At 32.1% G+C, this 72,089-nt stretch overlaps 5 protein-coding genes and 1 long non-coding RNA gene across 6 annotated transcripts; 1 reads left to right on the top strand and 5 right to left on the bottom strand.

Moving 5' to 3' along the window:
* Nucleotides 1–7,356: 7,356 nt before the first annotated feature.
* On the bottom strand, nucleotides 7,357–10,174 carry LOC132715312 (sex peptide receptor-like). The gene is made up of 2 exons (XM_060698305.1): nucleotides 10,016–10,174; nucleotides 7,357–9,166 (listed from the first exon to the last, which is right to left on the bottom strand). The coding sequence occupies exon 2, from the start codon at nucleotides 8,949–8,951 to the stop codon at nucleotides 7,530–7,532; it is 1,422 nt and encodes a 473-aa protein (XP_060554288.1). The 5' UTR covers nucleotides 8,952–9,166; nucleotides 10,016–10,174; the 3' UTR covers nucleotides 7,357–7,529.
* A 5,473-nt stretch (nucleotides 10,175–15,647) lies between these two features.
* LOC132715311 (uncharacterized) lies at nucleotides 15,648–18,018 on the bottom strand. Its single transcript, XR_009623664.1, has 2 exons — nucleotides 17,832–18,018; nucleotides 15,648–16,099 (listed from the first exon to the last, which is right to left on the bottom strand). It is a non-coding gene; the product is annotated as an uncharacterized LOC132715311 (long non-coding RNA).
* Nucleotides 18,019–18,455: 437 nt separating this feature from the next.
* On the bottom strand, nucleotides 18,456–21,920 carry LOC132715310 (sulfotransferase 4A1-like). Its single transcript, XM_060698304.1, has 5 exons — nucleotides 21,591–21,920; nucleotides 20,447–20,575; nucleotides 19,625–19,722; nucleotides 19,014–19,143; nucleotides 18,456–18,592 (listed from the first exon to the last, which is right to left on the bottom strand). Exons 1-5 carry the CDS (start codon nucleotides 21,748–21,750, stop codon nucleotides 18,468–18,470), a joined length of 642 nt encoding a protein of 213 aa, XP_060554287.1. The 5' UTR covers nucleotides 21,751–21,920; the 3' UTR covers nucleotides 18,456–18,467.
* Nucleotides 21,921–26,997: 5,077 nt separating this feature from the next.
* On the bottom strand, nucleotides 26,998–32,331 carry LOC132715314 (heat shock 70 kDa protein 12A-like). The gene is made up of 5 exons (XM_060698307.1): nucleotides 32,154–32,331; nucleotides 29,790–30,109; nucleotides 29,384–29,602; nucleotides 28,996–29,131; nucleotides 26,998–28,479 (listed from the first exon to the last, which is right to left on the bottom strand). The coding sequence occupies exons 2-5, from the start codon at nucleotides 30,102–30,104 to the stop codon at nucleotides 27,431–27,433; spliced, it is 1,719 nt and encodes a 572-aa protein (XP_060554290.1). The 5' UTR covers nucleotides 30,105–30,109; nucleotides 32,154–32,331; the 3' UTR covers nucleotides 26,998–27,430.
* A 2,000-nt stretch (nucleotides 32,332–34,331) lies between these two features.
* Nucleotides 34,332–45,007, bottom strand: LOC132715309 (heat shock 70 kDa protein 12A-like). The gene is made up of 5 exons (XM_060698303.1): nucleotides 44,917–45,007; nucleotides 41,667–41,973; nucleotides 41,256–41,474; nucleotides 39,002–39,137; nucleotides 34,332–36,558 (listed from the first exon to the last, which is right to left on the bottom strand). Exons 3-5 carry the CDS (start codon nucleotides 41,427–41,429, stop codon nucleotides 35,495–35,497), a joined length of 1,374 nt encoding a protein of 457 aa, XP_060554286.1. The 5' UTR covers nucleotides 41,430–41,474; nucleotides 41,667–41,973; nucleotides 44,917–45,007; the 3' UTR covers nucleotides 34,332–35,494.
* Nucleotides 45,008–54,797: 9,790 nt separating this feature from the next.
* LOC132715316 (dynamin-like 120 kDa protein, mitochondrial) lies at nucleotides 54,798–67,121 on the top strand. Its single transcript, XM_060698309.1, has 3 exons — nucleotides 54,798–54,976; nucleotides 64,486–64,852; nucleotides 66,966–67,121. The coding sequence occupies exons 1-3, from the start codon at nucleotides 54,948–54,950 to the stop codon at nucleotides 67,119–67,121; spliced, it is 552 nt and encodes a 183-aa protein (XP_060554292.1). The 5' UTR covers nucleotides 54,798–54,947.
* Nucleotides 67,122–72,089: the final 4,968 nt, after the last annotated feature.

The raw sequence follows: 72,089 nt of genomic DNA, 5'->3' as shown, positions 1-72,089 counted from the left end.
AGTGCTTCAAAGAACCGCGTTTATAAAACATAGACATGTAGTGAGTGACCTAATAAGTGAAAATTAATGAAGCCAAATAAAGGTTGACACTAACTATGTTAGAGTTCATCTCTAGCTGTTCTACAGAAATTAGAACCATTCTTCTCTCGCTATCGTTCACGTCGAAGTTTCTAATGACTGTACCATAGCGCGGATGAACACTAACACATACATAACTCTCATTTACAATTTTCATGAGATAAAGCATTTATGATGATTTGATTATTGGTATTGGTACATCGCAAATCATCTTTAAACTTGTATTTATTATTTTTATATATTATTGGCAGTCCATGTAATGGCAATTTACTGCTTGTGTTTCTATAATAGACAGCAAATACTATAAACAGTCTACAAAATAAATTTCTCAATCATATGTCTTATTACTTTTCTGCTGTTGCATATTAACAAATAAAAACACCTATCTACATTTTATTATAAGATATTTGTATGCACTTTTCCAAATATATTACTTTTCGTAGACATAAAGGCATTTTGTAAGTTGATTGAATATTCGAAAGTTGTTTTAGAGGCAAAATATCTTCTAGATCCCAGGTTCTATATAAAACATTTGAATTAAAAAATATTCTAGAAAAAAGAATTATTTCTTTGAAGCGATTATTCTTACAAACAATTCATAATGCAACTTAAATTGTCTCTAAAATTCTATAGAGCACTATAAATGAAAAGCTTTTAAAATTTATTTAATTCGGGCATTTATATAATTTATAAATCACAAATAATCATCCTAGTAGGAGGAATTTGAAATATATTTAATTATAGCGAACATTATCTAGCAAAATCATTAATATGGAAAACAGTGTGATATATAATTGAGCCAACATACAACAAACATAGTGCGTTTGTGACCAGCATGGTTCCAGACCAGCCTGCGCATCCGCACAGTCTGATCAGGATCCATGCTGTTCGCTATCAGTTTCTGTATTTTTAATAGGGTTTGTAAGCGAACAGCATGGATCCTGATTAGACTGCGCGGATGCGCAGACTGGTCTAGATCCATGCTGGTCGCAAACGCACTATGTTGATTTTGTCATGACACGACTCATATTAAGATTAACTTCAACTTTCAATTTCTCATGAACGATTTTTCAACAACTTACGAAAAGCGTCTATGCGTTGCAGACCTTGATTTTTAAAAATTGTTGTAAGACGCATGCCAAGGTTACTCGCGAAGGTACAATTGTGATACACATTTTGATATCGCGAATTGTACCATCATGCATACATACATGAACTGGTTAAAGTAATGTACCTTTAATAAACATTACTCGTTGTTATATTTATATTTCAATATTTAATTTTTATAACTGAGAAGAATAAAATGATATATACTTGACAGGAATGACTTCAAGTGATTGAGTTAACATTGTTACAGAATTTGTCCCTACTTGCAAAGATATACATAAAATAGTTCTAGCATTCGCTGCAGCTTTTATAGCTGCCACTTGTATGCTTAATAAAATCATAACTGTCCAACGCCTCAGGATATACTTTTTAATTTCCGTCCAAGAACATTAATGATTTCAAAAGATAATAAATTCAGTTTTATATATCATGAATGGTTTGATCATGATATAAAAGTCATTTGATAGAAACACTTGAAAGATGTAAATCGTACCAGACGCCAACGTAAATTGTATATTTGGAAAGTCGAATATTAAATGAATATCTCGGGATACGCATTGGAAAATCATATCGACCCATATTCTGAATAGAATATTTGTATATAGCTCGAACAATCTAAGACCCACTCAAACTTTTTTAGGAATGAATATAATAAAGCCCTTCTATTAAGACAACCAAATGCTTTTACTCTAAGAGGTCTTAAATGCAGGGTTGCCACATACACGAAATATTTCCATCAAATTAATTTCATTTATCTGATGAGATGATGTGTTTGTCAGCTTAGAATTGCAGAAAGTACACTTATGATTGGGCATCGTCCAGACACAATAATATATTTAACGGAATCAATAAACTTATCAAAAACTTTGTTCCATCAACACCGCCTTTGTATTAAAGAAGTATCACACAAAGTAATTATTTTGAAGAAAGACAAATCCTACGTTGTTTAATTCCGAAAATCTAATTTTGTTAGTCAATAATTACAATTAAATGCCTAAACGTTTAAATATACACATATTCAGGATAGCTTAGTTAGTTCAGTATAATTCATAACGGGAAAAAGAAATTTCCATTTATGAAAAATGACGTAGAACAAACATATGGCAAATAAAATGACAAACCGGCATTTGATAGCATTTAGGTTAGTCAATCATATTCAGCTATGACAGCATAACAGAATAGGCATTCACTCCCTTCCTTTTTCTGCCCTTGTGCCCTGTCCTGTTCTTGGTTCGGTGCCTTCTGTGTTGTGTCTCCTACTAGTGTTGCTGTGTTGTATCGGGGCTGCGTTCATCTTGAATTTTAAGCTGGTTATCAATGAACAACAAAACTGCATTATCTTAATTTCAAATAAAGTAGTTTGGTGTATAGAAAAACTTCTTCTGTAAAAGGTTTACTTTACTTTTGTGTGTATACGTAGTTATTTTTGTACAAAAGAAATTATCTATATTATCTTGAAATTTCATTCAAAATAGCTTTCAGTAGATATTTCAACGTTAGTGTAACATGTAAAGGTCGGGTGAGCCGTAGCAGATATTTAATTGTAGTTACGTGACACTGTAGAAAAAGTATGTAATTCTTATCAGAATCCGTTCCAGAAAGCGTGATACATCTTCCCCGACAAGGCAGTCCAATTATTCTGCTCTTGAATTCTTAAATAATATCAGTAAATAACTTTTGTGATAACACTATTGATCTTGATTAATAGAAACGTGTTTTAGTGTAACAACTAACAATTTTAGACAGAATGAGATGGCGTTTATTTGTCTGTATTTTTGTATAGAAATCTTTAGTTGTCGATCGTTCCAATGAGTCTTTTGTAAAATCCAAATCCATGATGACATCAAAGATTCACGTCAAGGTAAATTATCATTGTCCACGTTCACATATATTTTGTGTTTTCGTACAACGAATGCAAAACAAACAAAATAGTTTTGGAAAATCAAATGATGCATTGTAAGAATCAACTTTTAAAACATTAAAGATACTTATGTCCACCAGAAAGAAGTTATGTTAGCGAATCTATTTGCCTGACAAATGACATGAGTATGTATGTCCTTGGTGTATATAAAACTGACAACAATCGTATTTGCAAGAGAGGCATATATGTATGCAAAACAAACTTCTGTGATATAATAACTTAATAATAATCTTAAATGTCTCCCAAAATGCACATAACGACAATTTCCATGAAACACATTACGGCAATTATTGGAGGCAAAGGACATTAAGGAAGATCTTATTGACAATGAGGAAATTGTTATAGGAAAGGTACACCCTATGTTAACTTTTGTGTTTGACATTCTGTAAAACGTAAATTGTAACTGAATATTAATTCAGCAATAAAATTAAAATGCACTTGAAAATCATATGATCATGATGAAGTCTTAAATGTAATAAACTTATTAATGTAACTGTATCACGGAAATTGTGACATTACAATTTTGCTGAAAATGCCTGGTTAGTAAAATCAACTAACAGTTATACCCTTATTTTTTGTATACAGGATTACCAACTGCACTTGAATACTGTAACTGCAGTGATTGCTTTCATTGTAGAATTAGGGTTTAAACTATTGTTTGGGGTTCCGAAATTTTTGGGATCGGTAACTTTGTGCACTTTAGGTATGAACACCCAAATGGGCACTGTCAGGAAAAGTAATAATGGACAATAAAGGTCAGTTAAAAAAATGGTTTAAGAGCAACAAATACTTTTCTGAACTAATGCTTGGACATAAGATTGGCACCATTAAACAATTAATGAAAATCTAAATATTCAATAATATCGTCTTAATAAAAAATGTTTTGCCATAATTGATTATAGTAAACAAATAGCTGGCTATCAATTATTATTCATACAGATTTCTGGTAGTGCGGAAATTATTGATTTCTTACCGGATGTCTGGCTTTGCTTCCGGAAATCTCAATAAGATGAAGTTTCCATTCACTTCATGCAGACGAATAATTATCGTAAAACGTGTATTCATGTGAGGCCACACGTCTATCCTTTAGACATAACCTCAGATAAGTTAACATCATTTTACTTGATTAGAATATATTCTGTTTATAACAAAACATATGCCTCTTTTGTTTCCCAGTGATGTTAATTTTATAAATAAGTGCATGTATTAGTTCTAGAAAGTTTAGAAATTCTAATATTTACAACGACGAAATTATTTAAGAAATGAAGGACACTTTCCTTGAAGAAAGAGAAGTATATTTTGGCTGATAAACGACATCACCACATTTTTAATTATCTGTACAGAAACAGAGAACAATGACTATGTGTGCCAATAAAGATTTAATTTCTTTTAGGACAGATTTCTCATGCTTCTTTGACAAGTTGTGACATTGCTCTCTTGGGAATCAGATAGGAAACAGTAATCATCACACGCGAAAAATGGCCGCCTACACTTAAAATTTGATTGACACTACTTAAAAGGGAACCTTAAGGAATTATTAAGGCTTTTCGAAAGTGTGAGAGATTAAGTGCTAATGATTTATAAATGACATCATTGTACCAAATAACTAGTACCCTGAGAAAAAAAGTCAACACAATATATACTGATTTATATACACAAAATGTCAAGTTCGAAGATTTATGGTGTGATAGTCTCAACAGATGTTTTAGTTTAAAAGTAAAACTATACGAACAACATCGTGTTTTGAAGGGATGTGGTTTGAATTATTGTGGCTGCAGCAAGTATTGTCTTTTTATAATAGTTGCGTCACCATGTACAATTTATTGAGGTTTTACGTCCGGAAAGAAGAAGAAAACGTGTCTGAAGTGCAATATGCAGTATATTTACCGTAGGATACCTGTTGATATAGTTTAACAGCTAATACTACTCAACATAATTAAATGTTGATTCATTCAATAAAAAGTTTTCTCAATTGTTATAAAGTGTTATTTGTCAGAGATGGATTCCCATGGTTTTAAACAGTTTTATTTAAAATATATGCATTAAGACATTGCAGAATAAAAATTGTCGTCTGTAAGAGATTTCTAAGAAAACAATTTGACAGATGACATATAACAAAGAATAAAGAACGCTTTGGGGAAACGAGCACAACACCGTTCACTTGTCTAACATAGATAATAAATCAAATCCGGAGATACAGCATTGACATTCACAGGATATGTTTTCTATATTTTCATTTCCATTGCAAGAAGTTACCTCTAAATTATTAGGATAAAAAGATCAAAAAGCAAAACAATTTAACGAAACATGTGTCGCTTTAATAAGCTTCTTTAACTAATATGATAATTAAAAAAGGAAATGACGTAACCGTACCAAACAGACGTCTACGTTTATAGACACCACATTTGGCGGGTCAAGGAAACGTTATTAAATAAGATTAATCGTCTATAATTACTGTTTTATACAATAAAATATATACATGTGTATATATAGACGTAATTATTTTAAATAGCACATATTATTTTCAATACGATTTTCATAAAATAACTGGATCAAAAAATGCATACATTTTATTGTATATAATTATAATGTTTGACAAACGTAAATGAGTCATAACGTTGAAAGAATCACGGTGCAATGTCGAACCAACAAAATCTTCTCGTTCCAAACAAGGAATTTGGAATCAATCGAGATAATATTATGTTATTTCATTGTATTTTAGACATATAAAAGTGGGTGTTACGTTTTGTAATAAGACTGAGAATCTTTATTTCGGAAAGATGCCAGACATTGTAGAAAAATAGAATACCTTATACGTTAATCAGAATCTGTTCCTGTAGATAATGGCGATTTTTCCTTATCCCGACAAGGCAGTCATTATGTACATTGTTCCAATTATTTAGTCTTTGAACGTACGACTGATGTCACGGTATGACTAGTTTGATCACATTATTAAGAACTTAAGCGACAAAATCATGTTATCATGTTGGGAAAAACCTAATTGAATAGCTTAGACAGAATGATATGACAAATATTATGAAAGTTTAGTGAGTAAAGATATATATGTTTCTTTAACAAATGTTTAAGGGGTGGGAGTTTTGTTTTGTTGTTTGTTTTTTGTTGTTTTCTTGTAGTTTTTTTTGTTGTTGTTGTTGTTTTGTTGGGGGTTTTCTGTTGTTGTTTAAAAGTGTTTTTTTTTGTTGTTTGTTTTTTTTTTGTTTTTTTTTTTGTTTTTTTTTTTTTGTTTTTTTTTTGGGGGGGGGGGGCGTGTATTTTGTATTCACATGTTCAGGTCCTCGAATGCTTAAACAACCCTCATTGATATAAATACAATTCGGGTACATTCCATGGCCAGTTTCAATCAAACCGACGTTTTCATTTTTTGTCAATTTCGGTTGTTCCTAACGGATTGTTTATATCCCTTTTTGAATCTGGTAATAACACGAGGTTTTCTATTATTTTCCTATATGAATAATGATATATCAAACATTATCGAATCTTAGACATGTGCAGCCAGTGGTCTACAAAACACACTTTCACAATAAAACTCATTGTCATGGTCACATACAATATAATTACAAAATAATGTGATGTGACACTTTAATGCATCAAACCATCAAATAATCAGCCGAATGAAATGTATATTTCTAAGGTGGCTGACTGGCGAAAACACGACAACAATGAAGTTTAAAAATACATCCATATTTTCCTATTTAATCCTGAACGGTATGGAAATTGTCGTATTTGGTACAAACACTATTTTTTGCTATTATGAAAAACATTAATTTATTTAAGAATGAGCGTTACACAATGCCCTCATAACGTCAAAATAATTTGTGAGGGCGTCTTGGTTAGTTACTATTGCGTTGCATGGTATGTATTATTTAATTATGGATATACATTAATGTCAGTTCAAAGCATTGGCGTAATAATTAATCAATTTTATTAATCTAAAGGTGTATGTGAAAAAAGCATGTAAATGGTAAGATGATTGGTCGACAACACAACACCTATATAATATTAAACTCGGACCTGTTAAGCGTAAAGTGCGTGCCCCGCCGCTTGGACCAAATTTAGGGACCTTAGATTTATACTTTCAGATTTAATTGTTTTTGCATTATTTTGTAATTTTTGTTTTAGAGGTGAAGATGTCAGCCCTCTCTTTTATGCTTGTTTAGGTTAATAAATTGCAACGTAGTTTCTTTTACATATGAGCAATACATGACATTTGGCGTTTATTTTATTATATATATATATATATATTACACAAATACAGTATCAATTTTAAATGCATGTGTATCGCAAAGTGATTGAAATATCCTCAGAAAAGAACAGGTATATTTATACAGATAGCTTTATAATACAATATTATTAGAGTTTTCTTTCTGTCAGTGTTACATTTCTTGTAACAAGAGATATATGATTAATTATCTTTAGCATTTAATGGTTCGAGCTCAGGTTCATTTTCACTTGGTTGCTTCTCTGGAGCAAATGTCTCAAGGGCTTTCATTTCCATTTGGGGCATTTTCTCGGAATTATCACACCGTAGCCAGTTCGTGTCGAGTTGAATCTTTGAGTCTATGGTCTTTGAATTTGTCATCGTTGTTTTCCTTGTCGAACCTTGATGTGATGTTGAAGATGTTTTTGTGATCGAAAGTCTTCGTGGGTCACCAACAAATCGCCTCACTGGTTTGACAACAGTTCTGTATAGTACTTTACGGAATCTTCTGTTAAACACAGTGTATATATAAAAGTTTGCGTGGAAAGAAAGGACAAGTGAAATTTCATACGCCATTGAAATCGCCCTGTTTGTTTCTAAATCAATTCCTTTACCGTCGTTGGCCGCTTTATCTATTGCGTTATACAGCAAGAAAACGCCGTATGGTATTTCCGGTATTAGAAATACAATAACGATGCATGTTACAATGATTGAGATGCGGCGATTTTCTTCAACACGTCGAGATATCTGTGACCGATTACTATCCATCCTACGCAAGCTTTCTTCTCCAACGCGTAACTGTGAAATGAACAGCACGGAAAAGACAACAAGCGTCAAACAAGGCAGGAAGTGACGTATGAAGAATGCTATCCACAAATAGATGCAAACTCCTCCACATCCATGTTCTTGCAGTTCCCATTGGCAAAGTCCGTCCTTTGCTTTGTTGCTTCCCAGGTGATACGAATGTAGCAGTGGGGACAAAACAAATATAACGACGCAAATGACAAGCGTTCGCTTGATATTAAATAGAAACTGCGACTTGTACGGGAAAGCAACGGACACGTATCTTTGAATTCCCAGAAATAATGTCAGAAATATTGAAACTGTGTGAAACGATTTCGACAGAAAGTACTTTGTTATCATAAAACCATTACATAAATCTTCTGTCAGTATATAGCCATCTACTGGTTCCTGCGCTTCTGTATGGGCGGAATAGATTGAATAATCTGGGTAATATGATGACGAGTTGGTTGTTCCATTTGAGTTCGTGTTATAATCATGATTGTACTCAAGTGGGTCGAATCTCTGAAACACCATGATGTATGTTGGTAAAGTCACTATTCCAGTGAGAGAATCCGAAACAGCAATTGCCACGAGAATTATGTTAGTAGCATTCCGCATTTTTCTTCGAAGGAGGACGGAAATAACGACAAAATTAAAGAGGGACGTTACAATAACCATTATTTCCCAAATGTACAGATACAGCGCCCTCTCAAAATCATAGCCTGGATACATGTACACATCCCCATAGCTGTAGTCGTCGTAATTATAAGACGTATTGTCGGTGTATAAACCATAATCATCGGTGTCAGAACTGTTAAATTCACTCTGGTTATTCTGTGACATTTTCACGTGACCTGTAAATGCGTCGCACACACGGTTATGAAATCTGCATCACAAAAAAGCGTTTTGGAGCTCTTAAATGTTGTGGTGAAAAGTCTGGTTGCCTTTTGTTTCCGAAATCATCTAGTTGAAACTTTTTTAGCTTGATGATTCTGATGATGTATGAATTACATGGGTCTATCTGTTAATATCATGTGCTTTCCTCTTACTGCATGGCTCTAAATATAAGAAATGTAAATAATTAGGTTGATAATAAGATTATGATAATTATGATAATAATTGATGTTGTAGAAATAGTAATAAAAAGTAATACATGTAAACAAAATGAAAAATATATCGTCGTCATTATTTTATTATAATTAATGATAATTTATTATTATTGAATTATCATAATCATCATTGCTCTTTATTGTTGCATTTTAATAATAATAATAATAATTATTATTATTATTATTATTATTATTATTATTATTATTATTATTATATTGCAGCTGGTACATGTACAAGAGTCAAAAATAACAAAATATGAAAATAAAATAACGATAACAGTAATAATTACAACAAAAATATGTAATAATAAGTAGTAGAAGTAATAATAATAATAACAACAAAAACAATTACAATGTATAATGATAATAATAATAATAATAATAATAATTATAATAATAATAATAATAATAATAATGATAATAATAATATTATTATTATTATTAAACATGAAAATAATATAGTTATCAAATCTATATAATAATAATAATAATAATGATAATAATGATAATAAAGATAATAATGATAATAATAATATAATAATAATAATAATAAAAATGATAATAATGATGATAATAATAATAATATAATAATAAAACAACAAAACATAAAGCTATTTTACTCCGCAAATGCTCTATACGTAAAAAGTGGTTTAATGCAAGACATCCATATGTATTTGTTAGCCTTTTCCAGTCTTATAATTATAAAAAGAAAGAAATTTATTCTTACACCTATTAATAAATGTAAATATATAGGATCATATATTATTTGTTAATAATGTTGGTAAGTTATGAACGTACCTTTATCGTAGCAAAATTAAAACTTCACGATATATTTGTGTCCCATCCGATATCATATATTATTATGATATACAACTTTTATTTGCATTAACGATTAGTAGTAGTAAATCATTTATCAGTTACATATAGCCCTTTGTAATATATTAATGAATAACAATGATTAACGCAGGTCAAGTGTTATTAGTGCGATTTTCCTGTTTTCCTAGATTATCACAAACCACTTACAAAACATACGTTTTCAACTGAACTTTCGACATAATAATGCAGACTTGACAATTTAAGATAACTTTTTAGTCAGGGAAACTCTGAACTTTTCAAATCCATGATATTTTAAAACAGCAGTTCTTTACTATGAAAAATCTCATACAATTCATATTTGAGAGGAAATTTTCCGCAATATCGTATTGCTAAATATTTTGATAATGTACATGATGACTAGACCCTAATAAAGTTTCTTATTGGCGACACCGGTGAGCGGCGTCGTCTTTTATGGAATGCTTCGTTTTTTGGCCCCTGTTTTTATTATTAGCAGTTAATCTCATTTTATGTTAATTAGTTTTATAATTATTCTTAAATATCAAGTAAACAAATATGTTGTTACACTTGTTTTTTTCTCTTTATAAGATAATGAAAATATCTTGTTCTTGATACGCCAAATCGGGTTTGGTCAAGTCATATTCATGTAATCGCAATAGAAATATGATGGTATAATTGTTTTATTCTGGTAACTATGGTAACAAACGTATAAAACGATTTATTATGAACATTCAGAAGACAGTTTATAAGTGTAAGAACATTTCTAAACGCCATTTTTTCTATTCAACTGTTATCTGGGGTTTTGAGGCTATTTTTGAAGTAACGCCTATATTTTACTCTTTTCGTGAGATAGCGCTTTGATTCCTACTCATACCACGAATCACTTATTCCTGAATGATCTTGAAAAAAAAGTTTGCTGTCTCATCAACCTGCATCCATTTTCTCGTTCTATTTCTCTTAAAAGCACCATGCCTCTAGATTAGTGCTGGTTTTTATGAAAAAATAAAACAAAAACAGGTTTAAGAATAAAATATTATGAAGTGAACAAAGAACATATTTTCACTTGAAATTCATGTAAATCACCAAAAAGGGGTCAATATTAGCAAAAAAAAAACCTTACTGCGTTAGTAAATACTGCAAAATCAGTCCTTAATCACGTACAACATGTAATTCATTCCAAGAGTCTTACATCTTTTTACTTTTTTATAAATCTTAGTACTTTTTGTCAGGTTTAATTTTCTTGAAATATTTTGGCACATCTGGAGGCATGCAAGATTAATGTTCTGCTGGTTTCTGGTAATTTCAGTACTTTGATTTTAGTATTTTATCGTCAGAAATAACGGCAATATTTCGTATTGACTTTGATTTCATACGTTGATATGAGAACCAACTTAAATCAGATTGTTAAAGTTTAATAAAATCGTTCGCCATCAGCTATTTCCCTTGACGCATTGTGGTTGTTTAAATGTAAGTAAGCAATTCAGAATCAATCATTATTATCACCGCACGTGCCATATTGTTGCGCATGCGTATTTTATTAGTCACATGACTTCATCCAGGATAACATTGCAGCTGTTTCTTCACAAAATTTAGCTCACAAGTTACGCATTTAAACAGGAGGGTATAGGCAAAATAAAACTGAAATAAATGACACATAAAGGTTAAAGATTTGTAGTTTGTTCAATCTAATTTCCCTTTGAAAACAAAGTTAACCTGTTTATAGTACTTTCTCAGAGAACTGTGCGGACAGGACACTTAGTAGGCATCAAAATTGTGACATTTTTCGGTCAAAAATTAAACAGTTGAGTAGGAAGAACAATGTATAATGACACAGGTCAGTGGTATATTTTGTGAATTTGACAAAATGAAGGAGACTAGTAGAGAAAAAAATGTTTGATACTTTGCTTGAAACAACTCTTATCGACCAAGCAAGTTCAGTCACAGAACAGTGAATGAAAGAGAAAATGATGGGTAGTCAGTAATCAACGAATAATGGACGAATACAAGGTGACGTCACATTTCCTATATTGCAATAGTTAATAGCCAAATCAAATTTTGTTATATTTGAAAAATTACTAAACAATGAGGTTATTGTTAAAGTATTACTGAATCAATTCATTCTTCTAACCAAACCTGTGTTTTTTACCACAAACATGTTCTGACTGAATTAATTCATTCTTCTAACCGCACATGTATGTATGTATTCTAGGCTTAATGAGGGTCCATCCGCCCTTTCAGGCAATGAGAGTACGGACCCCGGACATGTCAACATTCATTTCCTAAAATGTTACTATCAACCAAAAGGTGACCAATAAATTTTAAATTCAATAATTCACTGAATTATACTAAATATATATACAAGTCGATTTTTGTGATGATACAATGTTGATGCACGGGAGGCCAATGAGACCATTAGATTCTATATGCATCATGGAGAAAAATAAATGATGAGCTTGACTGACTGATAAGATTATGTAACTGACACATATTTGCGTATGCACGACCGATATGCACGAGCATTCTTTCCAGGTTTTTGCAGGCGAATTTGGAATGATATTTTAGCCAAACATTGGTCTCTTTTTCAATTTGTTATTACCACATTTCAAGCAGTTGTGTTTATTTTGAAACGTTCAATGTTTATACTTATAAATTGATAATGTGAGATACATGTACACAAAGACAGCTTTATTGTTGACAATAAAGTAATAAATTTAATCTATCTATCATACAATTTCGTATGTGAAATACATACACTTAACAAAAACATCTTACAAAAATATGTTTGCAGATGAGTTAGTGAATTGGTTAGTAAAGCACTTGAAACGATAAATATGTTTCCTATTATATACAAAGATAGTATTGAAAGAAGGTTGTTAGGAACAAAAAAAACAATTATAGAATTATAAACAATACTTGAACTATAATCTGAAGATACTATAACATGAACACGCACATACTTCTAACATTAACTTGATGAGTCAAGTTTATAGGTGTTGTTGTTGTTGTTGTTGTTGTTGTTGTTGTTGTTGTTGTTGCTGCTGCTGCTGTTTTTGTTGCTGCTGCTGTCGGTGCTGAAATTGTTGTTGTTGTTGTTGTTGTTGTTGTTGTTGTTGTTGTTGTTGTTGCTACTATTGTTGCTGTTGATCTTGTTATGGTTGTTGTTGTTGTATTGTTGTTTTTGTTGTTGTTATGGTTGTTGTCGTCGTTGCTGCTATTGCTGCTACTGCTATTCCTGCTTTTTACTACTATTGTTGTTGTTGTTGTTGTTGTCATTTTCGCCGCTATTGTTGTCGTCGTCTTGTTGGGTTGCTTGTTAGGCTTGTTAAAAAAAAAATTATTAGCATGGAGTTTCGCTAAATATAAAGTAAGGATTGTGTTATAGTATATGACAAAGCCACATTTTTTTTAAATTTCAGTTAGTAAACCATCAGTTTGATGTACATGTACCATCAGCCATTAAAAAGTACTTAAGTTCAAATCTTTAAATGAGACAATTTTTCATGGTTGCTCCTGCAATGCATACATGTAGCTGTAACCTTTAAGGAATCTCGACATCTAATATATACAGAGATGATGTGTTACAAAAAAGTATAATAAAGAAACTAAAAATCATAAGTTCACACTGCTATACGACTTTCAGCAGCATATTTAAATATAGAAGGTATAAAATAATTGCACTAACAGGAAACTTACCAGTTGTTAGGGTAATATGGCACGAGATTTGCTTATTATATTTAGTTTCTTTCAGCGTTTTTGAACTTTTAATTTTAAGAATTCAAACATTTCTGTGGTGGTACGATATATTCTACTTAAGAATTAGTTATAATTGGTGGTTCGAGTTATATAAAGAAAAAAAAAGACAATATTAACAATGTGGTCAAAGACCGGTTACTCACGGCTATACTCTAAAAAAGAGTCAGTTTTGATTGATGTCCCTTTGTCCATAAATAATTTTGAGTAAAATCGTCAATGACTTTGAATTAGAATAGATGTATTGCTTAGCAAGAGAGAAAGATTATTTTTTTAAAGTTTTTTTCTTCATTAAGTAAGTTTCCTCTTTTTTAAAGTAAGTTTCTTTCTTTTCTTTTAAATTATTTCTTTTCTTTTCTTTCTTTCTTTCTTTCTTTCTTTCTACATGTCGTAGGCTGGCGAACACTGAGGTTTTGTTTGTCACGCTTCAAAGAATGGTCGGCTACTCTATCTTAATTCTTTTATTACACTAAATAAACCTACAATTGTCGTGTTTTATTTAGTAGCCGATTAACCTTAGCGTGACCTGGCACAATATCGGGTATTTTCATCTAAGTCACATTGTTTATAATCGATTTCTGGTTGTTGTAAATAATTGATTTAGATATTCATATAACTGCGTTTCTTTCGTTTCAAAAATTTTCATAATTCGTTATCCGATTTTACATATGTTTAGTAATTAATATTAATCATTATTACAAATGAATTATCTGTAAACATTGATTCTATACATGAAGCGGATTAATTATATGAATATATGAATACTGAACAAGAGTGTCCGGAAGTGAAAATACATGTTTATTAAAGACAGGGTCATATCGTTTGGGATATATATCTAAACCATTCCATTATGGTAATAAAATAATTTTAAGTAGTTCTAAGGACTCTGACCTTATCATAGAAAATGTGACATTTTAGACAATGAGGACGTTGGGCCTATTAAACAATGCAAAGGTTTTTTAAATGAAACTAATATTTAATATTAACAAGGTAGATATGCTGTGTGAACCAACAGATGCGTACGATCTCGAGCATCTTCGATATGGTGCATGCATCAGTTGGAATAGTTATCGTTATTCTCTCAAGGAAAAAAGTATTAACTAAAATAATGCCTGAAGATTCTACTGGAACTTATTTGGAACGCGAACGGTACAAGTTGGATAGGCAGCTTGATTATTATAAAAATGGACAATTTAAAAACGACATGGACAATAAATTGAGGGAGTGTTAAGAGAGTTAATAAAAATAGAATCAAAAAGATTTTTGTAATCATTGGAAAAAAAAATCAGGCTATAGAATCACTTTTGATATACTCTTCCTTCCATACATTCTTGTAGAGCATATTAGTTTTGTAAATACAGAATTTATTTAGTTCGATTTTGTAAGAAGATATAAGCTTATAGGCACCCTCTTTAATCGGTTCTTGGAACCAACCGGTGCTGAGCAATGAGCGTAAAGTTTCCTGCTGAAAGAAACAACGGGTCGCCTCTGAAGAGATTTGAACCCAGGAATCCTTAGATTACCAGTCCTATCGTTTAACACTCGGTCATGCGGCGGAATATTGATATTATAATTAAACCATCCTTAAAAGGTTTTATAAAATGTTGGATTTGCATTTTTATTGAGCAAAATTACCAAAAAAAAAAGAAATGTCTATGGAGCTCCTTCTTTTGTTTCTTATGTTGAGCTAATATACATAGTGTACGGAAAATCAACCACTTAACGACTTATATTATTTAAACATCTGTATTTGTTACTTCGTAAATTTATGATTAACGTCTGGATCACTTATGATAAAAATATAGAAAAACAAATGTATGTTGAAGTATATTAAAATAGCACAAAATATGATTTTCAATTTATTTGATTTTATATTTCTAAATAATCTATATATAATTATCTTTCTGTTTGATCTATGTGAGCAACTCAAATTTTATGATTTTAGGTTTTTGGACTTCAGTGGAGTTCCTTTAATTTTTAATAATGCGGATGGCACATGTGTGAATTTAGCATAAAACATAATTTAACAGTTTGGTATTTCACGTTTTATTCTGTCAACTTATTTTCAGGTGCAACTTTGTCCACATACACATTTAATATCGACCAATCTTTCTTCCGCCCAAACCTGTTTTTCCATACTATGTCCTTTCTTTTATTCCCTCAGTGAAGTTTGAACTATATATAACTTTGTCTATGTCATAACTATTTCAAGACCAGAACCCTTTAACTGTTGAATCATTGTGTCTACTTTCTCACTTTGTTCAGTTGTAAGTATTTCATGCCAGGTACCCGGCTTTCCTGAAGAAAGATGCAAAGACAAAGTAAGTTCAACTTAATAACACAAATAATATAATGTATATTGTGTAATTTAAATAGATTTTGGTGCCATAGAAATATTGTTATTGTAGGAGTATCTTGAGCTGGAACTTGTATTTGTTTGGAGTAGACGTTACTTAGCTAGGATCTCAAAAGATGCGCATGCGCTGAGTGTGACCCGTTCTTGTAAAGTCTATGAGAGCTAAATATAAGTAAGTAATTAACATCCTCTTGTTCGTAATAAACATTTTATATTTTAAGAAGGAAAATACAGCAATATCTCTGGCAGAGTCAATAAACATTACATTACAATAAAAGCAATAATCCTTCTCAAAATGTAATACTTCACTTTATAACTTTAAAGATATACTATATATGCTCAATCTTGGTATTTGAAAATACTGATAATAAAATTATTGCCACACGGTCCCTTTGTAAATATAAAATAAACATGTTTTGATTTTACATCTGCAGATATGTCATATTTTAAACTCTACACACTATAGATTCACAAATTGGCAGTTGTTGTTGTTTTTTTAATAAAGGAACAACTTTACTTGATCCGTTATAGAAATGCAGCTTCACATGCATAGTTTGTACATTCTGTTACACAAATTATACATATTGAGTAAGTAATAGAAAGAGCACCGAAACACGAGGCTATCTGATTTGTACGAGGGGACGTAGCCCCCCCCCCCGGGTATAATTCAGATTGCCGAGTGTTTTGGTGTTCTCATAGTCCAACATAAAAACACGTTCCCTGTTGTCACAATATGAAACCGCAGAAAAAAGTAACCAATGAACGACATCTAAGTATGATATTTCTGTCGTTTTTTCTTTCTCTGTCGTCACAATAAGTAAACCCCAGCAAAAATGGGCCAATCAATGGGCATGCTCTTTAGTGCAGGTAACTAATATCTGCACTCCAGTTTACGCACTGTGCATGTATATGTATATACGATTTAACTATGACATATTTTCAACAGAAAGGTCGTCCCCAAACTATGAACAAGAATTCCATAGATTGCATTACATTTCCGCGAAAAAAAATTATTCCAAGAATGTCTTTAACGTGTCTAGAGCAACATTTCTCCGCAACAATTAAATTCTTTGTTTGCTCTGCAAATGTTAACTTTGATTGTCAGAAATTCAGGTTTCATAATAAAATAAAAGAAATAAATGAAAGTAAACCTAATGAACATAATCTAATGGATTTGCCCATATCTGAATTTGGAACAGTCCATTTGAGGTGTATAGGATTTCATATAAAATTTTGCTTAGTTGGTCGTTTTGTTTGTGATAATATGGCGACTTTCCAGCTTTACTAGTGGAAGAAGACCCCATGCGACCTTCCGTGCTTTATTTCAGTCCCGAACCGGCACCTGAGTAGAACTACAGACATTCCGTAAGCTAGCTGGATCACTTCCTCACATTTTCGAATCAAAAATAACTGCTTTTAGGATTCGAACTCCGCAGCGGTGAGGGGCAAATTGTTTAAAGTCAACGACCTTAACAACTCGGCCACGGACACATTGCATATAAAAATTGTAGGGACTAGTCTGATTGCATAGATTTGTAGGCTAAATCTATACAGGTGACAAAGGCTAATCACATTTTTGTGTGCGCAATGGGGTAATGGTTATAAAATGTTTTTCTCTGGAATTTAACAATAATTATTATTTCAATTTTAAATTTGTAAAACGTTTAAGCAAACCTTTATTGATATGTTTTCTGGCTATGTGTGTGTGAACAAAATCCATATCCTCATAGTATTTTAAATTCACCATTGGATTGTCCCTCATATTGTCCACGTGACAATGTTCCGTGATCTTCTGAACATTCTCGTCGCTTAGTTTTTTACCAAGAAAGTCAGCAATACGTCTAATAGTTTGGGATTTGTCCTGAAAGAATGGTTAGATGGTTCTGCTATAAATACTTTTTGTTATATTTTTGGTACATTAAACAATGAATGTTCACAAAGAAAACAAGTGTGTTGTACAGTAAGTCCTTCTTATTGTTGATTATGTCATTGACCTTCCTTTTAACAATCTGGTAAATAATTAAATGTTGTTTCAGCAAGTTTGTAAGTAATATAAGCTCACACTAGACGTATGTTGTAAGTTTTATAAGCTCAGTGAAAAACATCATAGAAATCAGTAATATTTTTGTCGTAACTAAGTACCAAAAAACTGATGAAATGTTACTTCAACTTATGCACAAAGCTAATGCTTTATCTGTGGCACCTAGGCTAGACTTTGAAACGTATCTAAGATTTAGCGATAGTAAAGCGTCATTTAGCGATTAAAAAAATTACTGGCGTTATATTGATGGAAAAATATAATATTATAGATTAAATAATGAAAAAGGCGAATCGGATTACCGCTACAATATCTTCGAATCTCAAAAACAATACATTCTTATCATTTCTTCTTTCCCAGTATTCCAGCAGGTGCCTTGGCCAGGGACAGGCGTATTCTATGAAATGGATCATATGTCTTTAAATTAATTTACTTGCGATTACAAATGCAAACCTGATTGATAAGTTAGCCATGAAAGATTTAAGTATAACTTTCAGATAATAATCACAGGCTATTGTAATGTATAAAATAAATGGCAAAAGTTATCAAACAATGTTGATTAAGTTCCGTTACCCCTTTTTATGTGTGTTCGTTAAATGAACATTTCCCGTAATTCTGGATTCTTGAGTACTTGAATTATTTTATTGAATGAAACACCATATGCAAAGATAGGATAAATGCATGACCTTTTAGTCGTGTGATATATGTGTGCATATTACTAGTATTGGTGGCAACAAAGTAATCATATTATTTAATAAGTTATATCCATTCAATCAGCTTTGAATCAATCAATAATTATCAAATATACACACATGTACCTGTTCCATTGACGATGTTGTTCAAACATTTATCTAATGTGTTATCTCGTTCTCCAGCAAAGCCCACCCACTCAATCCATCGAAAATATGATATAATTACGTCCTTTGGATTTCTGCATACGTATATAATCTGAAGAATATAAAAATATTCTATTTACAACTTTACCGGAGACTCTCTTTTTAGCAAAGTGATGTCTAAATTGGCAACGGGAATATAAAAAATGAGCGAAATATGACGTTAGTGGCGGACCAGCCGATTGGTTAACGCGTAAGACTTGACGTTAGTGACAAGCCGTTGTTTCCTTAAGAAGAAACGTTTCCCTTATTGCTTTGATCTGGTTGGTCTGAGGGACGGATTCAAGTCGGTGGTTCTTCTCAGGTGCCCATTCGTGCCTGACATTTTGCTCAGAGGGGCATTCCTCCACAAGTTAAGCTGGAAAGTCCCACTATGGTCTTTACAGTGTTCGTGCGACGTAAAACCCAAACCAAAGAATTAACCATACCGAATACAGGACCAGCTATCGAGACAACGTACGTTATCAAGATACAGGTAAATCTTGTAACCTGTGACAAATAAAACTAAAGTGCTATTGTGATCGAATTCAATTTACCCTGCCTTTTCCTTCTTTAAGTTGTTTCGGTAAAAGTGAATAGTGAAGGTGTGATTTAATCATGCGAGGAGATTTTCTCTGTTCAATATCTCTTAGTCCTACAATTGAAATGTTAACAAAAGTTAAATCATCTAGGTAACAGTGAATAGTGAAGTTGTGTTTTTTATACATTATGGCAGATGATTACTTCTAGTCAAGGTATCTGAGAGTTACACGACAAACCGACAAAGAAACTGATAACATACCTAACGGGTTACAAAAACAAAGGAAACGATAACAAAGGTTAACGATGATATCAGTTCATAAACTATGTATCTTTGTATTGAAAGTGCAATAACCTTTTTAACCTTTTAGATGGCAACTACTAAGTCCAATTTATATATAAGCAGAGTATAAGACTATATAGCCTACATTTCAATTATCGAGATATACATATCAATTGTTTTTCTGGTCTGAATTTATGTCAAATTTATAATTTTGTTATCTTTATATATTTCTAACTTGCAAACGTTTTGTTTTCAGGTATTATCAATTTAGCTCTATTTCCCGCCTCCCTTCCCAGAGTCCAATAAATCTATATCAAGCCTATTTTACTCCATCTACGCTCGTTTTATTTTCGATTCCATTATTCCTGATTAGATATATATTGTATTCAAAATAAAGGAAGTTAAATGATAAAAACTGGTGGTGTGGTGGTGTGGATTAAAGAAGTCATTATACATTATTGAATAGAAAACTTTTTTTTTCAAAACTCGGACACACGAGCAAAAGCTATATTGGACTCGGCTTAACTAACCTGACAATATGACGAATAATTGTTACCTTTAAAGTACGGAAACCTCTCGTCGTGAAGTTCAGCTTGTGGAAATCTGGAATCTAGGTGTACTGTGTTTGCCGTTTCAAAATCTAAAGTTTGTACGAGGTAAACCATCTCTTGTGTTAAGGTAGTTCCTATGAAGAACAGAAAGTAATTTCTTAGCAGTGTGCTTTACATTGCATTAAACGTATGTGTATCAAATACACTAAGAAAGTCCCTGTCACATAATCCGCGCATGCCCTTAACATCAATTGTTTTTGTTTGTTGTTGTTTTTTGTGTTTTTTAATTGAAAAGTGTTCATAAGATATATATAATTTAAGAACAAAATGCTTATCTCAAACTGATTCAGTAAAAAACAAAAGCTGACATAAATATAAAGCAACTTATTTCATCTTAGAAATCATATTATATATTTATTACTAACTAGTATATCCCATTAATAACAATCAAATATTAAAAAGCTATTGAATATGGAATATATCTGTTGGTATGTGCTTGAAGCAAATAATATCTATATATCAATAATTGTTATTAGTTCACCTTATAAAATATAACAAATGAATTGTCAGCGTTTGAAATACAAATGTACTTAATGTTCAAATAGAAAACATGACTGAATTAAATCCTATCAATTTAGCCTCGTTTCCATTTCTAGAGTCATTAAATCCATATCAAATGCATATCATAAACAATACAGTTGCGTTTTCATTTCCAGAGTCCAAATATCTATATTAGATGCATTTCGTACCTCATATAGCCTCGTTTTCATTTTCAGAGTCCAAAATATCTACATCAAATACATATTGTACTCATTTTAGCCTCGTTTTCTTTATCTGGGCCTAAAAATCATATATATTTCTTATTGTACTTGAAGTAAGAAATTTTTTTCAAGCTTCGTCAAAAATGAAAAAAAATGGTGATGTGAAAAATATTGGTCATTACACATTGTTGAGAACAATACTGACGTTACACAGTTGCAAAATATATATATATCGGACTCGACGAACGTCTGATATAAAGTTTACATCTTGAACAATGCAAATTATAACCTCATCTTTGAATTGAAACTAGAAAATATTACACAAAGTACTTACCAGATATTACACAGAAAACAATAAATAAAAATTAAAGCAACAAATGAATCAAACCTGATCTCGGGAAGGTACAGACCCATATATCATCGTCTCTTGTTTCCATTTCTTCAATTTCATCTACCTGATGATTGGCATCTTTAAACGTAACTACTCCTTTATAAATTCTTAAACCGAACTTCTGCAAGCGTTCCTCTTCTTCTACTTCTTGTGACATGTTTAACTTTTGGAAAATAATTATCTAGATAATTGAAATCACTTTAGAACACTGTTAACATTGAAATCCCTATACAGTCTTTTTATTTCATAGTTGTAGCTTTTCTTTTAAATAGGTCAGGTTTAAACTCTCATCGCTTCAAGATGTTTATATACTATATGATGGTTTTCTCTTACACTCTTGATGTTATATGTAAATGTTGGTGCGCAAACAAATAGGACTTTTAAACGTACCGTGTGCTAATGTAAAAGATTAATAAATATGTAACATATGATAAGCTGTTGATGTATAAAAATATACTCATTAACAAACACCGTATTACTACATTGCATTTATGTAGGCATGGCTTAACAACAGTGTAAGTTATTTTTAAATATTCTGCCGATATTTATATAAAACATTGTGATTTCTCATTAACAATATTAAATCAACAAGTTAAAATTGTCGCAAATACTAATATTATTTAATTTAAAAAGTTTTGAAAGTTGTTGTCAATATTAAATGATAAATTACAAAGAATAAAAATGATACAATGTAATTTAATTCCCAAACAAAGAAATTTAGTTGTATTTGACAAGAGCTAAATTAGAAATAGTCAAACAAATGATTCGAAAATAATGCGGCGCACATCAGATTTAATTACTCTTAGATTAACGTTTTCTTCATAATGGGTGGTTTTCAATCTTCCGGTAAGCCAGTGCAATCTGCAAGTCATTACTGAATATTAAACACTCTCAATACAACCCTTTTTAATAATTATTTTGTGTTATTGCTGATATAATTGAGTTAAAAACAGGCAATTTATAAGGGAATACTAAACCGACATTTAATTGAAAGGAGTTGGTTGGGCGTGATTAAAAAATTTACGATTAAGATAATTTTAAAAATACATTTATAATTTTTTAGCATAAATTATTCAAAAGAGTTATTATTATTATTATTATCATCATCATCATCATCATCATCATCATCATCATCATCATTATTATTTTGATTATCATTTTTATTTTTTTTATTATAATTATTATTAAAAACTAAATTATACATAAAAAAATGATCCCCTTAAAAGTGCATTCAAATGTACAATTCACTCCAAGTTTTAAGTCAAAATTTAAGTTTCAATCAAAAATGATCTAAACGTTCTCGTAATGTTATGCGCATATTAACAAGTGTTGATCTGTGAAATTATTCAAAGCCCCATTATATCATAATATTTTAATGTATCGTGTATCAACATTGAGATTTGAGAAGTCAAGCATATAGTAGGCAAGAAGATGATGCTAAAACTAATGAATGTTCAATAGCGCGAGGTAATGTATACGAAATTCATTTTGTCATATTGTATTTGTGCAACGATGTGGGCAAGAACACTTGCGATGATATCTGATTAAATTTAGGTATCATTTAACATTAAGGTATTTCAACACACTTGGACTAGATTCTTAAATTTAAAGAAATGTTAAAGATGTTTGACAGTGTATAACAACGGTGTATTTCAAAAGAGAAGATACTAATTTTAATTATGAAGTGAATGAAGGAACATATACAGATTCGTGGTTGTTTCGTTTAAGTCTTTGCTGAAATGTATATTAAATTTACACGAAATAGCAATGTGAGTCTTAGGTCGGTTAACATCATGAACTGAACAAAACCAAAATAGTTTACCTTATTGTTTTATTGTAAAAACAAATTGAATTTTATTTTAAAAAGTTTATTGCTACTTTTTAAACCTCCTGCTGACCTTTTTAATTTACCATTAAATTTACGTATTATACACAATTACTATAAAACAATATGTTTTCGCCCATCACAATTCGTGTATAATAATATGTTGATCTACCTTAAAGAAAATAACTTTGTAAAAGTAGGCACACGTGAATATCACAATGATCAAGTTGAATAGTTTAACAAGGAAAATTTAGATAGTCCAATGAAAAGCGTTGATGTTGAAGATGGATTAACGACTTACAGGGCGTAATATTATGATAGCTAATGGACTGCACATGTAGATGATTTTCGGAAGCCTGTCTTAATTAATACCACTATTAATGATATTATGGATTGATTATTTACAACGCGCATTATAGTGGTAAAAAAAGTTGAATAAAATTCAAACAAATATCAAAACGTATAAATATGATATCTTCACATGGTGAGGTTAGTGGGAGAAAATCTATAACAAGACGTGTAACAGAAGGAACTGCCAATCAACGCATCCGTACAACTTTACATAGAGGAGTTAATGCTGACGTTGGTCAGGATCGCGACCAAGATACTACAGAAGGACTTATTTGTGATCCATGTAAGTCTGAACAAAATATCGTTGGAGCTGACAGATATTGTAACACCTGTAGGGAATACCTTTGTAAAACATGCGTAAGATTCCACAAGAAATTTTCTGCAACCGCGTCCCATTCTCTTCAGACTATAGCAGATACTTCAGATGCCGTAGATTTTGGCGCTGTAAATTCGCCAGAAAATCGTCACCAACGTGTCAAAGAAAAACGATTGTATGATATGGTACCGATTTATTACGATGAAATTAATGTAAAGACGTCATTTGATAGACATAGTTGTAATATAACTGGATGCGGTCTTCTCTCATCCGGAAATCTCGTGTTGTGCGACAACGAAAATGGCGCTCTAAAAATTTTAGATCTCAGCAGCCGACATATTATATCATACGACTTTGAATCTAATCCATGGGATATTACAATTTCAAACGATCAGGAAATAGCTGTTTCTCTTCCACATGAAGAGAAGATTGAGTTATTTACGTTATTTAGTACAGATACAACTCGTGCAAGAAAACGAAGTTTAAAAGTAAACGGTAAATGCATGGGTTTGGAAAGTTTCGGGGATCATCTAGTCATTTCGTATCCATTTAAGATAGAAATTATATCTTTACGAGGTAAGGTTGAAGTAAAGGGTGTTATTGACATCAAATCAAGTACAGTGCCTGAACAGTTTGACCCTGGACCATGGTATTTGGCAGCCAGTTACGTGAACAAGTTTTTATTTGTATCTTGTAGAAATAGCGGTGAGGTTCTTAAGTTAAACATTAGTCGAGAACGGTCTTGTAGACGGGTGAAAGACGAAGATATTATATACCCAGCGGGACTCTGTGTTGTGAATGATTCGGAACTGTTAATATGCAATTGGGATTTAAATGAAATAGAGCTTATCGGAATCGCTAGTGGATCTGGGAAGAAAATTTTACTTGATGAACATGACAGACTCAAACATCCTCAGGCTGTTTGCTATTGTAGCAAGCAAAGGAAGATGTTTGTTAGCAGTTATTGGTTAGGTGGTGACCCAAAATGTTTAAATAATATTAAAGTGTTTCAGTTTTCTCCTAATATGTATATTAAGTCTTCAACTGAATGTTGAGTTTTTGAACTTGCTGTTCTTGAAACACATACCAGTTAACCATCAACATTTTCATTCTTTGTATAACATTAAAAAGATAAGGGCGAAGACGTTTAACAATGCTGTAACAAATGTCTTTTAAATATGAAACTATTAATGATAAGTTTAGTTTGAAATTTAAATTATTTTCTACCTAACCTGTTTTGCTAATGCACATATTTTTGTCAATTTTGAGTATTTTATACTGTATTGAGGTTTGTTTAGATACCCTAAAAAATATCTCTCTTTCCATTGCTATGTTTTATCTCAACATACCTTACCGGTCAATATCGAAATCTGTGATCCGAACCGCACAGGATCCGGGATCGTATCATAAATATACGTAATTTTACCATTGTTATTACTGGTTGATAAATTACACTGAACGGATTTTACAATACTATTTGGGTCATTGGCAATATAAAAACTTTGGTACCAATTGTGAACCAATGGTATAAATAGCATCCCTGCCCACTGATCTTGATCATAATTATAATTATTAATTTGGTCCAGTTTATTATTGTACTTTGTGTTCTTATTAATAACTTTACCCTAAAACAAAGTCTTACATTTTAGAAATGTGCAATATTTTTTACAGTCCAATTAGAGAGGTCATTACATCAGGATCGTCATTTTGAATGACGTCTTTAGCAACAGTCTACAATGACACTTGTCTGTCTGTCTGCAAATTAATCTACCAATGGCAAATTGGCAAATTTTGAGACATTAGTACCCATGCTATGCCAACTTTAAGTAAAACCTACCAATGGTTACCAAACGCACAATTATCTTTCCTAATTATAACGGCTATTGGGTTAGAAACGCAGTAGATTATGAAAAAACACGTTTGTTTGTTTGTTTTGGGGTTTTACCATGTTTACGTCACATCGACACAGTATAGGTCATATCGCGACGTTCCAGCTTTACTGGTGGAGGAAGACCTCAGGTGCCCTTCCGTGCATATTTCAGGCACGAACAAAAAAACACGTTAAACTGACTTTTTTTAATCATTGTTTCAAAGAGTCAGTAATAATGGATGTTCACATTTAAACCTATAGTTACCGCTTACTTCAAATTTCCTGTCTTTTTTGTCATTTTTATCATGTGGAGGCTAGTGGCTTTAAAGTAGAAATGATTTAAAAGCTACAATCTATTTGCCGATCTGGGCATGAGTGACAGAGGGATCGCTTCAGCTATTACCTAGTTAATTTATCAAATTTCATCTAATGATAATAATGCTATTTTGGATCATTGCACGCGTGTTTAGTCTATGAGTTTTGATAACTAATTGAGTCAGTGATAGAGGCATCGGATGCTTTTCTTTATCAAGTCTGTCTTCTCAGGTCTTTGTACATATATTTTCATTTATGTACATATTTCCACGACTGTTTTTTTGTTTTCACACTTAAATATTGTGATAGCATAATAATGGTCTATTGTGTATCATGTCATGTTATATAGAGAAATGTATGTTTGGTCAAATCGTTTGAACAGCATTTGTACTCATGATTTAATGCTGTAGTGATGAATTAAACTACGTGAGCAATATGTTTTGGCTATGTTTTCATGCACAAAAGCAACTAAAGGGAAATCATAGACAGTTCATAACTAGCTGTTAAATATTTACCACCTCGGCATCAGCTGAACAATTGAGAGAGATAACTGATGAACAGTCATCGATCTTAACTACATGGTATATCTCCATGCTAAAAGGTCAATGATGTTTATCCAAAGAAACTCATCTACACGCTACCATTTAATAATATGGGGACTGATATTATGGTTGTATAGACAATAACATGTCTTACACTAATGATCTTTATTTCTCCAATTATGTGTTTCATCTCATGAAATATAAGATAAGGTATAAAAGATGATATTGTTGAATAAATAAGTCATATTTCATTAACAAGTACAATCACAAATGTCAATAAATACAGTCTGATACATTATCACAATTTATTTTTAACTAAATATTTTTAACTACGATCAATAAAGAGCTTTGATATGCAATGTCTAATGATTCTTGATCCAAACAAGAGTTCAACTTTTTTAGGTTTAATCTGCGGACGTTTCTGAATTCAAATACTTTCCAGTTCATGTTAAATGAAGGGGCGTTGATGTTAACTTGCACTTTCCAGCACTTTCTTTAGATATTGTATTTCTCTCATTTTTAGACCAAATAATTTTATAATCAATGTTAATATGTATCAATTAATCAATCGACTTGTACATGTTCTCTGTGGACGAAGGGTAATAATAAAAATTATTTCTAGAAGCAGTCAATCCATTTTTCAAACTCTTCATTTGTTTTTGCTATCTTCACACGGACGTGTATTTCAGTGTCACCAAAATAATAATAACTTGTAATTTTTTTGTCGGAAATGCTCCTTGACTGCGGTAAATCAATTGCTAACATTCCCAATTCTTGACATCCCAACTCTGTTGTATAAGTAACATTACGACTTGTAGAACTATATAATTTAATAGCTGATGCTTTTTGATTTGCAGAAACTGGCATTAATCGCTCTTCATGTGTCATATTTACGGGAATTTCATCACCAATTTTAATCATTTGCTTGACAATATCTTTACAACGCTCTTTTTCATCCACTTTGATTTTTTTGGCTGGGTTGTGATGTTTTTCAAACTCAGGCCATATTTCTCTTCCAATAGTGAACCTTGAAATTCTCGTCTTAATTGCATCCAAATGATGACCGAAGCGAACGGCTCCTTTAAGTACAGCCAGACCGGCTTCCTTTGGAATTAGGAGCCTTTTGTCAGGAAAACTTTGTTCGAATGCTTCTGTCACGAGATCACACTCGCTAAATCCGCCAACAAGAAGTATAGCATCAATATTTTGTATTTCTGGTTGTTCAAACATCTTTTTAACATGGTTAATAAGCATTTCTAGCGGAGGAGCAAATAAAGTTTTTGCGGCAACCTTTTCAATTCTCAATTTATCTCCAGTCCACCTGTATTTTGACTTATCGTGTAACCTTTCTATTTTTGTAGCCATTTTTACCCCATCTAATTCGGCGAGTTTGCACAGGGATTGGGGAAGTTTGAATGTTATTTTCCCTTCATTATCTCTCGTTATCGATCTTTTCTTTGTCTCAAACTCTCTAAGAAGGTCAAAATAGTCAGTCATTTCCTCTCGCTTAAATTTGTCCATTGCCTCCGCCTGCACTATATTTTCAAGCAATTGTAAGTAGCTCTTATCAACTTCATTTCCACCCCATGCTCCTCCACTTGCTTTTTGAATCTCTTTCAAACTTCCATCGTCCATTTTCTGATGTACTGTTATATCAGCTGTTCCTCCTGAATAACATATCAAGATATTAGAAAATACAGTGGTGGAGTACTTGTATAAAATATGTGAATAGTAAAATACATAGTCACAATGGAACTATGATACGATTTTCTAAAACCAGATCGATAGGAACTGATATTAGCTTTAAATATGATGAATGTGTTTATACAAAAGCCTAATAGTATCAATTTATGTAAAATTAAATAAAGAAAAGGCATAAAGGACAATAAAGATGTTATAACGCGCTAATATTGGTATTTACGCAAAACAAAAGGCATGATAACGCGAATGAAGCGGTTATAACGCGAAACAAAAGGTATTATATGGCAAAAAAGGGCCAGGTAACGCAAAAAAGGTATGAAATAATTGCGCACGATATATATGCGTCATTATATCAATTATCTACGAATACGCTCTGTTGCCACAATCTGATTTTGTTTCTCTCCACTCTCTGTTATACAAATGTGCAGTTTGACTATTTATTAATGCAGAAGTATATACAAATATAATCAATTAAAATTTACCTCCTAAGTCTACGACCATATATTTAGTTAATGGCTCTGAGAGACTACTGAGCTTGTCATCTGTTTCAACCTGACACCAAAGTGACGCTGCTTCAGGTTCAAGCGCAAATGATATTTGCTCGTTTGGAATTCCAGCCTATTGATAATAATGTATTTATCAAAGTTCTGGTATATTCCACATTATGGGTCAGATAATAGAGAAAAAATATTTAGCGTTAATTAAGGTATTTAAAAAATATCTTTTGACTTCAAATTTCGCACAGCATAGAACTCTTCATTGTGAAATTTTATGCATTTTACCTTATCTTAAAAACAAATGTATTCAATCATATTGTATTCATCGAAATGAGAAGAATTCCAAATTCTAATTATGCCATTATTACTTTACCTTATAAGCTGCCCTTCTCATGAACTGTTTTGCCCTTGGATCCCAAATGGCCGGAACTGTAATCACATACTGAATGTCAGTTTCAAGGATTCCACATACCCTTGACTGCAACGTTTTCCAAAGATGATTCTTTAGAAATGAAATTGAATGAGCAAATATATCAAAAGCTGGCATATTCTTTCCTGAAATGTCTTCTATGGGAGTGTCCAGTTTCAAATTCTAAAAAGATACAACATAATCATGACAAAACAATATATTTATTTGAAAAGGCTATAGTCGTATCAATGGTAATTGTTGTCTAATGTTATGGACAGTGATTACATCTTTTAACGTATGTGATCAATTATAGAAACATTCAAGACATTGTAACATGTTTATAACAAACAACAAATCTTTCGTTACTTACTGTTGTTTCATAAAGTGTCAGTTTGAATCGTCGGAAAAGGTACCAGCCATGGTGTTCGTCATCCTCGGCCAAATCACTATACTTATTTTCAGCCTCAAATCCAAAAGAATGAAATGTCTTGTTGGGTTTAAGCAGAACGGTAGAGGGACATTTCAATGACACGAGTTTCTCAGAACCAGCTACCCAGTTTGGGTTGGTGTGTATATCGTTTGGCTTGTCACGGAACGAGAAAGCATATCCACTGTAAGTGGTTCCAAAGTCTATAGCTGCAACTAGTAGTCTGCTACAAGTTGACTTTTCAGCTGCCATTGCCATTGTTGCTAAAATATACAAAAAAAGATGAATTGTCAAAGATCATGAACTATTCGAGGTACGATTTTAACTTGTCATAAGTTTATTTTTTTAATTGTCACCTAATAACAAATATCCCACCAGGTAATTAAAGTTATGCCCACGCAAACTGTCATCCGTCTATGAAATAGATTTTAGCTATCTGGTGAGGTTATAAGGCAAACGGCTAATGCATATCAACATAACTACACTACACTACTACATAACTATTAACATTAACATATATATATAAGTCATTGTTAAAAACCAACCAAATAATGTAATTTGGCAAATGAAGAATAAAACAAGAATCAAAACATTTATCAGATCTATCCGCATTGATTTTATACCATTATAAACTGTATAGTTCTTAAGTAATCATATCATCTCAGTATTATTATGATAAATTATTGGTTAAGCTACGTACCAAAGAGAAAATTGAAACACAATCTTGGGAATTACCTGTCCTATAGGTACAGTCGTGTTAAACAAATCGGTATCAGATGTAATCCGATTTACAATGTATTTTAAATCACTTGTTCAATAAAGTATTTTAATTTTTTAACTAAATGATTCAGAAAACGTAGAAACGTAGCTTATTACATTTCAATATTAATTATCAAGCTATGTTTAAATAATTATACATCTATTGTTTTGATTAAAAATATCTATATAATACACCTTCTCTATATATAGTCCATTCGTGGAAAATTTATTTCCTGGTCTAGTTTGAGCATTTTAACAGGGCAGATCGAGATAACAGATATGTCATGTATTACATAAACAAACTCTTTTAGCTATTATTTTCATAGATCGACCACAAAACACTCTTTTTATATATATTTTCTTTAACTTTAAAAATATTTTCGATTACTTTAGAATTATTGCCTACAGGTGTTTTATGATTTTTTGCTGAGAAGATATATGAAGGAGAATGAAAACACGCCGAAAAGTAGGTCTGTTCCTAAAACTTACGGTTCTGTTATAAACATATATGTTTTCACAAACTACTCGCTAGTTTCTTGAAAGAAAATTAAGGGGGCCATTGGCCCTAAAGCGCTCACCTGAGGACAGAGTGTTATTTATGTAAAAGCAATGAAAGCTAGTATTTATTACACGAATTTGAAAGATGTTGGTAACTATGCCATACTTAAAATTGCATATATATACATGTATATTATCTTTTACTATATATATGGTCCTAATTTCATAGCTATATTTAGAAGCAGGAATGTAGGTCACTAGGTCCAAATGTAAAACAGCTGTTACATGTAACAAAGTTCAATTTTTCATCTAAAACGGTGTACTTATCCTGATTTCAATACTGTACTTAGAAACGAGAATGTAGGTCACTAGATCAAAATCTAGGTCAGTTGAAATCAAAGTTCAATTTTACAACTGTGCACATGCTCCAACTTTCATAGCTGTACATCAAATTTGTCACGAATACATATTTTTTTCTAATTCAAATCTCCGACCAGGTAAAGTTATACCGGCGTCCGTCTAAACAAATAGATTTTTGCTATCTAGTGTGGCATTATGGCAAAAGGCGTGTATATCTACCTAACTGTATAGATATATATTTTTTCTGTTATTAACAAAGCAAAGAAAGTATCGCAAGAAGAAGGTGCATTATTGTTGTTTTGCTTACTAAAATATTATAAAACGTGTCACAACTAGAAATGTAGATAATATATTTCTGTCCTCGTAGGTCAAGATGTGTATTTGCTAATGCTAGACAAATAATAAATCAATTCAAACGATTCAACATAATCTAAGTTTCCATTTTTACTATTACTACCGTATTTACCTTTTATTTCTTGCACTTATTTTTCGTCGAAAGAACAAAAAGGAAGTTAGATCTACTTTTGGTTTCACATATTTGAAAACAAAATCGCCAGCGTTTCAAACATTTCTTAAGTCTATCAGTATTTATTTAATTCCATTGAAAACTGTATAGTTCGTAAGTTAACAGATCATTTAAAAATTATTGTGCTTTAAAGTATGGTTTAGTATTAAATTTTATCTACTTACCAAAGAGACAATTATAACACTATCTTCAGAATTACCATGCGTGTTAAACAAATCGGTGCTAGATGAAAACCAATTTATTTTGTAGCATAATCACATGTAAAATAAAGTATTTGAATCTATTTTAAACTTAAATATTCAGAGATGTATACGTAGGAAATTGCGTACTTATATTTGTTATCAAGCTATGTATATAGAGTTCTCGATTAGGTAAGTTTTCGACTTCAAATTTTAAACCTTTAAGCTTAAACAAATAACTTTATCTATACCGTATTCATGGAAAAAATACTTCCTGGTCAAATTTGTAATCTTTTACAGGTGCTGGATTAGATTGAGTATAGTTGATATACCAAAGCTTAGACAGCATATACAAAACAGATACACAACTACATGCAAACATAAGACAAAACATTATCATATACATAAATGCTGTAATTGTTGATTTAAAGCCAAAGGGCCGGACCACAGGTTTTAAATAAATTAGAAAGTGTGACCTTCCCACAGTGTTTAAATAATAGTAATAGATATGCATACATTCGGTTGTAATTGAAATACAATAAATGGTACATTTTTTTCAATCAATAAAATATCACTTGAAAAATAGAATTTGTAATAAAAATAAATTTAAGACGAAGAAAAGAAAGGAAGAAAGAAAAAAAGAAAAAGATTCATGGAAAGATTCAGCATCATCTGGTAAATGATCAACAGTCATCAGTCTAAACTACAAGATGTATATTCATGATGAAAAGTCAGCGATGTATATATATATAAAAAAAACAACAACAAAAAATGCCACGAAATAAGGTTTTTAATGATCATACTGTATAGTTTTGTTTTCATTGGAATATAAATATAAGCAACCTAGTAGGTAACTTTGTGCATGGTAACAGTGATAATGAGCCTATGGTCTGAAAAGCAATCCATATTAAGGCTTTCAGATAGGAATAAACAAGCGTAATTAAAATCTCATTCTTACATCTAGTTATTGACCGGAAACCATTTTTTTTCATTTAATACACCAAGTTTTATTAAAAAAGCTTATTCTTTTCTCAGGTTATTGACTATAAACAGATTCCATTTGTAGTAACAGTGACCTTGACTTTGACTCTGTAGGGCCCAAAAATAATTTAAATGTTTGTTTACATATATGGAAAAAAACAAAGGTCCATTATAAGGTTAACACATATTGAATCTCTTAACCGCAATAATGTGCAACAGGGCACATGATGACAAAGCTTCTGTACAAGTAAGGGAAATATAAGAGGAGTTGCGAGCAGAAGAAATTGTTCACTGTATATTTCAAATATTGAAGAAAACAAAGGGCCAAAATTAGGTAAAAATATAAAAAAAACCGAATCTCAAAACCCCGACAGGGCACATGATTAGAAAGTTTCTGTGAAAATTTAGACAAAATCTCTTGAGAAATGTAGGAGTTGAGCACAGAAGAAATTGTTCATTACATATCATATATAAGAGAAAAAACAAAGGGCCATGATTAGGTAAAACATTATCTAACAACGAAACCCAACAATATGTTCCAGCGCACTTGATGACAAAGTTTCTGTAAGTTTGTTAAAATCCCTTGTAAAATGTAGGAGCGGCGCACGGAAGAAATTGTTAAAGCCCGCCCGTCCGACCATCCGCTCGACCGCCATCCGATATACACAGTTTTTTCCTGGTTAAATCTGGTTAAAAAAGCCTCAACTAATCGCTACCATTGAATGATATAGGGAATGACAGTATGGTTATATTGTCTTACATTTATGAACATTATTTCCCTAATTAAAAGATTATATAGATAATTTTGTTAAATTGTTCAGTCATATTTCCTTAACAGTATCACAAAAGTCAAAACCTGTATATAATAAGAGTATATTTTTTCGTTTGAGTGAAATATGGAATATATTTCCAAGAAATGTGATAAAAAATCCATATATTATATTAAATAAATAGAATTTTATCATATTAAGTGAAAATAATTTCCATATTTCTCGGAAAAATAAGAAAAAAGAACCTTTTTATTAAGGTTTACCTTCAAGGAAAAAAGTTGTTTACGAATACAACTATTTACTACCCAGTTGTAATTGTACAGCGAGCAGTAATTCATTGATTAATGATAGGCGTGTGACGTTCGAATTCAATACACAATTTATCTCAATTCGATTCAATGCACAATTATCTCAGCCATCTTGAACCGTTTTGAGAAACATAACCATATAATTTCCGAAGATGAAATGAATAGCTAAAGCTACTGAAAGCAACAGAGAAAGTAGTCTTAAAATAAATATGAGTGTTGGTTCCGCACACTTTCATATTTATTATAATTATGTTTTCTTTTGTTTGTTTTCTTTTCACAAACAGGATATATATTTGGCTGATATAGCACCATATTTCATGGGTAAAATTTCATTAAGTCTGATACAATTTCAAAATATGTTTTAATTATATTTTTACGTTTACGGCCAATTAAAAGCTTTGATATGTAATGTCTAATGTGATGCTTCGAGATCCAAACAAGATTTCATCATTTTTAGGTTTAATCTGTTCCTAAATTTAAATATGTTCAAGTTTATGTTAAATGTAAATTCTGTTAAAGCCGATGCTAGGAAGCGTGGACGGTAACTTGTACTTTCAAGTAAGCTCATTAACAAGCTCAATCAAACGTGCCTGCACTATTTTCAGTTTCGCCGTTCTGTACTTTCTTTATGCATATTATTTCTGTTGTTTTTTTTAATCACCAAATAATTTGTTAATCAATGTTACTCTATATCAATTAAACAAACGACTTGTACATGTCAAAATCAAAATAATGCCGATTATTGATCTAGCATCTAAAACGGTAATTCATCTTCTAAGTAAAAATAGGTGATGGAATTTGTTTTGATAAACAAACGGTTGCGGAAGAATTTAATACGTTTAACTGAACTGTTACATCAAATCTTATTGCAAGACTACATCCAGCACTAAATATTTGATGATAAACAGTATCTTCATTCTATTTATCAAAAAAGAATTTTACATAATAATTGTTCTTTTAATTGACGTCTAAATAAGTGTGATCTGGATAAACAAGGTGCAAACATATCCACTGTTCTGGATGGTATTCCTTCTCGTTTTGTTAGAGAGAGCGCATCTATTTTTGCCTTTCCTATAACACACATAATCTCACATTACACTAAAAAAAACACTTCTTGTTTGGTCCTCATCCAATGTCTCTTTGTTGTATTACCCTAGGTATGATGTTTTTGAAGTGGTTTCATTTCTTATACATGTGATATCTGCTTTTATTGTTTTATCATGTATTGGATATATTTAACCATGTTATTACATAATACTGAAATCAATCAATCATCAGTCGAGAAGCAGTCAATCCATTTTTCAAACTCTTCATTTGTTTTCTTCATCTTTACACGAACGTGTATTTCAGTGTCGCCAAAAAAATAACAAATCGTATATTTTTTCTCGGAAATGCTTTCTGATTTCGGCAAATCAATTGTAAAAGTTCCCAATTTTTGACATCCCATATCTGTTGTATAAGTAACATGACGATTTGTAGAACTAAATAATACAATATCAGATTGCACTTGACTTGCACAAGCTGGATGCGATTTCTCTACATGCGTCATTGCTGCCGGAATTTCCTCTCCAATTTCAATTATTTTTTTAAAAATGCATGTACAATATTCCTGGCCAGACATTATAATTTTTCTAGCTGGGTCGTCGTGACTTTCTTCAAACAGACGCCATTTTTCTGCTCCAATAGTGAATCTTGCAATTCTCGTTTTAAATGCATACAAATGATGACCAAAGCGAACGGCCCCTTTAAGTACAGCTAAACCTGCATCCTTTGGAATAAGGAGTCTTTTGTCAGGGAAGCTTTGTTCGAATGTTTCTGTCACGAGATCACACTCGCTAAACCCGCCAACAAGAAGTATAGCCTCAATATCTTGTATTTCTGGTTGTTCGAACATCTTTTTAACATGGGTAATAAGCTTTTCTAGTGGAGGAGTAAATAAGGCTTTTGCGGCAACCTTTTCAATTCTCAATTTATCTCCAGTCCAGCAATATTTTGTCGTATCGTGTAACCGTTCTATTTTTGCAGCCATTTTTATCCCATCTAGCTCGGCGAGTCTGCACAGGGATTGGGGAAGTTTGATTGTTATTTTCCCTTCATTATCTCTCGTTATCGATCTTTTCTTTGTCTCAAACTCTCTAAGAAGGTCAAAATAGTCAGACATTTCCTCTCGCTTAAATTTGTCCATTGCCTCCGCCTGCACTATATTTTCAAGCAATTGTAAGTAGCACTTATCAACTTCATTACCACCCCATGCTCCTCCACTTGCTTTATGAATTTCTTTCAAACTTCCATCGCCCATTTTCTGATGTACTGTTATATCGGCTGTTCCTCCTGAATAATATATCAAAATATTGTAAAATAAAGTGTTGGAGATGTGTCAATAGTAAAATACATAGTAACAATAGAACTATGATACGATTTCCTAAAACCAGACCGATAGTAACTGATGTGAGCTTTGAAAATGGTGAAAGTATTTATACAAAAGCTTAATATTATCATGTTATGTAAAATAAAACATTGAAAAGGCATTATACTCGAATAAAGATGTTATTGTAATGCGAAACAAATGGCGTATTTACGCAAAACTTAAAACATAATAACGCAAATAAAGACGTAATAACGCAAACAAAGGCGAAGTTCAACGCAAATAAAAGCGTTTTAATACACTTACTATATTTAGTAACAAAATTGTCTATGATTTCAACTGATTATGAGTGTAATGATTATGAGTATATGATTATGAGCTGCGGTCTCACTTAGTCCCGGCAGAGCCTAGGTAAGTTACCGGGATGATCCAGGACGATTCGGGTGAAATTATTGTTGCGGTCACACTAAACCCGGCAGCACAACGGTAATCCCCAATAAACCACCCAGGATGCGCTGCGGATCATCAAGGCAGCGCCCAGGTGAAGCTAAGGTTCAGGCCGGTGCTTCCCCGGTCGTTCCCGGATGACGCCGGAAGAGCCCCGGTTGACCCAGGCAGAAACCCGATCGAACCAGGCTGAGTCCCGGTAGAGCCCAGGACGATCCAGGCAGAACCCCGGTAGAACCCCGGTTTATTGAAAACGCGCGAAAATGATTACATTGATACATAATTCTTATTTAATATAATATCTATAGTTCCAGAATTTTAATTCATGGTGTAACCCCGGTCGTTCCCGGCAGAGCTAAGGATGAAGCCGGCAAAGCTATACTTCCCGGATCATCCCTGACCACCCCAGTGATATTAAATATTTTTTTTCATCCGGTGTCGAATGCCGGATGTTCCCGGATCATCCCGGACGTTGCCGGCAGAGTTACGGATGTACCCCTTTTGTTCCAGGTCGTAACCCGGTCGTTCCCGGATCACCCCGGATGTCTACCGGGGCTTTGCCGAGGCTCTGCCGGGATGTCAGTGAGGCTGTAGCTTTAACATGACCGATTATGAGTTTGCGGCCCGGAGCCGATAAGTGATAATCATAATCGGCTCGCTGAACACGAGTACGTGCACAAACTGAAACAATGACGTCACAATTTTAGGTCATCAAATCAGCTAGTTGTAAAAGTGAAAGAAGGATTAAAGCACGAATAGCTTAATTTTTTAACTAGAACATAAGCGTAATTTCAACAAACACAGCTTTATTGAAATTTAAAGAAATAAAATGCTAGCTACAATTTCATTCCTAGAGAAAATGAAATCGCGTTTCTAAATTCTGTCGGTTGCAAATGATCAGATACTGTACCGTACAGTAGATATAATATTATACAGAGATAGGAATGCTAACGAAAGAAATGTCAAAGTAAATTTTTGAAAACTGCTTCAGTTAGATCTATCAAGTGTATTAATGACATTAATACACATCACAGATGGACCAGAATGTCATAATCGGCCCTACTCTGTCGTGTATTAATCTCTTATCAATATCTATGTTGCTATATATATTAACAAAATCAAGGGTATTTCAAGGCGATTATGGCAAGATCTATGTCATTTTGCAATTTTGGCTGCCTTGCTACTTGGCATTTTTTTTCCAAAATGGGCGAGTGAATGAGCGCACGTGCAGAATGACGTAATCAACTCTCAGTGACTGCTGACGTTGAATGAACTGTAGTCACTTGCACACAAAATATTTAAATAGTTTAAATGGCATAATTAATCACAATCAGTAAAGCTTAACATTGAAGATTTAAAAACTGAAGACAATACATGACCCTTAGAAATATTCCAAAAAAGTGATTTCAGATTGACGGTAGGGAAAGGTAGGATCGTTCGCATTTACACCTAGACATCAGTCTCAAAAACCTAACTTGAAGGCACAAAACTTCATAAAAAAATGGAAAATGTAAAGAGAAGGATTCTGTATTTATCGATAAAAATAACAATTTCTTACACATTTTGTATTTATTTTGTGTTGTCTTGTTTTCTAAGTTAATGGGAGTGTTAAACTGTATGACAGATATTATTTACATTGATGGCCCTCGAGTTCATAATGTCCTTCGGACTTGCGGCTCTCAGGCCATCGTGCACATTTGCAGGCCATTATCGCATAATGGCGAGCAGCAACCAAGTATTAACCTCAAAATAAATTGAATGCTGATCAAATGGCCTGGAAAAGCGAAAAGGATATGAATTAATTGCGCACGACATATGTGTGTCATAATTTCAATTATCTACGGATACGATCTGTTGCCAGAATCTGAATTTCTATCTCTCATTACAAAAGACATACATTGTACAGTTTGACTATTTATTAATGCAGAAGTATTGACAAATGTAATATCAATTAAGGATTACCTCCTAAGTCCACGACCATATATTTGGTTAATGGCTCTGAGAGTCTACTGAGCTTGTCATCTGTTTCAACCTGACACCAAAGTGACGCTGCTTCAGGTTCAAGGGCAAATGATATTTGCTCGTTAGGAATTCCGGCCTATTAATAATAATTCATTTATCAAAGTTCTGGTATATTTCACATTATGATAATCAGATAACAGAGAAAAGATATTTAAAGTGTAAGGTTATTTAACAAATACCTCAAGACCTCACATTTCGCACAGCATATAACTCTTTAATTATTGTTAATAGTGCATTTTACCATATCTTAAAATTATCGCATGGTTTGGAACTTTTCCTTTGTTCTTACTAACCCATTATACTCAGTACACTTTCAATGAGCATTTGTAAACTGTATTGATATATAGCAGTACAGTTTTTTCATAAACAGCCACCGGAAAATCTTTGAACGACCGGAAAAGTGGCAAACTTCACTACCATTTATACTTGCCCTACACACTTGAAAATCATTTCATCTGATAGATTTAAGGTTAGTTATAAATAATTGACTTCATTTAATGCTATTTTAATTTTTTTTCTTATCAAAAATTTTATTTTAAAAAAATTGTCCGGGCGGATTTATTTAAATTCCAATTGGATTTTTTTCCAACATATTTATTTATTCCAACGGGAATTTCAATTTTTTTCATATCACATTTGCGAGGGTGTGTGTGTGTTTTTTTTTTTTTTTTTTTTTTTTTTTTTTTTTTTTTTTTTTTTGCTTCAAATTATTAAAAAAAATGAGTCATTTCACTTCAGTGATGTTTGCAAGAAAAATATAATCCTTCCAAAATTCATTGTTGAAACAATTTGCAACAGACTGATTTTCAGACGCTCACTTGATGCGACATATCGAACTTGTACGTCTCATATCCATAACTGTCGGAACTTGCACACATATTTTGTTATATTAATCACATTTAAATTCAGTCAAATCAATTTGTTTTAATATTAAGAACGTGCCCTATTCCGCTCAAAATAAAACTTAAGTCACTTATAGATATCACATTTATAATACCTAAAATTTAAGAAATTTCGTTTCGACATATTGTCTTACATGTTTTTGTGATATATATGACATGTCGATATTACGATATTATCAAAATCTCTGCAATATTTTCTTTTATACATAACATTTAAAAGAATGGCAACTTTTTCAAAAGCAAATGTATTGTTTCGTAATATTTCACGGAAAGAGCTTGTATTTGAGCTACAATTGTGAGGCGAATTTAATACAAAAGTTGATCACACAGAGGTACCTATATCTACATAAAAAACAAATGAATAATTTTATATAACTATGTAAAAATAGAATCTAGTACATTATAATTGAGGGTCTTAACTATGGTATTTTTCATAAATTGCGTAAGTTGACCGCAGTCCGAATAGCACTAGTTTTTAAGCCATTTTTCGCATTGAAATGATTTTCTAATTTTTCACCTCCCAAAATGAATTGTACGCACGTGCGTACATTGTATTTGGCGTATAGGCAGCTACGCCACTGTAGCGGTTGAGATTTTTTCGCACCTTGTATATATCTATGTAGTGTTTTCACTGAGGCTCCAATGGGGCAACGGTAACGAACATTCCCAGAAGCAAAAAATAAAATAATAATAATAATAACAATAATAATAATAATTATTATTATTATTATTATTATTATTATTATTATTATTATAATTATTATTATTATTATTATTATTATTATTATTATTATTATTATTATTATTATTATTATAAGAAAGAAGAAAATTAATGAAACGAATTTATTCTCATATAATTATGCAACTGCTGAAATCAAAAAGAACATCCGCTGAATTATTTCCACTGAAAAAGCTGTAAGGTAGCTTACGACATCATTAGCTGGTATTGGATGATTGGTATTGGTTTATTTTATCTGGCACGTTTTTTGTATTTTTTCTGATTTCTATAATTGCAAAAAAATGAAAATGCGATAAAACATTTATAGTATATGAAACGAGTAAGTTATGGGGGTATAACACTGACTGGGGCGACATCTCGAGATGTTTCTGCAAAACATTGACACGGCCTAACGGTCTCGACTTTTTTTGCAGAAACACCCCTTGATGTCACCCCAGGCAGTCGTAACTAATTCGTTTCATATACTATAACATTTACACAAATGTATTCAATCATATTGTATTCATCGCTATGAGAAGAATTCCAAATTCTAGATATTCCATTATTACTTTACCTTATAAGCTGCCCTTCTCATGAATTGCTTCGCCTTTGGATCCCAAATGGCGGGAACTGTAATCACATAATGTATGTCAGTTTCAAGAACTTCACATACCCTTGAATGCAACGTTTTCCAAAGATGATCCTTTAGAAATGAAATTGAATGAGCAAATATATCTATTGCTGGCATATTCTTTCCCGAAATGTCTTCTATGGGAGTGTCAAGTTTCAAATTCTGAAAAGATAGAACATAAAATTGACAAAATTTATGTGTATTTGAAAAAGCTATAAGTCTTATCAATGGTAAATGTCGTCTAATGTTGTAGACATTAAAACAGCCTTTAATGTATGTGATCGGAAATAGAAACATTCAAAACATTGTAAAATGTTTATAATTATAATAAACAACAAATCTTTCGTTACTTACTGTTGTTTCATAAAGTGTCGAAAAAGGTACCAGCCATGGTGTTTGTCATCCTCCGCCAAATCACTATACCTATTTTCAGCCTCAAATCCAAACGAATGAAACGTCCTGTCGGGTTTTAGCAGAACCGAAGAGGGACATTTCATTGACACCAATTTCTCAGAACCAGCTACCCAGTTTGGGTTGGTGTGTATATCGTTTGGCTTGTCACGGAACGAAAAAGCATATCCACTGTAAGTGGTTCCAAAGTCTATAGCTGCAACTAGTAATCTGCTACAAGTTGACTGTTCAGCTGCCATTGCCATTGTGGCTGATATATACAAAAATGAAGATAAATTGCCGAAAATCATGAACAATTAGAGATATGATTTTAACTTGTCACAAGTTATTTTTTTAACAAGATAACAAGATAAAGTTTCTCCCACTTAAACTAACAGGCATCCGTATAAAATTAAGCTATCTGCAAACGGATAATGTATATCTACTAAGTGATACCTCTTATTTTTATTGCCTTAGAATTATTTTGTGCCAATTATGAAGGGGCGTTATTGGATGTTTGCTCACTAAAATATTATAAAACATGTCACAACAAGAAATGTAGATATGATTCCTTCTGTCCTCTTAGGTCAACCTGTGTATTTGTAAATTCCAGACAAAAGATTCATCCACTTAAAACGAGTAAACGTCAACTACGTGTCCATTTTTTTACTACCTTACCAATTTTATTCATTGCAACAACTTTTCGTCGGATGAAACACAAAGAGGAAAAAGATCTACTTTTGGCTTCATTTTTTTGAAAACTATTAACCCATTACCAGATATACACGCCATTTTACGCCTTTTTCACGCCCCCCCCCCCCCTTCTGTTGTCTCAAATGGTGAAAAAATGAATTATTTAGGTCCCACTTGTTTTTGTTGTAATGTTGTTAAAATAAAGTATTTTTGGCGCCCCCACCTATCCGAAAGATACATCAAGGGGTTGCCAGAAAAGGGGGTTTGAAGGGGGCGACCAGCCCCTTTCAACGCAAAAAAAATTTGGACTTGTGAGAGGCTAAAAATGATCCCAGGTCGATCATAAGGTAATGTGTAACCAACGCTGAAAAGCCTTTGACTCTATCTCCATTGAGAAGTTGCAGCACTTTGATGAAAAGAAATCAACAAAAAAATTATTTTTTGGCAATTTTGAGATGTCCCCTCGTTGCCATGGTAACAGGAAATTTGAGACTGCGCATGTTGTTACAAAGGCAATGTTCCAGTCAACATTTGTGCCAAGTTTGATTAGTATTGAAGCAGATCTAATAGTTTTATAGCAATTTGAACTTGTAACGGGAGACTTTTCATTGAAAACTATTTTTCACAAAATGCTCATGAAGTAATGGGTTAACCATTTCTCAGATCTATCCGCATATGTTATATACCATTGTAAACTGTTTAGTTCTTAAATTAACACAACACCTCAGAATCATTGTGATAAAATATTGGTTTAGCTACTACCAAAGAGCGAACTGTAACACTATCTTGAGAAGAACATGTTCTATATCAAATCGGTACCAAATGTAATCCGACTTAATCCGCAAAAATCACTCGTTTAATAAAATATTTGAATGTTTTAACTTAATATTTCAAACACGTACAAACGTAGCAAATATATGTAAACATTAATCATCAAGCTATCTTTATATAGATATATATCTAAGGTTTTGATTAGAAAAGTATTGACTCCATTTAAAATTTCAAACTAAAGCATTTATAGTTTAAACTTTTTCTTTTAAATTTGAAACGAATACACCCTCTCTATGTATAAACCCTTCGTGGAAAAAGTACTTCCTGGTCTAGTTTGCGAATTTTAACAGGGCATATCTGTCATATTATAATACGTTCATAAACTCTTTTGGCTATTTTGTCATCGGTCGACCACAAACCCTCCTTTATATATATATTTTTTATTACATTAAAAACAGTTTCGATTTCTTAAGGAAAAAACTTTTTTTCCGAAGATTTGTGGATCAAAATTGATTTCAGGAGAATAAAATATTTTGCGAATTAATGCCTATAGGTGTTTTTTTAATTTTTTGCTGAGAATATATACGTAGGAGAATAAAAACACGCCGTGAAGTAGGTCTGTCCTCAAATAACGGTTCTGTTATAAACATATATGACAACAACCCTTATATATTCACAAACTATAGACGCCAGTTTCTTGAAAGAAATCAAGGGGAATATTGGCGCCAAAGCGCTCACCTGACAGACTGTTATTTGTGTTTAAAAGCTGTGAAAACTAGTGTTTAGTACAAAATTTGAACGATAATGGTCACTATGCCATACATATTTCATATACGTGTATATATACATGTATATTAACTTATAACTAAGTTATATCCATTAAATCTGTCAGGCATCCGTAGCTATACAGTGTGGTAATATGGCAAAAGGCATGTATATCTACATAACTTTTTAGATATCTGCTTGTGACTGTTAATCACTGTAATAATTTGCGCATATGAAGAAGGGCTGGCGTTGAAAGTTTGCTCACTGTAACATTATGAAGCATGTCACAACTAGAAATGTATATAATATTTCTTCTGTTCTCCTTGTTCAAGCTTTGTATTTGCTAATTCCAAACAAATAATTCGATTAAACGTCATTTGTATCATAGTTTGGGGATCTTTCTGTTGAAAATGTGTCGGAGTTAAATCGTACGTATACATATACATGCACAGTGCGTTAACTGGAGTGCAGGTATTAGTTACCCGCACTCAAGAGCATGCCTGTTAATAGGCTCATTTTTGTTGGGGTTTACGTATTGTGACGGAAGAGAAAGGGAAATCGACAGAAATATCATATTCAGATGCTCGTTCATTGGTTACCTTTTCCCGGGGTTTCATATTGTGACAACAGGGAATGTGTTTTTATGTTTGACTATGATACATAAGAGAAAGAGCATCAAAACACTTGGCAATCTGATTAATACCCGGGGGCCTAGTGTTTCGATGCTCTTTCTATTACTTAAGTTTCCCTTTTTAATACTTTATTTACCTTTTATTCATTGCACTAACTTTTCGTCGGAATAAGATCTACTTTTGGTTTCATATATATTTGAAAACAAAATCGCCAGCGCTCCAAACATTTATCAGATCTATTCGCATATATCGTGTTTTATTCAGTTCTAAACTGCTTAGTTTTTAAGTTAATATAACACCTCAGAATTATTATTATTCAAATTTGGGTTTGATATAAAAATTCATTTACTTACCAAAGAGACAACTGTAACACTATCACCTGTTTTACCTGAATTTCCTGTTCAATAGGCACATTCGTGTTAAACAAATCGGTGCCAGACGAAATTCTATTTATTTTGGTGCATAATCACATGTTAAATAAAGTACATTGCATTTGAACTTTTTAACTTAAATATTCAAAGACCTATGTAATGGCGTGCTAACATTTGTAGACAAGCTATGTATGTAATTATATAGTTCTTTATTGTAACAGTATCGACTCCATTTAAGACTTCAAACTTTAAATGTTTAAGTTGAAACGAATATACCCTCTCTCTATACATGTATATATACCCTTTGCGTGGAAAAATTAGTTCCTGATAAAGTTTGCGAAATTTTCAGGTGCTGATCCTGCACTTAAATTGGCAACAACTACAAATATTGTATTCACAATTCTAGAAGAAACATCACAGATTTTAATTAAAAATACTTGAAGATTGTCGAGATATGAAGATCTAATATAAATTACGTTTGTAAACTCTTGTGGCTTTTTTCATTGATCGTTCACAAAACACTCCTTTTTATCCATTTTTCTTTTACTTTAAAACAGATTCGATTTCTTGGACAAAAAAAATGTTGGGTCTTAATTTGATTTATGGAGGAGGAATTTGTTTGTGAATTGCCTTTTTCCTTTGGGAATAGGTGCTTTATAATTTTTGCGAAAGAAAAACACACCGTGAAGTAGGCCCGGTCCTAACACTTACGGTTCTGATATATAGAGAATACCATGCATGCTAGTATCTGATATATCTAAATCTATCAGGCAAGGCTTGCCTAGCCTGATAAATCTATAATATCAGACACTTGGTAGTTTATTTATTATGTTTTCAATTTCGGTATGCATTTCTTTCTTAGGCAAGATGACAAGAACCTCTCGAGTTCATGTAAGAGAGACTTTATATTCGAAAAATATATTCGTTTCAAAGTTTATCAGTTTAATATTTTCAAACTAGTGAAAGTAAAAAAATATTCCATTCTTTTCATTTTATCTTTATATGTAATGATAAAGCTGAGATTGACTGATAAAGCTATATATACATTTATCAAGCATGCACTTTTTCAAAGGAAATGAATGTAATGACAACAAATTATATGACAACAACCCTTATTTTCCACATTAAGTCACCGTTTCTTAACCAAACTAGACCTTTCACTGAAGGTGATTAATACCCCCACCAGCAACTTTTTGAAAAATAAGTAGTCTGAAGAAAAATTTCAACACAAACTATCAACTGTGTACAAAGAAATATTTCAATTAATTGTAATCCCAACTGGGGTCTCCAAATAAGCTTGCTTTTCACAAAGTTTGATTACAATATCTCATTCCTAACTCTAGTTATTGTCCGGAAACCATTTTTCTATTTTTAGGAATGGTGACCTTGACCTTGACCCAAGGGGGTCCAAATGCAATACCAACCCAGGTCTTCATATAAGCTTGCTATACACCAAGTTTGATAACAATATCTCATTCCTAACTCTAGTTATTGTCCGGAAACCATTTTTCTATTTTAGTAACGGTGACCTTGACCTTGACCCCAGGGGTCCAAAAACAATACCAACCCAGGTCTTCATATAAGCTTGCTATACACCAATTTTGATTACAATATCTCATTCCTAACTCAAGTTATTGTCCGGAAAGCATTTTCTATTTTTAGTAAGGATGGCATTGACCTTGACCCCAGGGGGTCCAAAAACAATACCAACCCAGGTCTTCATATAAGCTTGCTATACACCAATTTTGATTACAATATCTCATTCCTAACTCAAGTTATTGTCCGGAAACCATTTTTCTATTTTTAGTAACGGTGACCTTGACCTTGACCCAAGGGGGTCCAAATGCAATACCAACCCAGGTCTTCATATAAGCTTGCTATACACCAATTATGATTACAATAGCTCATTCCTAACTCAAGTTATTGTCCGGAAACCATTTTTCTATTTTTAGTAACGGTGACCTTGACCTTGACCCCAGGGGGTCCAAATGCAATACCAACCGGAGTTTTCACATAAGGTTGCTATATACCAAGTTTGATTACAATACCTCATTCCAAACTCTAGTTATCGTCCGGAAACCATGATGTGGACCGACCGACGGACCGACCGACCAACCGACCGACCGACCGACCGACAAGCTGACTCCTATATACCCCCCCTAAACTTCGTTTGTGGGGGTATAAAAATGAACAAAAGAAACAGACACTTGCACAAACGGAATGCTGTCATTATTTAATGTATTTGGGATAATATTACAATATAAGTTTCACTAGAAGATGGTAAACCGTATTTTACATTTGACATTTATTTATTCTTTGCGCTTGCAAAATCTATCAGTATTTTTAAAATTGAACTTGAGAAAGATGCTGCGTATTAAGCATGTATTGTGTATGGAAGTCAAATTATCTCGTTTTTATTTTGCACCAATTATTTCAAATTTAGCGTTATTTTCGTCATGTTTTAAGCATATCACATGTTCTTAATCTTTTAATGTAACATTATAAATTACATGTTTGCCCATTCTATAGAAAAAAAATATACATATCATAGGTATGATACTAATATTATCACATTTTTGTTGAGTTTTTCCTTTATAAAATAATATATGATGTACACAATTACAAACGCAAAGAGACTTGGATACGCAATTAGATGCTGGGCAATTTAATAATCCTTCAATTTAATTGATTCACATCTATCTTATAAACGCAAATAATTAACACATAATATTTTGTACTGAAATGTGACAAGCATTGTTTTATTCACTACATAGTTTTAATTTTATACCTAAAATTCATTCTTTTTTAGAAATTCGTCTCAAATATTCTTTGCCTAAATATAATTTTAAATGGTATTTTTTATGTTTCGTATTTGTTATATTTTAAAACATAAGAATCTTTATTATAAACTGATAAATGAAATATTTAGAAATATTGATGAAATTAAATGTGTATTTTCATTTTCCGTATTTTCACTTTAAAAAGATTATTTTCACTGCAGTGAAACATATTTTCCGTATTTTACTGGTGTCTTGCCAGATTATTTTCTTCTAAATTCAGCCAAAGCACAAAATTTAAGGGGAAATCTTTCAAATTGTAATATCAACTTTATTTTTTATATTTACCGCTGCACTTGATTTGTAAATAGTTATTAGACCTATAATGTTATGACAATTCTACACGTTTGTCTGCAAATAGTTTGTAGTTAATTGATATTGTTTGATATGAAGGTATAACCACATGCCACATAATTGATTATTAGAATTCTATTTCAAAGACCCTGGTCTGCTGCAATATTGCATAGTTAACACTTAACCAGACATATTTCTTCCATTTTAATTTTTCCCCTAAAATCATTTCAAGATTTTAGATTTTATTCAATACTAGTATGGTTCATCAGAAAATGTGACATAAAATACAAAATTGTGAATAAACATGTAACAACCGGAACACAGAAAAATATACACAAAACAGGAAAATGAGTGACAATTATAAATATTATACCGTAAAATAAAATAAAGATATGACTAGATTCTTAATAACAACCGAAATTTATGCTTCATTAACATTTTTTTCTGGGAGACTAATGATACAACATTATACTTGATTATTATATATGTGCATGTTGTAATTATTTCTTTACAAAATAGAGAAAAACAGAATCCCTTTAGAAAGCCCAACACGACAAAATTGAAAATGTTGCAGGCTCGGTTTGATTGAGCCTATTCATGGACGGTACTGGAAAGTGCAAGTTACAGTCGTGAAATTCGTCAACCAGTTGGTTTGGCTCACATAAAGTACAAATTAATACGTATACGTTTCTCTCTATATTTAGGAATCTATACCTTTCTCTGTTGGCATTTGCGATAAATTGAAATTCACAATCAATTAAAATCTAAATACACCCCCAACTTAATTATTTTGAAAGTACAACCCTACTAGGTTTCCGTTTCCGGTAGTAAACAAGATGGCAGCCCACAAATTTTGCTGGGCGTAAACAAACAAATATTGTGAACTTGTGCTGAAACTTGAAGGCTACAACTCTTTTAACACATCTTAAAGTGGTAAGGTTATAAAGAAGTGAAAAATAGAATATGGCTGAACGCTCAAAATACACGATATCTACCCAAAATATGTATGAATTGCTCGACCACGAGGGCCATGCACGTAATTCACGGACTCAGTTATCCGAAATTCAAGATTATTGTGATAGCCAAGATGACCACTGGCGTTTCCAACGAAATAAACATTCAAAAAGGGCTAGAATAAGTAGTTCAGATGTTCCTCTTGACGAATTCAATACCCTAAGCATCGATGATAAACTTTCCGTCATGTATTCTGATGTTAGAAAAGTGTCCGAAATTGAGGCCAAGCTTGACATGTGTATGAATCTAAGTCCCCGTTTAGAGCAGGCTGAAACATTATTGACTGATCATGAAAAAAGGCTTAAGTTTCTTGAATATAAGTCCTTAGAGCTAGATACCAAAAGTAGAAGATGTAACCTAATATTTGAAGGTTTTGCAGAACGCAAGGCAGAGAACTGTGCTGAACGGGTGCAAAACTTCTTAAAGGATTATCTCAATTTCGACTGGCCTATCTCTATTGAACGTGCATATCGGCTAGGAGCATTTCAACGTGGGAAAACGCGCGCAATTATAGTTACATTTGCGAATTTTTCGGATGTTCAAGAAATACTACGTAACGCATACTTGTTGCAGGGGCATGGGTATAGCATTAACAAGGATTTACCACGGGCTATCGCTTTAGCTAGCAAAGATCTCTGGTCGACTTATAAAAACCTACGTAGAACATTTCAAGATAGTAAAGTTATCCTAGCATTCCCGGCGAAAATCATTTAAGACGGTGAAATTGTTATAGACAGATTCCCTGATTGGGACCAAGTAATGAACCCACCAGTTGTAAAATCAGCTGATCGTAGTAAAACAGCTGACCGTAGTAAACAAATCTATCAAACGTGAATGAATCGCGTAGTGATACACAGCGCAGTAACGTACGGCCAGATAATTCGACCAATCAGAGCGAGCCAATGGACCACGAGGTGATTCATTCGCAACCACGTGACCAACAGCTATATACTGCCCAGCGTACCGACTCACCTGAACGAAGGGGGCGTCTCACACGTGCGAATTCCGCTTCTCCAAGACGTCCAGCCACATACAGTCATGTTTCGAGCCCACTAACTAGCCGCGCCAGTACACCAGAACCGAACCTACGTAGCAACATATCGCGTCCATGGGACAATGATTCAAAGGACAAAAATAAAAAATCATTACTAAATGAAACTAACTCGCATACCGATGGTAAAAAAATAGGACATTCGGGGGAATTCTTTTCCAAAATATAACAAAAATGAAATAAAATGTGTTTCTCTTAATGTGAATGGTTTAAAAAAAACGCCTTCAATATCCGGACTTTGTCGATTTTATTAACTTGCATGATTTTGTATGTATATACAAGAAACTCATATGGATGCTTCTGATATTGTTGACATTGAAAATTTTTGTATATTTTTCAAAATGTCGTAGTCAAGCTTATTTTGAGAAAATCAGGGGGTATCGGACTATATGTTAAAGAATCCTTAAGTCAATTTGTAAAACCTATAGAAAATGATACTGACTATATTTTTGGGTTTTCCTTGGATAAACATATGTTTAAGCTAAGTGAGCATGTCATACTAGGTATAATATATTTACCGCCAGAAGTTCAAGATTTTTTAACGATTTAGACTACAGTACTTTTGAAAATGAAATTATTTCAAAGTATAGTTCTAATAAATATGTCCTCTTAGCTGGCGATCTGAACTCACGTATTGCAGAATTATCTGATTTCATCCCATCTGATTCTTTCTTAAATGATCATTTTAACATTGACGACGAATCGGTGTCTTTCTTTGATAAATATAAAGTATTAGAGGAATTATCAATTCCTCTACGTAGATTGTCAAGTGACAAAAGAATGAATAATCATGGCATTCAACTGATCGAACTCTGTAGGAGCAATAACATTTTTGTTGTTAATGGTAGATTTGAAACTGATAGGCCGCAAATTTAACTTTCAGGGATAAATCAATTATTGACTATCTCATGGCGAGTGTTGATGCATTTAAAACTTATATCTGACTTTAAAGTTATAGAAACAGACTCGCTTTTTTCCGATGGACACAACGCGTTATATTGGACATTAAGTAACTTTGACACTAATTTTGACAAATCATATAAGAATGAAAATAAATCGCAAACTAAATCAAAACCGAAATGGCGAGAAGAGCAAAGCGACAACTTTGTAACAAATATTGACACTAATCATTTATCATACATACAACAGCTGTGTAACTCAACTAGTGCTCAGAATGTAAATGGAAATATAGAACTTATAACAACAGAACTTCAATTACTGTTTGAAAATTCATCAACCAAAACATTTCCACCATTGACTCGTAAAACATACCATAAGAATAACAAGAATAAGCCTTGGTTTGGACCGAAATGCCACAAAGCACGAAAAAAATTATCACGATGCTAAAATTAGATATAACTTAAATAAAACAGACGATAATAAGTTGCGCTTAAAAAATAGCAGCAAGCAATATAAAAGAACAATGAACTATTACATAAACAAATTTAAACATGATAACTCATACAAGCTAAGAAAAATGCAAACCAAAAACACAAAAACAATACTGGAATTTTTCTAAAATCTATTAATCCAAAATCAGGTAGTAAGCCATCTCCCTCTATCAACGAGTTTTACGAGTACTTTAAAAATGTAAATAGTAATCCACATAATGATACACATATTAATTTAGATCAAACATTTATAGATAATTCAAATGTCTATTTAAATAAAGTCATAACGCAGGAAGAAATTCTAATTTGTATCAACAAATTAAATAATGGCAAGGCCTCGAGTCCTTCTGACAGTATAACAAATGAATATATTAAGAGTACAAAATCTATTCTTTTTACCCATCTATGAACGTCTTTTTTTAACATAATTCTTGATTACGGACATTTACCGCCTGTTTGGCTGGAAGGCTGGATATATCCAATTTATAAAAATATAGGAGAATCGAAAAGCACTAATTCTTACAGACCAATAACAATATTATCATGTCTTGGTAAATTATTCACTGCTGTCCTAAATTCAAGGCTTAACAATTATATGGAAGAATTCAATCTTCTAAATGAAGCACAAGCAGGTTTTAGAAATGGCTACTCTTGCTCGGACCACTTATTTACATTGCATACATTAATTGAAATTTTAAAGAAGCGTAAACAAAAACTATTCTGCGGATTTATTGATTTCTCTAAATGTTTTGATACTATCTGGCGTTTTGGGCTATGGCGTAAATTACTTCAATATTTTATTAATGGTAAAGTTTTTCAAGTTATTTTCAATATGTACAATAATATCAAGTCCTGCGTTGTACATTTAGGAGAAACATCTCAATTTTTTACTTCAGAAATAGGGGTCCGCCAGGGGGAAAATTTGAGCCCGATACTTTTTTCCATTTATCTAAACGACCTTGAATCTTATCTTATATCAAATGGAGCTTTGGAGTAAATCTAACTGATACTATAACTAATGAAACATGGCTTAAACTATTACTCTTATTATACGCAGACGACACAATTATAATGTCAGAATCAGCTGACGACTTTCAAAAATGCTTATCTTCATTTAATTCATATTGTAATGAATGGAAACTAAAAGTTAATGCTGAGAAAACCAAAATAGTTGTTTTCGGAAGTAGAAATGCAAAGAATAGATATAATTTTACTCTAGGTAACCAGGCCATAGCTATTGAAGACTGTTATCATTATCTTGGAGTAACCTTTACCAGTAACGGCTCTTTTCTAAATGCAAGGAAACATGTGACCCAACAAGCAAATAAAGCCCTAAATCTGCTATATTCACGCTGCAATAATGCAGACTTACCAAATCGATCTTACACTTAAACTTTTTGATCATACTGTAATGCCTATCTTAACCTACGGATCTGAAATATTTGGCTTTGAGAACTTAGAACTTCTTTGAAAAAATCCATAACACATTTCTTAGAAGAATAACCTGTGCTAGGAAAAGCACTCCAAAATATATGCTTTTTGGTGAATTAGGCAGATACCCTGTCGAAATCATAGTCAAGACTAGGATGATATCTTTCTGGGTTATACTTTTACTTGGAAAGCAAAGTAAACTTTCATATATCCTATACCAATTTATGTTAAATCATTCAGACCAAAATTATAAGTGGATAAATAAAATTAAAGATATTTTAAACTCTGTTGACAGGACTGACTTATGGATTAATCAAAATACAGCCGTAAATAAAAGTATTCCATATCGCATTAAACTCACCTTAATTGATCAATATAAACAAATATGGCACGATCAAATGCAATCATCAAATAAAGGCCGCATATACAATGGCTTTAAAAAGTCGCTTACTTATGAAAACTATCTAAATTTAATCCCGCGCAATGACTACATTACCCTTTTCAAATTTAGAACATGTAATACAAGACTCCCATCAGAGACCGGGCGCTATGATGGTACCGCTTTCTTAGATAGAACCTGTCCTCTGTGTACAAGTGGCTCCCCAGGCACAGAAAGACATTACATCTTTAACTGTAGCTATTTTAACAATCAACGCAGCATGTATTTTAATAACGTTCACTTAGTTGATAACGAAAACAGTTTTGAAAGCTTAATAAATTCAACAAATGTGCCCAAACTGTTGAATCTTTGTAAATTTATCCGTATAGTCTTGGCAAAATTTTAATTATATATAGCATCCAACATGTTTATGATAATAGTTTTACAGACTTACCCTTTTTCTCGCCAAAATAATCCATAAAGATACTTCTGCAATACTTGAATACATATATACTCAGTGTGAGAACTTTCTCATATTGAGCGCGCGCATATCTATTTATATCTTTCGCCAATTATAAATTATCCGTTATAATGCTACCTGATTGAATTTTACCCGAAACAGCGTAATTAAATTACAAACTTATCGCTTCAAAACTCTTTCAAAAATATACTTATTTTATTTATTTTGTTTATTATTATTATTATTATTATTATTATTATTATTATTATTACTATTTTCCAATAATGGTAATAATAACAATAATAATAAATACACCAAGGTCAAGATCTATATTGAAGCGTGACATACAGTAATCAAGGGAGAATCTCAAAATTATATTTGAACGTAAAGTTTTATTTATAACTTGATTGAATCTCTTAGTACATTCTTTTTTATATGTCTGTTTTTTTGTTTTTGTTTTTATTAATATTTCTTGTTTTTCTTATCAAGATGAACTGTTAAATTATCTAGAATTAAGAATATCCGAATCCCCCCCCCCCCACCAGAAAACACACTGTAATAATTCACTTCACCATATTGTTTACATTATAGGAAAAAAAATATATTATGCAAAATTATGTATGTTTACTGCTGGAAAACTAATGTATTATATATGTGTTATATTAGAAAATCCTCATATTGTACAAATGTGCTTGAGTGAATAAAGATATCTGTCTGTCTGTCTGTCTGTCTGACTTAATCATCAGGTCCTACAAGCTGAAAATTTGACATTTATAAAAGATGCCGCCGTGACAAAGGTGCACATTTCCAGATAGTAATTATAACATTACAAGTGTTATAAACAATAAACACCCGTGCCAAACACGTGCATGATAGTTTAAACATTTGCTTAAGAATGGACATTACTGTTACCAAGTTTGGACTTGATAAAACTTTTCTTATTGATATTTAAATTTCTTTATGGTATTTAAATATCCTTTCCGTTGTTCAAATTGAATAGGTCAACCAGTCTGTCGTACGGTTAATTCGGAATGTGTCAGTGTTTTCCGTTCAGCATGACCTCCACAGAACTTTTATGAAAAACCCATTTTATCCGACACTTTCTACATCTATTTGTACATATGAAACATTTTGACGTAGAAGGAACTTTATCGCAATGTTGAAAATTTTGTTTGGAAGCTTTGGGTAAACAGCGTGATAAATTTCGTCATCCTTCACATTTGGTGAAAACCCACTAGTCCTAACGGTGCATAGAAAAACCGGAAAGCACCGGATAGCACCGAAATACCGGAAAGCACTCAAATTTCTCATAAAAACATATGAAAGCTTTATTTTATCGGTTTGAAAGTGTTACCAATCGATTTATTAGATCAAAATCTGGCAGACAAGTCATTTTCATAAATATATATTGATATTTATTACGAGTATTTAGGAAAATAGATGTATCGATTGCTTTCCGGTCCTGCTAAGATACATGTACATTACCGAATAGCAATATTGTTTGTCAAAGTTATACATGAAAACATTATTTTATTGGTTTGAAAGCGTTACCAATCGATTTATTATATCAAATTCTTTCAGACAACATGTTTTTATAATTATAATATGATTATTATTACGAGTATTTAGGAAAATAGATATATCGAGTGCTTTCCGGTCCTGCTAAGATACATGTACATTACCGAATAGCAATATTGTTTGTCAAAGTTATACATGAAAACATTATTTTATTGGTTTGAAAGCGTTACCAATCGATTTATTATATCAAATTCTTTCAGACAACATGTTTTTATAATTATAATATGATTATTATTACGAGTATTTAGGAAAATAGATGTATCGAGTGCTTTCCGGTCCTGCTAAGTTACATGTACATTACCGAATAGCAATATTGTTTATCAAAGTAATACATGAAAACTTTATTTTATTGGTTTGAAAGTGTTACAAATCGATTTATTAGATCAAAATCTTTCAGACAACATGTTTTTATAAATATATATTGATAATTATTACGAGTATTTAGGAATATAGATATATCGAGTGCTTTCCGGTCCTGCTAAGATACGTGTACATTATCGAATAGCAATATTGTTTATCCAAGTGAAAACTGTATTTTTTTTTAGTTTGAAAGTGTTTTCAATCTATTTATTAGGTGAAGATCTGTATATCATGACGTTTTTATAAATATTTTATGTTTAATAACGCGATTTTCAAAGTGTTAGAAATTGATTTATTAAAGTGAACTTATTTTATTCATGTATAATATTATGATTAGTTACACGATTTTTCAATCTTGCTCATACCATATATCATTGTATCATATTCTAATATTTTATAGGTTGTGTGAAAGACAGAAAGATGATGTGTAAAAAGTACAAAGAAGTTGTTCAAAGCATTGATCCATATTTATTATTATTATATTGTTATATTATGTGAAATAAAGAAAAACTTAAAATTTTTCGTTCAGTTATGTCTTTATTTTGACCATATTATGTGTACCGAAAAGCAATGTGGTCATCAGTGGAGGACAGTAGTTGTTGTATTGTTTATCACACGTGCTAATCCATGCTGATTTAAGACCTTGTTTATTGTAGCACCTAAAGGTGATGATTTAATCAAATTGTATACAATTATGATAATCGAATGTACCGACCTGCACATCAAAGTTGCATTAATCCGACACTGTCCTTTACATGCACACTAAATTAGATAATTAGAAATTGCAATTAATTACACACTCTTTTGATATAAAAACTAATTTTTTTTAATGAAGAATTAAATTTACGGCACTCATAACGGATATATACGGAATCTCTTAGAACTTAATATCAAGGTCTTATTAAAATTTACTCTTATTTGAATAAAATTGTATATAAACCTCAACAAAATTAATCCATTACCATATTTTTTCTGTAAATGCCAGCAGTGCTATTAAATCTAAATTGGAATATCTCTTAAATAAAATATCAAAAATCATGACAATCGTTAAGACTTATCATATATGAATATAGAAATTTATAATCAACCTTATTTTTAAATGTAATCTGAAAAAGAAGAAGACATATCTGTTGATGTATTCTATATTTGAACCCATTCCATTACTTACTTACGTAATTTATGCGCGGAACCTGAAAATCAAATGGCACATATAAAAGAATATATTTTAAATATGTAAAAAGCTTTATTGATAAACAAATTGACAATATAAATCTGGATTTCTTTCGTAATATATGTTGGGCCCTTAAAAGGGCCGTTTTTATCAACAATACGTTTTATGTTTTTAAGCTACACAAAACTCTGCGTAGTTTGCACTGATATTTGTGCATGCCGTTGTTTCTCGGTGTTTTACCCTCTAGATGCACGAGATCTCGCGCATAGTTCTCCAGGAAATTTTATGTTAGGAAATCTCAAGAAATTGTTTTTGAAAGTTTTTGCCAAAAGCTTATTTATTTGTACCCGTCAAAACATTTTTTGGTTAGCCCCGGACACTTGGAAAAATCACCACGTTACGGTCACATGCTACAAAGGCTATAGTCTAGCCCATACTCGAACTGAAATGGATTTACCATAATATAATATGCATTGATATTGATATTAAATAAAAAAAATCTAGGGGTCTGCCTATGTACATATATTGTAGTTTTTTGTGTATATAATATAGAGATAGTTATTTGTTGATTTTGTTTCGAACACATCACTGTTTGTAGAATATTATTAAATTTTAAGTTTAATTGACATCTCAATATCATAATATCTCAATCAGTTAAATATATCCAGCTATTGTGTAAATAAATTAACACCTGTATAAATGTGATAATTTAATCAGATTGGTAATCAGCGTGTGTCCGTGGAATAAACAAGGCGTGAAGAGTGCCTTGATTGATGTCAATATCATATTTCGTCACCTTGGAGCAAAAAGTAATGTAACTGACATTTTTTGAGAAAATCACTTTTTGTCATTATTTGGTTAGAAATACAAACTTTCACCAGTCTCTGAAGTTTAGAAGCTGAATTTTGATAAAAAATGACTTTTTTGGCATAAAAATAAAAAATGTAAGTGCAGCTTCAGAATTTGTTGGTGCAAAAACTACAGTAAGTACACTTACATGAGTTTTTGCGCCAATGTTTACACAGATAAGTTGAAAATAATTTGATGCAAAAAGTATTGTAACTGCATTAAAATATTTCACTAATGCATTATTAAATAGCAAAATTATTTCTAAAATACAAATTTTATATATAAATCGACTTAAACAAACTAACATTTAAAGAAAATGTTTTATTTTAATTCAACAACAAATAATATAGCCAAGAATATTTCAGTATTCAAATTTTGTTGATATTTTTAAATGATTCAAGTAATAAGAGCTGTCATTGATTCGGTGGAAAACAAATTTAAGATGAAATTTTTTTAAAGATACACAGATATATTGATAATTACGTACTACTTGTCTCTTAATTCTTTTCCATTATAAATTGTTTAAATGCTTTCAGTAAAAACATGGTCTTTTCATAAATGTGTCCAGAGTAGTGTTTCAAACAAATGCCCGTTACATGATTTTTGCTAACAATTTTTTATCATCACTGCCATGAAATATGCTTCTGCATCATTATGTTTTGGTTGAATTTTCATAATTTCTAGACATTCAATTATTAAATCAAAATTATCGATTTTCTAAAATGTGTACTGATCAACAAAAAATTATCAACGATGCACATCAATATCATTTCTATGGACGACAGCTCTAAGTATTTTTTTTTTAATTGTTTACTCAATTATTTATTATAAAGATAAAACTTGCTTAAAAGATTTACATTCTTATTGCATTATATAAGGACAACAGTCAACTGCATTATAAAAATGTAACTGCAATTTCACTGTTTATAGCCCTGGAAAGAAACAGTTGCTAACATTGGTTTATCTTTTCTATTTTAATTTCTATAAAAACATGGCAGACAAAGACATGTAATCTGTTTCAATAATATATTGGTCAAAACCATAATTGCTAGTAATTGTTAAGTCTAATGTGGTGCATCTACAACTCCCATACATTCATACATATAGAACGGGGTCTATTATCAAAATTAGAATGACTTCATTCTCTATGTGGGGCATGTAAAACACTTTAATTAACAGAAAATCTCAATTTTCAAAGACCCAAAAAATAGATAAATACAGAATCCCTAAAGAAAGCCCAACACGGCAAAATTGAAAATGTTGCAGGCTCGGTTTGATTGAGCCTGTTCATGGACGGTACTGGAAAGTGTAAGTTACCGTCCACGCCCCCTAGCACCGGCTTAAGCAGAATTCAACATTTAAACGCGAAATAGTAAAATTTTGAATTAAGAAACATCCGCAGATGTGTTCATACGGCGGTTATCATGGCACCTTCAATGTGACACTTCCATGCCATTCCATGAAAAGCGTCGTATGGTCCCCAAGTAATAAAAAGCGTGTGCCCTAAATGAGAAAACAATGGGCGGAACTAAATAAAATGGAATTTTCCAAACCACATTATGTCACAGAAATTAATCTGAATTTTTATATAAAATCATAGCTATTAAACCATGATAGTGATATGGCGTATAATGTTTAAAGTTTGGTGGCAGGAAATAAGACAATTTGAATTCAAAATATCAAAATTTTGAAAAGAAGAAGTAATGAAAACAAAATTATATATAAAAATTAAAGTCTGTTCATGAGATATAATATAAAAGGATCTCACAGGGATATGTTGGACAAGAAAAGTTTAGGATTCTTAGCAGGTTCATCCAAAATCTCGACTAGTAACATCCAACCAAAATGTTCAGAAAAGTTCAAGATTACAAGTGGTTTTATCCAAAATCTCAAAGTCTATGTCCCTGTGATGGTTGGATATTATTGAGACATAGATATTATGATATATAGATCTCCAAATGCCCCTTTTTATAACAAATACATAAATAAACTGTACCATTAGAAAATGACAACAGTAAAAAACATGGTTAATAAGTTGTCACGTACTTCACTTCAGTGTTGTTATGTTTTTTCTAATTCTCTGTAATCATTGATTCCAGTACTTTTAAGTGTTGAAAATTGAGTACAGCTTAAGTCGGTGCTAGGGTTCGTGAGATATGTTGCACTTTTTCATTATTGCTCATGTACAGACTTAATCAGCCGTTTCTGCAGTTTTCATGTAATTTTGTTGTGATTAATGCTTACGTTTACTTTGAAAGTAAAACAATAAGACTTCATTGGACTTACTGTTACTGTATAAAATTAACTTTAAAATGTTCGGTTTTATGTTTAATGCATTAAATGTGGTTCATAATCCACAATAACCCATTTTAAACAAACCTTTCAATAAATTTGTTTATAATAAACATCTTTCAATGTCTATGCAATGCAGTAACTTCGATACTTAAAATTAGAGTTAGTGCAAAAACTATGGTAAGTGCACTTACATCACTTTTTGCATTTAAAATCACAGTGCAAAAAGTCATGTAAGTGTAGAAGAATGTCTAATTACTTTTTATCCATAAATGAATAATTGTAATGTTTAAAACCAATTTAATAATACTTATTAATGATATTTTAACATTATTGTCTGGCATTAAAAGGGTTTACTCAAAATGAACAAATCAGTTTTTTGTGTCTCCTGTAAAATTTCAAAAATGTCAGTTACAGTACTTTTTGCGCCAAGGTGACGATTTATTTTTCAATTATGTATGTATATATGTTTGCTAAGTTCTGTTTTATATCTGTTTATTTTGTTCTTAGTAATTAGTTTCGTTAATTTTCTTCTCTTCATGCGATTTTGAATCCTCTTGTCCTCCACATAGCCTACAACAAATGAACATATATAAATATATTAGACAAGGTATATATATATACATTTTAAATAATCATAGAATTTAGAATAAAACATGAAATCATACTATATCATACCTAATAAATCGATTGGTAACATTTACAATACAACAAAACAAAGATCTTATGTGATTGTCTGAGAAATTATATTGCTATTCGGTAAAGTATATGTAACTTCACAGGACCGGAAAGCACTCGATATATCTATTTTCTTAAATAATCGTAATAATAATCATATTATAATTATAAAAACATGTTGTCTGAAAGATTTTGACCTAATAAATCGATTGAAACACTTTCAAACTAAAAAAATAAAGTTTTCATGTATTACTTTGATAAACTATATTGCTATTCGGTAAAGTACATGTACCTTAGCAGGACCGGAAAGCACTCGATATATCTATTTTCTTAAATAATCGTAATAATAATCATATTATAATTATAAAAACATGTTGTCTGAAAGATTTTGACCTAATAAATCGATTGAAAACACTTTCAAACCAATAACATAATGTTTTCATGTATAACTTTGATAAACAATATTGCTATTCGGTAATGTACATGTATCTTAGCAGGACCGGAAAGCACTCGATATATCTATTTTCTTAAATAATCGTAATAATAATCATATTATAATTATAAAAACATGTTGTCTGAAAGATTTTGACCTAATAAATCGATTGAAACACTTTCAAACTAAAAAAATAAAGTTTTCATGTATTACTTTGATAAACTATATTGCTATTCGGTAAAGTACATGTACCTTAGCAGGACCGGAAAGCACTCGATATATCTATTTTCTTAAATAATCGTAATAATAATCATATTATAATTATAAAAACATGTTGTCTGAAAGATTTTGACCTAATAAATCGATTGGTAACACTTTCAAACCAATAAAATAATGTTTTCATGTATAACTTTGATAAACAATATTGCTATTCGGTAATGTACATGTATCTTAGCAGGACCGGAAAGCACTCGATATATATCTATTTTCTTAAATAATCGTAATAATAATCATATTATAATTAAAAAAACATGTCTGAAAGAATTTGATATAATAAATCGATTGGTAACACTTTCAAACCAATAAAATAATGTTTTCATGTATAACTTTGACAAACAATATTGCTATTCGGTAATGTACATGTATCTTAGCAGGACCGGAAAGCAATCGATATATCTATTTTCCTAAATACTCGTAATAAATATCAATAAATATTTATAAAAATGACTTGTCTGCCAGATTTTGATCTAATTAATCGATTGGTAGCACTTTCAAACCGATAAAATAAAGCTTTCATATGTTTTTATGAGAAATTTGAGTGCTTTCCGGTATTTCGGTGCTATCCGGTGCTTTCCGGTTTTTCTATGCACCCCTAGTCCTAATTATAAGACCTATACGTAACCTATTTCATATTTATCATTCATTAATCTGATATTTTACATTTTTCATTTTCCATGTTACGTTAGGTCTTAACAGATCTTTGCAAAATCGTGTAGCAAAAAAATTGACATTAGACATCGATTTAGATCTAATGAATTTAAACAATTAAAACAGCGTGTATTCACATTAATTTTGACCTATTTATGAACAAAAACTAAAAAATAAATACCTTTTAACAAAATAATTGAACTGTCACATCCGAAAAGTCATGATTAAATCCTCTCATTTAATTAAATTCCTTGTACAGCCAATATACAAATGGCCGCCATACAGTGCGCGAAATCTGATTGGCTAATTCAAATGCAAGCGTTTAAATGAGTCCAGAAGTTTCTAACGGAATATTTTTCAACGAAATAATTGCCCATGCACCGTCAGTGTGTTCGAATATATTTTTCCGTTCAAAAAATTGGAATCAATCTGTAAAACGCTTATACTTAACCAGTATGGCCGATGAGCGAAATAGACTGATATGTATATTTTATTTTTAATTGATAAGTACATTGTTTGAAAGTTTTTGTTAATGATAGACCATGCATTTGAAAGAACAAAAGATAAGCTGTTGAATAAAGCTTGAAAGGCAAGTCAACAGACATTTTTTTAAATTTTCAAAATGCTACGCGTTTTTGAGCAATAACTATTAGACGTCAGGCTTGACCAACATAAAACTATAACAAGCCTGTAACGTCTAATCTATTGGACTAAAAACCCACCAGCCCACTCACTAACAAAGTTTGCACTCTTACCCTATGCTACGACCGGATGTAAACAATACGTTCGCACAGGGCATGCGCGGTGGTTAAATCCCACCCATTTTATTCGATAAAATTCTAAAACAACCTCTACTTTCGGTTTCAATTTTGCTGACAAGGAACAGTTTGAGTCAAATTAAGTGTTAATTTTAATGGCAATGTTCAAAACTTTGCACTACACGGCGTAATTTTCATTACATATCCAGTATTATCACCGTCATAGTAGTTTTATTCCAGTCGGTCAAAATGACGGTACACATTTACATGTAAACAAACAGATTTAACTTCTCAGACAATTTAAATAAGGAATGGACACACGGTAAACTCTGTTGCAACGTAAAGTATATTCATAAACCTGTTTGAGAAAAATTGTCTCCGTGTTCAAATAAATTTCAAAAACGGGTAAAAAAGCAGTCTTTTACCGATACCCTGCAACAAAACCTTATTATTCTGACAAATTAAATTGACTTTATAAAGCTCGTATACAATTATTTATTGATCGATTTTCATTATATTTATTTTGTAATACCTATCATTCAATATGCAATCAAACAAAACCAAGTTTTCCTACATTCAATGAAATTGTAAGTGAGGACGAGCTTTCGAAACGAACAGGTAGCAATTTCCAACACGCTTACCGAAACTCCAACATGGCGGCTCAATCTGGCTCATTTGCATAATTTATTCGTAAACGCAGGAGCATAGAACTTTGTTAGTGCCACTGTCACTGCCACTGGTTGTGAAACTACAGTGTTACATTAGTTAAAATCCAAATAAAGTATAATTTATAATGCAATCCCAACACATCCCCAAGGTAGCGCGAAAGCTCAGTTGGTTAGGCCACTGGCTGTCACTCCTGAGGTCCCGGGTTCGATTCTGGGCTTTGGATTTTTCAGAGACACTTTCGGTGTTTTCCAGCTAACTAGAGGGGTACTGGTAAGAAATCCAGGTAATGATCCTCGCATGTGTCGGTGCAATACACTGGGCATGTTAAAGAACCAAGGGGTCTTTTCAATAAGAGCTAGGGACTGGTTCCCGGATTCCTTAGTATCTCATATAGCTGTCTCTAAAGTGACTGATTTAGAGTCATGTCTATGTCCCCGCGAGGGGTTTGGCATTAATGGAAGGTAGGTAGGTGGGTAGGTGGGGTAGGTAGGTTACTTAGGTTAGGTAGGTTAGGTTAGGTAGTTAGGTAGGGTAGGTAGGTAGGTTAGGTAGGGTTAAACGTTAATAAGCTTATTGATTATGATATGTAAGATAAGTGTATGTGCTGGGACTGACAAATATGCAATTTATTTGGATTTTAAAAGGTTTCAAACTTTGGAAATTGGAGCTCCATACCACAAGTGAAAACTGCCAATGGAATGAACGTATAAATAAACAAATAATGATATTCACATGCTCAAATATAATTAAATAAACAGTGTTTTTATTCAGGAAGTAGTATTTATATACAAATAAATTTCAATACAACATTACAGGAATATCTCTGTTATTTGATGAACAACTATACTTGAAAACATTCCATGATCTTATCATATTTAACTGCTATTTATTTTTGTTGGATTAGCCTGGGACACTATTTAATGGGACAAGCAAAGTTTGAACAGCGCACATTCAGGCATGATTTCCTTTTACATTTCAGACCAAATTGCCAGTATTGCGTTAGAAGATTAGGAAATGTTGTACAACAAGGAGAGGGTGCAAAAACAATAACATTATGTAGACGGAATTTAACTAACTCATCTAATGCCAAAAGTGGCAAGAAAAATATCTTAATATTGCAACATACTATTAGAGCGCAAGGATGTTTGAAAAATCTTCATGTCGGCACTCAAAAGGTAGAACGACCACTGTTACGGGTAATCCTCGGTCCACAGATAGTCCTGTGTACCCAACAAGTGCGGCATATGGGCGGCTTTTCAAGATTCATGGGAAGCGTTGGTCGATTCCTGCGTGTCAGATATTTAATCTTTACTGGTGCAATAGGTGGAGGGTTGGCAGCCAACCAGGTTGGTGAAAAAATGGAATATTTTCAGTTTTGATATAATTTTGTTTGAATATATACAATGTACCTTTACTATCATAACCATGTGTCACATTTTGCTCTATTCAGTTTTTAGCTCACCTGTCACAAAGTGACAGGGTGAGCTTTTGTGATCGCTTTTCGTCCGGCGTCCATCCGTCCGTCGTCCGTCCGTCGTCCGTCCGTCCGTAAACTTTTACTTTAAATGACATCTCCTCATAAACCACTAAGCCAATTTCATCCAAACTTCACAGGAATGTTCCTTTGGTGGTCACCTTTAAAAATTGTTCAAAGAATTTAATTCCATGCAGAACTCTTGTTGCCATGGCAACCGAAAGAAAAACTTTAAATATCTTCTTCTTTAAAACCCAAAGAGCTAGAGCTTAGATATTTGGCATGAAACATCTTCTAGTGAGTGTCTACCAAGTTTGTTCAAATAAAAGCCCTTGGGTCAAAATTGGCCCCGCCCCATGGGGGTAATTGATTTTCCCTATATGCATATAGTAAAAACTTAAAAAAAATCTTCTTTTAAAGAACCCAAAGAGCTAGAGCTAAGATATTTAGCATGAAACATGTTCTAATGGGTGTCTACCAAGTTTGTTCAAATAAAAGCCCTGGGGTGAAAATTGGCCCCGCCCCGGGGGTCATTGATTTTCCCTATATGCATATAGTAAAAACTTAAAAAATCTTCTTTTAAAGAACTCAAAGAGCTAGAGCTTAGATATTTAGCATGAAACATCTTCTAGTGAGTGTCTACCAAGTTTGTTCAAATAAAAGCCCTGGGGTCAAAATTGGCCCCGCCCCGGGGGGTCATTGATTTTCCCTATATGCATATAGTAAAAACTTAAAAAATCTTCTTTTAAAGAACCCAAAGAGCTAGAGCTAAGATATTTAGCATGAAACATGTTCTAATGGGTGTCTACCAAGTTTTGTTCAAATAAAAGCCCTAGGGTGAAAATTGGCCCCGCCCCGGGGGTCATTGATTTTCCCTATATGCATATAGTAAAAACTTAAAAATCTTCTTTTAAAGAACTCAAAGAGCTAGAGCTTAGATATTTGGCATGAAACATCTTCTAGTGTGTGTCTACCAAGTTTGTTCAAATAAAAGCCCTGGGGTGAAAATTGGCCCCGCCCCGGGGGGTCATTGATTTTCCCTATATGCATATAGTAAAAACTTAAAAAATCTTCTTTTAAAGAACTCAAAGAGCTATGGCTAAGATATTGAGCATCAAACATGTTCTAATAGGTGTCTACCAAGTTTGTTCAAAATACAAGCCCAGGGGTCAAAATTGGCCCCGCCCCGGGGGTCATTGATTTTCTTTATATGTGTTTAGCAAAAAACTTTAAATCTTTCTTTGAAAAAACCCAAATAGCTAGAGTTTTAGATATTAAGCATGAAACATCTTCTAGTAAGTGTCTACAAAGTTTGTTCAAATAAAAGCCCTGGGGTCAAAACTGGCCCTGCCCCAGGGGTGTCATTGTTTTTAACTATATGTGTATAGTAAAAAACTTTAAAAAAATCTTCTTTTAAAAAGCCCAATGAGCTAGAGCTTAAATGTTTAGCATGAAACATCTTCTTATGGGTGTCTACCAAGTTTGTGCAAATAAAAGCTCTTGGGTTAAATTGGCTCTGCAACGTTGGGGGGGGGGGGGCCTATATACAGGTGAGCGACCTCAGGGCCATCATGGCCCTCTTGTTGTATTTACAGTGTTTATTGTGCACTTAATCTCACCAAAATTAATTATAAAACAAAAAAAGCTGATAAGAAGCAAATATGTGATCAAACAATAAGTTTTATAATATTGCATTAGGCTAGATTCATATATGTAGTACAAATGTTTAGAGTTTACCTTCAGTTGCTGAATTTATTTTTGAAACAGATAGTTACCAATTATGAACGTCAAAATGACAGTCTTGAAATAATTGATATAAATGTACAGCCTCACCAAGCTATAAACCCAGCTGAAGATAATGGTGGCAAAGGCTTTGCAGTATTAGATTTCAGCACTATTCAGCATTTATAAACTCAGCTGGCTAAGGCTTTGCGATATCAGACTTCAACATTTATAGAGTTAAATAAATATTTGTCTATTTTTAGACATATGAGTCGTGGAAAGAACGTATACCAGATATAAAGTGGTTGAAGGATTATCTTCCTGAAGCTGATACTTTGGATAAAATGGCTGTGCCATTCACGCAAGTGAGAGCTTTCGTCAACAGAATGCACCTGCCTGAAAAGGTATGTTATTCTTGAAGCGTAATTTCTGGGTGATTTTCGATCTCAGACATTGAGTCTAATGCTCATTTGTCTCTAACCGCTGATTGAGAAATATGGGTGATTAGTAGTCAGTCACTTGGGTAGAAGTTACTTATTAATGGTTAGTTATCCAGGAATGCTGGTTAAGGTGGAAGAACCACTGAGATGACCCAAAATGCTAAAATCAGCATTAAAACGGAACAAACAAACAAAGTTATATTCTTGTATATAGATGGTATATGAGGACCGAGGTTGTTTTTATCATATGTACAATGATCAGAAAAACTTGAAAAGTGTTTTCAGGTTTGCTAAATTATGTTCTCAATTTTCATATGGTCAACACATTTGAGTTTCCAATATAAGAGGTATGGGTTGTTGCTAAAAATAACTTTTAAGTTATAATGTCACTGGTAAGTTTTGTATATTTTTATTTGTCTGGGAGAAAAAGTGTAGCTACATGTATCTCTGCTTCATCTTCAAGCAAATGCTTGAATGAAGCCCATTATTAAAACATTTCAAAAGGCATCAAGATGAAATTTCGAGTACTTGCAGAACATGACAAAGTGCAGCTCTTAGACAAGGGACATTATTCTGAAGGCAATATTTTTTTTTAATTATGCCCCTTTTTATCTTAGAATTATTAACAGACAGGCTTAACACTGAATGCGGTGCTCTTGTTCTTGTAGGGATGGTTGAAAGAGAGGTTTCCACAGATGAAGGGCATGTCTGATTGGGTGTCACAGAACTCTGATGGTATGATTCTTGTTTTACTGAGATATTAGAAATAACTGTCTTTTACACAACATATTATTTCACTATCATTTTGAGAGGTTTAATTCCTCCTTTTTTATGAATCAAAATAGTACATATTTTACATATTACATTTTTGATAAATGTATGTTTTAGTTATTTATAATACTGGAAACGACCTTTTTTCTTTTCTATCAGTAATTTGATGTATGTTTATTGATAAATATTTGATGTATAAGCAATAGAAATAGTTAAACTTGACCTCCAAAATAGAAACACTAAAATTTGATGTCAACAATAGAAGTGCAATCACTACAATGTAGTAAAATTTGACTCAACAATTAAAAAGAATAAAATTTTGATGTTAAATTCTTACTGTTGGGTATTTTGAACGATTGAATGTTTGACATAGGTTTTTCATTAATAATCATTTAAAACCAATTAGCTAAATAAATCACTGAATTTGAAATACAGTACAGCAGGTGATCAAATAATGTTAGATTGCCGAAAAGCTGCATGTCTCCAGATTATATGCAGAAAAAAAAGAAGAATTTTGCAAAAGTTTTTTTTAGAAAAAAATCATTAAAGATGTCAGGGCCAAAACACCATTTTTGGGGAAGGGGCCTCAGCCTTTTTCTTGGGGAAAATATGCGTGATTTTGGCATACTTTGGGAAAAGGGGTCTCAAATTTAACACAAACTTTTAACAAGTTCTTCAAAATAGAGAAGCAAAAAGCACTGGGAAATACTAATAAGGCAGTAAAAGACCTTAATTCAACACCATCATTTAATTTTGTTCTAAATTTTATGGGAAATATCAAAAGACTTGGGAATTTTGAGGACCAAACGGTGGGGGGGGGGGGTGGAAAGAGGCTAGTTTGGTTGGGGAAGCAGCCTTTATTCAGCCTCTACATTGAAGGGTTTGGCCCTGGATGTACTAAGCTCATCCTTCAGTAAAATATTTTAATCACAGAAATTTATTGAAATCTATGAAATTCTTACTGGATATGTCCAATTTATATAAAAGAATGAAAAAATTATGTTTGGGAAGCTGTGTTCCCTATTACAAGTCAAGTAAAGTTATTCATTTCTTAAAAAAAAACTGCCAGTTTTTTTTTTTAATGATACTATATATTAATATTGTGACCACCTATAGTGTGTAGAATTCAAAACATGACTTATCTTCTTTGTGTAAAGTCATAACATGTTCATTTTATGTTTGCAAAGAGACTGTGTAGCAATCAACATTTTCTGATATCAAATTTGGGCATGGTGTATCTTTAATGTTACGTCTTTTCAAAAAAAACACAAACATTGCCAATTCATAAAGTAGGATTAACTTGAGGTCATATGTGCAAATGTGGTGTGAAAAAAAATTGAAATTCTATCGCCAATTCAGATTTCTTGTTACTAAGGCAGTGAAGTTTAAGGCTACTTTTTAGGTACTTCCTGCAGATTGCAAGTGCCTTATGTTAGTTAAAAACTTGAAAATATTTTCTCTAATTTGATAATTTTGTAAATGTTGTATTCATATTGATATAAATCTGGAGGCATGTTGCTTTAATGTTTAGTGGTTTCATTATTGTCATCATATTGTGTATCTTTCCTTCTCTTATCTTTAATCATTGTGATTTAGTTATGGTCTCGAGTGTCAATGGTGCGAGGGTCCTTACAAACTTAACATGTTTTTAGCATATACTGTGCACATATCAATATAATTATAAAGTAATAAGTTTAGTTTATAACTTTATATTAATTTATTTTAGGTCGATTATGTAGGAAGCTATCAGCTTATTAAAACACTTGCGAATCTGTTCTTTGAAACGATCAGTACTAAGCAATAAGTGTAGTTTCTTGCTTGTAGAAACAACGGCTTGCCTCTGACAGGGTTTGAACTCATGCAGTCAACAATCCTTAGTTTACTAGTCTGACACCTCAACCACTTGGCCACTCTGCCAGTCTTATAATTATATAGATTATCAAGGACATATAATTGTAATATTGTGTGATACTATCTGAAGACAACTTAGACTTTTATCCTTTTTTTTTCTCTTTTTTTTCTCTTTTTTTTTCATTTTATGAGCTAAGGCCTTCACACTTGGTTACAATATACCTCTTGACAAGAACTATTATATTTTAGTTAATTCATTTTTAATGCATTAGGGCATTTTTGTGAACAAAAGTCTTTTTTAATAGTAATGCTTCATGATGTATAAGACAGAAAAAACCTCACTTTTGCCCCAACTGTTGGATTTCATATCATCCATGAAAAGCTGCATAATTTTATGTTTTGAAGTACATCGCAAGATGTGTTCCTCTGCTCCAGAAGTATCAATTGGCTTTTAATAACTTGCAAGCTTAAAGCACTTGATGAAAACCGTTTCAGTTTAAAAGTATATTAAGACAAAATATTTTAATGATAACATTTTTAGTTTATACCAAATTTATTTTAGTTTGACTGTGTTGGAAGCTATAATCCTATTGAAACCCTTGAATTCATTCTTTGAACCAACCAGTACTAAGCAATTAATATAAGTTTCTTGCTCTTAGAAACAACCGTTTGACAATGACAAGGTTTCAACCCACATGGGCAACAATCTTTTAGATTACTAGTCCGAGGCATTTAAGCAAATGAGTATGGTATGTTCGGTACAAATGCTAATGCAGCTAAAATGCATTTCAGCTCATTGATTTAATTATTTATTAATTGTGATGACCTCTTGTTTGTATTTTCTTGTCTCTGGACTGAGGGATCATGGAAAGACCTAACTTGGTCACAGCCATGTATTCTCCTATGACACCACATCAGAAATTTTTTGTCCAAATAGTGGAAGCCAGTGTTATTAAAATAATTTCACTGCTTCTTGCGAATGGGCACTATAGATTAATCAGATTTGAATAAAAACTGTTCACGAGTATGTTAAGATTCGTTCATCACAATTTATTCTGACATGTTGCTATGCTTGTATTCCCAGGTAGAGAGTCAATTCCTCATGTGTTAGGCTATCATATACCAGGTTTGTACTTCACAACTTCTCCTCTTTACCAGTTTTGAGTGCAACAGGACAACTTCTTTCGAACAGTTTGTCTAAGTGTATCATTTGCTGCTCTTGCTAGATAGTACACATGTAAAGCATTTCTGATTGGAAAAAAAATGTCCTTGGCACAAAGATAACTTAAGAGTTTTTATTTAGCAATAAGAGGCTTCTCCATGCTTTATAAGATTTTGATACCTGGATATATTTATTCCCATGTTAGAATTGTTCAAATTTACCACTTTATTGTTCTTTTTGAATAATTCTTATTTGTAAGTTGCAAAGAAAGTTCTGTTATATATGATGTGGTATAAGGTATTGAATGAAATTGCACTCATGAAATTATGCACATAAATTAAAACAAGTAAGAGTTATTGCCCTTTGAATTATACATGACCCGTCAAAAGATTTAGTTGCTGAAGACCAAGGTCTGTTTCTTTTTAGGTTTACTAATATCAAAATGTTCTGCTTTATCTTATAAATGTTTACAGATTTATTAATTGCTGTTTATAATTTAAAGTAACATTTATTTTGATACTTAGTATAAGTGATGCTCGGGACCAAAACCATTTTTTTTTCTTTTTTCTGCTGTATTTCATCATGATCACTAAACCTCATATCATACTTTGAAATAAATAAAAAACAGAGATAATCCATGGATTTGATTTTTATTTTATATGAGTAAGAAACATATAGTTACGGTATCGTACAGTAAATTGGACAAAATTTGTATGAAAATGCCATTTTTTTACCGCAAATAAGGATTAGAGAAAAGGAATGTTTCTTAATGTAAGAAAAATAGTATGTTTTTTTAATGTACAAAAAACTAGTACATGTATGTTCATTTTACAATATTTTCTCTTTAAAGGCACATGATGCAAAAACAAAAACAAAAAATATTTCATTCTTTCAAAAGGGAAAATGTGAAATTTATAATGTTTAAATAATAATTTCAGAGCATGTTAGATGCTTTTCAGCTGAAGAAATTAGCACTGAATTAGTAATTATTTGTCATATAAGTAGCGAAGTGTAAACAAAGTAGTATTTTGACTCTCATACAAAATACTAAATCACTTTAACTGTACTACAGGCCAAAAGGCAACAGAAGCAAAGGGTGGTTTAGGTAATTGGTAGCCAATAAGTAACTTTTTGGAAAGTATAACATTAAACCAAAAATAAAA

The sequence above is a fragment of the Ruditapes philippinarum genome, unplaced genomic scaffold (genome assembly GCF_026571515.1).
Source record: "Ruditapes philippinarum isolate M1 unplaced genomic scaffold, ASM2657151v2 ctg2979_1_1_1_1, whole genome shotgun sequence".
NCBI classification, from domain to species: domain Eukaryota; kingdom Metazoa; phylum Mollusca; class Bivalvia; order Venerida; family Veneridae; genus Ruditapes; species Ruditapes philippinarum.
This window is presented reverse-complemented; position numbering and strand designations above follow the sequence as displayed.

Excerpts from the sequence above, each read along its gene's own strand:
- LOC132715312 (XM_060698305.1), bottom strand. The coding sequence starts at position 8,951 with ATGTCACAGAATAACCAGAGTGAATTTAACAGTTCTGACACCGATGAT.
- LOC132715310 (XM_060698304.1), bottom strand. The coding sequence starts at position 21,750 with ATGTCACAAGAAGTAGAAGAAGAGGAACGCTTGCAGAAGTTCGGTTTA. Across the intron at positions 19,723-20,446 it reads GAGGTTTCCGTACTTTAAAG|GACTAAGAGATATTGAACAG; the intron begins GTAACAATTATT and ends TTTCAATTGTAG. Across the intron at positions 19,144-19,624 it reads TTAAAGAAGGAAAAGGCAGG|ATTATATACGTATGCAGAAA; the intron begins GTAAATTGAATT and ends TATATTCTTCAG.
- LOC132715314 (XM_060698307.1), bottom strand. The coding sequence starts at position 30,104 with ATGGCAATGGCAGCTGAAAAGTCAACTTGTAGCAGACTACTAGTTGCA. Across the intron at positions 29,132-29,383 it reads TGAGAAGGGCAGCTTATAAG|GCTGGAATTCCAAACGAGCA; the intron begins GTAAAGTAATAA and ends TATTATCAATAG. Across the intron at positions 28,480-28,995 it reads TATGGTCGTAGACTTAGGAG|GAGGAACAGCTGATATAACA; the intron begins GTAAATTTTAAT and ends TATGTTATTCAG.
- LOC132715309 (XM_060698303.1), bottom strand. The coding sequence starts at position 41,429 with ATGCCAGCAATAGATATATTTGCTCATTCAATTTCATTTCTAAAGGAT. Across the intron at positions 39,138-41,255 it reads TGAGAAGGGCAGCTTATAAG|GCCGGAATTCCTAACGAGCA; the intron begins GTAAAGTAATAA and ends TATTATTAATAG. Across the intron at positions 36,559-39,001 it reads TATGGTCGTGGACTTAGGAG|GAGGAACAGCCGATATAACA; the intron begins GTAATCCTTAAT and ends TATATTATTCAG.
- LOC132715316 (XM_060698309.1), top strand. The coding sequence starts at position 54,948 with ATGTTGAAAATTTTGTTTGGAAGCTTTGG. Across the intron at positions 54,977-64,485 it reads ATTTTGTTTGGAAGCTTTGG|ACCAAATTGCCAGTATTGCG; the intron begins GTAAACAGCGTG and ends TTTACATTTCAG. Across the intron at positions 64,853-66,965 it reads GAGGGTTGGCAGCCAACCAG|ACATATGAGTCGTGGAAAGA; the intron begins GTTGGTGAAAAA and ends GTCTATTTTTAG.